The sequence below is a fragment of the Rhyacophila brunnea genome, unplaced genomic scaffold (genome assembly GCF_057557595.1).
Source record: "Rhyacophila brunnea isolate RB1 unplaced genomic scaffold, BYU_Rbru_1.0 scaffold_161, whole genome shotgun sequence".
Classification (NCBI taxonomy): Eukaryota; Metazoa; Arthropoda; class Insecta; order Trichoptera; family Rhyacophilidae; genus Rhyacophila; species Rhyacophila brunnea.
Genome location: NW_028232818.1, coordinates 504,901 through 576,989, shown reverse-complemented (window position 1 = coordinate 576,989; position 72,089 = coordinate 504,901).

Genomic DNA, 72,089 nt, shown 5'->3' with positions numbered 1-72,089 from the left:
GAAATTAAAAACATATTTAAAAAAAATTCCTCGTGAGATGACACATTTTGAAAATTTTCAGCGCGACTTTTTTTTGATTGGAATATTTATCGTGATGAATCTCAGATAGTTGGAGTATGGTAAATATTTTTTATTGAACCAAGTGGAGTTTTAAGCATTCATCACGAAATAAAAGATAATTAATGTGCCAGACTAATTAGCTAAATAATACGAGATCGCTATGGTAAAAGGATATGTAATTTTTTAGCCTCTTAAATAATTTTAATCTAGCTAAGACATGACTAATAGCGTTCTATCGGAAATTTCTTTATTGTATAATTGGTTTGTTTCACTAAGAATATTAACTTTACCTCTGTATCTTCACAATCAAATAAAATCATTCCTATGCTTTTTTGCTCTCTATCTCGAATTTCAGCAATTTATTCATATCATTAAAGAGAAATGTGCTATACTTTACCAAGTAATATGTCCTCTTTAACTTTGTATTATAACCCTCTGATTGTTCGTTATATTATAATGCAAGTTTATTGGAACAAAAATTTAATTAGATATCAATTATATTTTTACAAACACCTTATCATATTATATGGAATAATATCGATTCGTTACGTAATTAATTTTATGGTATTATAATGTTTTCATCGAAAATTTAATCTATCTCACAACTGTAAACAAGAACTATTTGATTATTTATTTATTTTTGGATTAAACGCAATACTAGTCTTTTATACGAGCTGTTAACTTCTTCAATACTTCTTTTCGTTTCATTCTTAATAAAATAATACATTTTTTATACTTTTTTTGAAGGAAATGATATAAAATCATTTCTTTGTCTAGAATCCATATTACTTTTAAAAAAAGATTTTCAATAATGATTTCTTTTATCTTCAGATTAAAATGCTTAAGATCTTTGAATAATCCATAAATATTGGCTCCTTATTAGCTATTAAAGCAATGGATATCTGTTTTATATAGCGAAATCTTTTTAAGTGCTTTTTTTTACTTTGCTATTATCTGAACACCATGTATTTTAATTTATGGATCTTTAATACCATAGATAAAACTTTGTAGTTGTTACTGGTTTTCCAAAAATATTTATATGAAAAATAATTATGCGACATACATAATATATAGTGGGACTGATAAATTATTTATTTTTACAAAATATATTTAACATTTTAAAAATAAAATATTTTTATATATATTTTTTATCTAACGCTTGAATCAATGGTTATGTGGAAAACTTTTCTGTAAATCAAAGAAGGGTATCTTTGAATAGTTACCTATAGATAATCACGTGTTTTTAAATTAAAAATATGAAAATATAACCGAAGATAAATTCAGTTTGTACTTGGATTCAAATCATTTTTCGTTTCTCGATTTACATTCAAGGCTGATTTCTATTTTTGAATGTACATAAAAAACAATAATATATATTAATTTTCATAGTGTTTACAAATAATATAGATTAATTTTCATAGTGTTTACAAATAATAAAATTTATATTTCTCTATTGATTTCACGATCTGGATATATAATTTTTTCGGATCAGCACTTATTTATAAATTTATTAATATCGATTTTTTAATTATATTGTCTTACTATCTTAGGGATCAAAATAGCATTACTTATTAGTAATCTTAGTAAATTCAAAATTATAGATATTTATTCCTCTGTTTATGCTGTGTTCCCTCGTAAATTAGTAAAATTTGTGAAGAGTATATTTCAGCCGCATAGCGCTAAATTTATGATCGATCCTTAGATTTAATACAATATAAATTTTAAATTTAGTTCGAATGAGCAAATAATTTTTGTTATTTCATCGGGTTTGTCTTAAATAAGATAAAATTTTAATTTTTTTCTAGAGGGTCATTTAAATAAATGATTTGATATTTTTTAATCTTGAAACAGCATGGTTTTTTATTTGAAGATAAAGGATTATCTCGTATCAATTATCTTTATTATAAAAAAATAATTGTATTTATATTTTTTACGGATTTTATAATTTCCCCAATCTATAAGAAAATATTAACAATGGATTTAATGAAAAATCAAGATGCAGCGCTTTATTTTAAAACGATAAAAATCAGTAGAAAAATTTTTTTATAATAAATTTCAATTTTTTAGCCGAAAAAGTCAATTATAGGAATGTTTCTATAAAAAATATTCTGTGATTTTGGTAAATGGTTATTAATGATGGAGCGAAAAACCCATATAAACCAGAAAAGGTAAAGATATAAAAGGATGCAAAAAATACATACTTTTCAATTTGAAAATCTATTTATGTCAATAAATTCAAGGCATGTACTCAAAAGTGAAGAAAAGTGGTTTCATTTTTGTTTTAGAGCGCACCATATTCAATAAAAATGAATTCAGAATGTGATGATGGTTTTCTTTTGTATGTTCACAATAAGATAGAATCTGATCATATAATTTAATAACCATATTTTTCGAATGTTAAACTATTTTACATAATAACTTATCAGTAAATATATAATATCGGTGTTTTTAATAACAATTTTTTCCATAAATCCTCTCATATTCGTAGTAATTTTTTCCGGCATGATATGTCCTTTTTGGTTTTGTCATATCCACATCCCTGTGGTTTGATATATAATATTTTAATGTACAGTGATTGCTCAAGGATCCATATTTATGTATTTTTGAAAAATGAAATGGTTACCGAGGACATTTTATTCGCAGATTTTTTTTATATTCTATCATATAGTTTTGATGAATTTCAGAAAAAATATTTTATAATCCGCTTAGATACTTTTAGGGATGTCTTTAAATGTTTATTGTAAGCTATTATGAAAAACTATTTTTGGCCGTAAACTGTTTTTATAATACGAGAAAAATAATTTTTGGTATTTCTCTTGTCACTCTTGCGAAGATACAAATACTATAAAACTTGCACTTACCATTGCTTAAATTTTCGTAACTTATTATCGGAACTGTTAGCATAACATATTAAAGAATGAACTCTGAAGTAATTTACTTTGTAAGATTGATAAACAGCATATGATATTCGAAAGAATGACGGAAATTAATTCTTTAATAAAATAAACGCATTGTATATAGCTAAATATTTTGTATAAATGCTAGCTTATAGATTAAAAGATTTTTTTCGATGAAATTTCAATAAAATATTAATTTAAAAGCTGAATAAAAGTCATATTTTCTTGTGATTTTCAAACGCAAATATTCAATTCTAATTTTTATGCAATCATATTGGAAGATAAAAAAATGAAAATATGGCTAATCGAATTAAATAGTCGAGACTGCATTAATTCAGAAAAAATATTTAAAATTTTTGGTGATGCATATTCATTTTAAAAAAATTTTATCAAATGCAAAAAAATTCAATAGATTCAAAATGCTTTCGAGGGATGAATATAAAATACAAATCTCGGAATAATAAATTATAGCTGTAAACTTTTTTCTAGCAAAATCTTTGAAATAGTAAAAGAGATATATGATTTTTAAAGTAAAATTAATTGAAGAATTAGACTTTAAAAAATGTGTATACCTCTAGTAAATTTACAACTGTTTAGAAGAAGTTTATAAAAAGAAAAGCACAATATATTTTATTTAAAGTAAAAAAATAGGGTATAAAATCAATAAAAACAAAATAATTACATTTTAAAGCCGAAAAAACTGGTCAATAATTTATCTTCTGATATAATGTGAATTTTAATATTTTACAGATGTGGTTTATTATCTAAGCAGATACAAATTGGATAACATAACTGCATAAATGTTTTTACTATTTATTTTTAAACTTAAATTTCTCTATAAATATAATTATTTCGGTGGCTTCTTATAAATGAATTTCAATTTTTTAAATATATTAACAATGTCTTTTCAAGTTTTTGTAATTTTATTTTGAGTCCATTCTATTAATATTCGAATGAAGTTTTTCACAAATTATGCATTTATTTTAGCAATTAATAGATTTCATTTTTTATAATTTCTTGTAAATACATTTATATTTATCGATTCTAGTAATCTAAAAAGCGCTTGCTTTATTATAAATAATCCTTAGGAAATTTTATTTGAATTAGATATCATTATGAATAATTATTTTATAAAATTATTCATCTCGTATTTTTATTTATTTACTTGCGTATGGAAGCATTTTACTTACTTTAAAAATGTTGTATTTGTACTTAGATATAGACCCATATCATGATCTAAAAAAGCATATAATACCTTTGGAGAAAAAATTTTCAATCAAAAAGGATTTTTTTCAATTAATTCTAGATGAATCTATCTATATAAAAATGACTGGAAATAAAAAAGGATTGACCCTTTGATTTTTGAAAAATATATGAAATATTTAAGTTTGAATTTAAAGTTGCATCAATAATGTTTATTTTGTATTAAAAGGCTACTAATATATATGTATTAAGGACATTTTTGAAATGCTTAGGAAAAAAAAGTATATTTCAAGATTTTTTAATATGTGAGGAAATTCTAAAGAATGGTCATTTAAAGGTTTTTTGTTGTTTTAAGTGCCCACTTTATGATATTGTACATCATAATTGGCTACTTATATGTGTTTTTTTTTCTTTGTCATTGAATTAAGGTATTAATGGCTTTACGATTGCCTTTTATTTACCTTCATTTAAACACTCACTTCAAAAAATGCTTTCCGCCTCTTTCAAGTATGATATTAAATAGATATTAAAAACTGAGATTTACATAGAAGCAATTTAACAATACATAATTTGATAAAAATAAACTTAACGAGCACACCATCAAAATATAAATTAAAAAATAATGGGCTCTTTTAGTTAATATAATCTATTCCGGTATATAAAACGGTGATATAGTATCTGTAATAAAACTTAAATTTTTTTCCTAAAACTATTATGAAGGAAAATCCTTGTTCAAATGTTTAAAGTATCAATTTAAGTGTTGCAGAATATGTAGAAAATCAAAACCCCAAATATTTAAAAAGGTAAAAACTGATAATATTCTTTTTCTAATTGAAAACGGCTATACTTATGAAAATTATTATTTTAAAACACAACATGTCTATTTACAAACGGAAATTACATCTTTTTTAATTTTGCTTATAGATTGATAAAAAATGAGAAAGAAAATCATTTTATTTACGGTTTCTTCTCGAAATAACCTTTTGCATCAACCCATAATAATATTTAAAAACCACATTTCTTTCACGACAGGAAGTTTTAGATCTAATTCTTAGAAGCAAACAAAGTTTTAAGATAATTTTAAATTTTACGATTTAAATTGAGAAAAATATGCAAATATTAATTGGTCAAATACATTTTTATACTTTTGAATAGTCGAAGTATTTATTAGAAATCAAAAATTAAAAGATACTATTCAAAAATTTAGAGCTGAATAGACCATTTTAAATATTATTATTGGTTTTCTTCTAAAAAAACTTTAAATATATAATAAAATAAAGCCAAAATAAATCATAACATAAAAAAAGAATTATGAATAGAATAATAGAAGCTTTATTTTGTATTCATATAATTCAAAGCTTTAAAATATATTTAGCTAAAGAGAATATATTATCCGAATCTCCTAGCACCAGTCTTTATTACTGTGATTTTTTTAAAATATGCACAGATTCTGCTTTAATATGTATATTTATGAAAAAAATGAATGTAAATCGTATTTTATTATTCTAAACATACTTATTTTGAATATTTTAAACAGAATTATTAAAATTATAAGTTCAAAAAATATTAAATTCATACATATTTTATATATTGATGTGATAAATTGGCATAATACATAATTGTAATGTTAGAATACATTTAAAACCTTGGTTTTTTAAAATAAATTGACACGATTGTATTGGAATTCTTCCTGCCTTATAATAGCCTTCATATAATAGATAAGTCTGAATATTGGCCTTAGATTGTTTTTTTAAGTAAATAAAAATGATAATTTTTTACATACGTAATTTCATGATTAAAAAATTGTCTATTTCGTCTTTAAATAGCAAAAGTTATTAATATCATACGATAAATCGTTTTCAGCAGCGATCATTTCTAAGAAGCGTTAATATAATGATCAAGAAATTCAAAAAAATCTATTGCTGTATTTTACTTTATAGAAATATCTTGATTGAATCTATGTGATAGATATTGATTAAATAAATTTGAATGTTTGATTTGACCACAAAAGTCCCAGCAAATTCACTAGAATATTAAGCTTTTAAATTTGAAAAAATTAAATACAATAAGCAATCGTATATTGTATACAGCATTGTTGGCATCAGAATTATTTTAAATTTTCCATAATTTATGTTTAATTTTATAATATAAATTTAATTTTACCATAACATATGCCGAAAAGTTAGTTTTTGTACGAATATTTGCCTCTAAAGTTCTTAAATATTTTTTACTGACATATTTCACGAATATAAAAAACAAAAAGAAAAGAATTTTAAATCTTTCTTGGTTTGTTGCATAAAAGCACTGTTAACATACTTTTGAGACTAAAATAAGATCTATTTTGTAATTTGCCATATAAAATTTAAAAGTACAAAATTTGTTTGAATGGCGATTGCCACTTATTTGTTTTATATATTATTACTTTAAATCACTTATATTTACCTATATATACCTAAAACAGTCGTCTCTGGTCTGTAATCTACCTTCATTATCTAATTTATAGAATCAAAGTGTATATTAAATGAAGCTATATTATAAAATAACCTATTTACAAGGGAATTTTGTTCTTCGATCCAAAAAAATTTACTACAAATTATTTATTTTTTATTCCAAAAGTGGATCTAGCTCTAATTTGACTTTTTTAAATATCTTAAATCCTAAAACTTCACAAAATGATTTTTCCATCATATTAATTTTGCGGCTACATAAGAAGAATTTTATTACAAAAATAGACGGATTTTATTTTAAATCATTTAATGATATGGTACTATCATTCAATAAAATTTGTATTTTATTTATTCTCTAAGCATCAACCCATTCTTTAAACAATATTCTTTGGTATATGTTTGAATTTTGAAATTTTAGTAGATATTTAGCTAAATTTACTTTATGTGTGCTTAAAATATTTTGTTGGATCCCAGAGCGTTTATATACGACTTACAATCAAGGTAAAAGATTCTTTATTATAGAATTTAATTTCATTCATTTTTATGTTCCATGAATAGTATAAGATCTTATATGATCCAATGCATCTAGTTCTACATTGAATTTCATATATGCCTAATATTCGTGTAAGTTGTGAATACCTACTGAATCAGAAGGATGACGAAGCAAATAATAGGATACAGTAAAATACTTGAATTAATCAGTAGGTGAAAAGAAAATGTATAGAAAATTTTTGTAAATTATGAGACCTAAAGCTTTATAAGACAAAAAACTATATTGAGAAGTTAAAAGTTTTACTTCCACTAATTTGAATAGCTAGAAATAAAATTAATCAATTAAAAAATTTAGAATAAATAGGCAAATGTTAAATAAATATATAAGCTGCTGACCATAAATTATTATTCAAAATTATTGAATTCTTTATATGAACTAGAAATTTAGAACACCTTTAATTTTAGGATTTCGACTTTTAAAAATATTTTTCTCTGTTTTTGTATGCAATTTGAGAAAATAACGTGTGTATCACTTAGAACATATAATCGGTGATTAATACGTATCTTTAAAACCATATGCTTAAAAAATTACTAAATTGATATGATTAATTTATCATGGGGTTGATCATACTTTTTGTTTTATTGAATTATATCAAAAAAATCACTATATGATGAATGCAACAAATCAAAAGATCTTGATCTTAAATTCAACTATAAAATTTAAATAAACCCCATACTTCAATACAATGAAAATCACATCTATTTATATATATTTTTTGATTGTTCTATCCGCATCATTCGAATGCCAGAATCTAGAAACCGAACCCAGAAATGGAAAAAATATTTGTGAAGGGTCAATTTGCAAAAACCAAGATATAAATACAAATATTGTGGATAAAGAGCATTTATTCAAAGATAAACACAAAAAATATAAAAGAGTCCTGAAATATATATTCAAAAAGGTAAATAAACTATTCAAAATACAATCTTCGCAGCCTAAAAAATATGATCTGAATGAAGGGGATTTATATAAAGATAATTTATTATTTGAAGATGTATTAAAGGGGAAACCATGTGCTTTTGATTTAGTTTTACCAGAGAATTTACAGATTGAGCAAAAGCCTACAAACACACCTGTAAATAATATACAAAAAATTAACACATCAAATACATATATAAATGCGTTATTGCATTATTTTGAAGAAAACAAGCACAGATCAGATGAGAAATCGAGCTATTTGGATGAAAAAAACCTCTTTGCTGTAGATATGACAATTAATTCTGCAGATTGTCGATATTCGGAACCAATGAATTGCAATTCTCATGAAATTTTGAAGGAATCAGATAGAATCCTTCAAAATAAAGAAAAAACATCAAAAATAATTTCTGAAAATTTAGTATGTTTTTCCGATGGGATATCTCAAATAAACAAAAATGATATTTATCCTATAAATCACTGTGATTTAGGAATCTTTGAGAATCTTAAAGCGAACATAGAAAATTTAAAGTATTCTATTGATGGCATAATTTCGAGAAAATACAATCTGAATGCCCCACAGTCTTTTTCCAATTTCGTTATGAAAAAAACATCTATTGATGGCGATCCAGTGTTTAAAATAATATTTATGACGAAAATTTACAAAATAAATTTTTTTAATGATGATTTAATGAAAAAGACTAAAAATCAATCTACCATAAAAACATTCTGCGATTTCATCTTTGAAGGTATTACGATAAGATTGCTAGAAAATCTTAAGACATATTTTATGGCTACAAATAATCCTGTAAATGTAACAGATGCGTTTCTTTCTAAAGATGACGATAATGAACTAATGTATACATTTGTTTATATAGGTGGAATGAATGTGAAAATATATGCACATTATAAAGAAGAAAAATTTGCGAAAGAGTTACTTATGACCAAAATTAATTTACAAAAAGAATTTTCAAATTTACAGGAAAATCATTTACCTCAAGAAACTAGTGCAAAATACACTGTTCAAGAACCTTTGAATCAGCCCGTAGAAAAATATTGCATGCTAAATCATGAAAATTTTTATAAGAGGTATTTGTATAGATACAAGTATAAGAAATTTATGATTAATTTTTCAATGGATTTTTCCGCTATAAAAAGGGAACTACGAAACATAGTCAGTTTTGATATAAAAAATAGCGAAGAGCATGTTAGACTAGATGAACACGAGACTACAAGCTTAAATCCCCAACAAGTTATTATAGAAATAAATCATCCAAAAAGACGCATCAATGTAGCGTCATCTAGGCGTAATTTTTTCGATTATCATCGTGAAAATAGCAAATATTCCTTGCATAAAGAAAAAATTCGGAGTATCAATGATCTGTCTAATATTCAACAGTATGAACCTGTTTATTTTACTGGGCGAGAAAATACAAAATATGGGGAGAAAGAACTATCAGATAACAATATAATCACCATATATCCTGTTGGTAAAGTCTATGTGCACGATGAAGCTTCCGCTATTTCACACAAAAATATTCAAAATGCTGAAGAAGAAAAACATGATCGAAAGGATGATAGAATCTCTATGAAAGACGTTCACGAGGGTACCAACATCGAATTAAATAGTTCAGATGCGAAAAATTTTAAAAAAGTGGCACAATTGAACAAAAACAATAAAAAATTCAACAGAAACTTGGTCTTAGGCAGACATAAAAAAAATAGGAAGCAACGTAAATTTATTTTTGATCCATCCTTTTATTCTTTTTCTCTACTGAAATTTGCAAGAAAACCCATATTACAAAAAAATAAGGATTATATGACTCTCTCAAATTCAAACCTATATCAGAACATTTCAATTGACGCATCAGGCGAAACAGAAAAAGATGATGAAAAAATACGTGAAGCATTGAAAAAGGATAATCGCAAATTTTATCAAATATTTTTCTGAAAACACATATTATCTATTAATCTGTACTTAAAGTGAATTAAAGTTCATAATATAAATTTTTTATATTTTTGTGGCTGAATGCACTATTATAAAGGAAAACTGTTTTATTTGGATTTTATGTCCTTATAACTTACATTATTCACAAACATTAATTTTTTTAATATTAAAAGTACTGCATAAAATGTTTTTTTTCTGCCGTAAAAACTGGCTCTTTCTCTTTAAATAAAATAAATATATAAAGGTGATTCTTAGTATACTGCAATTCGAATAAAAATGACTGTTTATACATTTTTATGTATAAGAACCTACAGGAAAAGAATATTTAATGAAAATATGTAAGCAGATGGTATATTTAACAATGTTATGATAAGCGTGTTTAATAATACTTGTCAAATGTAATAGCAATAAAACGAATGAAATTTATGTTCGAATTCCCAGTTAATATGCTATATAATATTTTTATGCATCATTCTTTTATCCATGACTTGAGTATATGCTCCATGAATAATGTGTTGGAATATACCAAGCAAAGACAGACTGCTTTTACAATGTATTTGAAAGATTAAAAAAAATATACCAATCTTCGGCTCTTTAAACATTTATACTTATACCCTTCAAAGAAATCAGGGTGGTGACTTTTTGTTTTTAATGCAGCATACTTTCAACTTAATCCACAAATTTATATTCTTTATAAAAATACTCAATTTTTATATCTAAATGGCTTCAAACTATATAACTAGAGATTTATGTAAATATAAACGCTCTTTTATTTAAAGATTTACAAATACTCAAACTCTCTTACTTTATTAGATTTCTGATTTCATCATTTGTATTACGGCGGTCGCTCCAATATTAAAAAGGTTCCATGAAGTTTTTATTATTTTAACGCACATAGAAGCATATATTAAAAGGTTTTTCACCTTTACATAGTTCAAATTTTTTGTCTACTCCTTTACATTCTTGTAATCCCATTCTTTATCTATCCTTAATATTGATGAAAAAAATCTTTTAAAAGTAATTCTGCGCGTGAGGCAATATTACTAGAGCCGTTTAATAATCATCGTCCTAAATTTTGAAAGTTATTCGGTTCATTATCCATAAATAATATGGAAAAATGTCCCATCTGTTAGATTACATCATATTGTCGTTAGAATAACTTCTTATTTTATCTATTTGGCAAATTTATAGTTTTTGTTCGTATTATTTGTGTGTATTTTATATACAGCTATAATTTGCTTTTTACCATACATATGTGTGTTCATTTTATCTATAAATATGATATGTATATTAATTTAAAAACGTTTTTGTTGAAGATATTATGTTGAAAATGGTATTTGCCTCCGTAAATACATTTAAAAACTGACGGATATCCTGTGGAATACAAAGTAATCTGTATGATAACAGAAGCTAGTTGATAGTCCAAAAAAATACACTAGAATTATTAAAACATGATCTTTCATTTTAGCTTTAAAACCAATATATGAATTATTTTAAAATCTTTTAAGGTTGCGATGTTTATATATTCATAAAAATATCATGTATAATTTCAACTAGTAAGTAAATAAGGTGTTCTACATCTTTTAGCTTGACATAATATGATAAATAGATGTTTAGGGGAGTTAATATCATCGAAACAAGCCTTCAGGTGATATAATTAGAGTTTAGTTTCATGATATGAATATATACATTTTAAATTTTTATAAAGACACATAATGGCATGTTTTTGCATATTCTATAATCATAAAACCTTTGAAAAATATTTATACATATTAAAGATGGCAAATGAGACCATTTAATATCGTCTTTTGGCTCGGGGTGTTCAAATTTATCTTCAAAATACAATTAAATTTATAAAAAACGGGAGAGTGCATATCTATGGTTAAATAATAGATGTATTGCATGAAAATTACCAAACTTTTTTTTAGTGAGATAACATGCTGTATAAGATGATAGTATGTCTCAGACATATACTTATGATGTGATTTTAAACGCGAAGGTTTTCGATATAATGATGATACAGGCCACAAAAATATAATTAATATATTTTTAAAAGCATGATTAAATCAATATAAATACAATTTCAGGCTTGTTCGAGGTTAAAGACGGTAAATCTAACACGTAATTAAATATTGGCGAATTTTCAAGATTTTCGAAACGTTCTAATGTATTCAACTATTTTTGTTGTAACATAATGCACCGGGGTTCCAAGTTCAATCCAGACTCGTATTTATATGAAATTTGACTCTATGATATATTATAGTGAGAGTACTCAAAGAGTTATACTTAAATTGTTTCTGCTTACTAAGCCTATGAATTAATAAGATAAATAACGGAATTTAAGACATGTCTAGTATTTTTACAGCATTGGAATGTTTGATATATTTAGAGAAACGGTTGAAAAAGGGTTATATTTAAAAATTTTGGGTCATTTATTTCAACTTATTATATGTTTTATATTAAAAATACGTTCTTTATCTATCAGTTATATAATAAAAAATTTATTTTTATTTTTTTAGTTGCATATTATGCCTTTTTTTCGCCTTGAGCTGTAGTCTCCTTGGTGAAGGTTCCTAAGAAAATAAGAGCCGAAGATGTTTTATATGGAATTTAGAAGGAGGCGTGTCCATATGAATAGATATAGTATTTATTGATATGATCTATTTTAAGACTGTCAATCTAATTTCCGATAATTGAAACTGTTAATTAAATTACAATAATTTATAACTGATTTTACTTTTTTAACACGTTCTTTAGTAGTTTTTTTATAAGAGCTAGTAAAGTCATGTTATAATTAAGAAATTCAAATGCCACTATTTTATCAAAAATCAACAATATTTGTATAATTTTATTTAAGAGGAAAAATATATATAAATTTTAAAAAAAGCGCAATATTGATTTTTTATCAGTCGAAAAATATATACAGAATCTATGTGTTTATGTTAGAATATATATTATGCAGTTCAAATAAAAGATTTATGCCAATGAAAGGTAATTGTGCTATATGGCGTTTCAATGTGAAAATTTTGAACGCAAGGAAGCCATAAAAAGCGCTGAATTTTTCCTAGCTGATTTTACTTCAAGTAAAAATAATCCATAAACAATTTATGGTAATATTTATAGATTTTATTGTATTACTTTTATGGATAAAATGGGATTGTCGTGATTTCAGGCCATCCCGATTAGATAAAAATAGCCGATGGACTAATATGCAGAAAAATCGGATGTATGTAGAATAATATGCTTTAATGGATCTCATAATTTTTAAATTCTTAATATTATTTGCATATACCGTTAAAGCCGTAGGTATTCAGATGATGAAAAGAGGTAGAAACACTTGTTTGTGTGAGATGTCATTTGTTATTCTGGCAGTTTGAAAAGATGGTAAAGCATCTTTTGTGGGGTTTAATTATATCCTTGCGCTAACAAACATATTTAGATCAATTAAAATATCAATTGACGACACAGAATAGCATATTTTTGCATATAATTGGGTTATTTTAAAACATATAGAGAATTAAATTTTTCTAAAATAATTAAAGCTAGTCTATAGTTTTTTTGTGGTGTGTATATTTTTTTAGAGAGTTAGGAATTTTTGAAATAAATGCAGCCTTGTATATATTTTTTTTTCTGAGTGTGTAAGTTGTTTTTTATAAGATTTCTTCTTTATTAAATAAATGATCATAAATATTTTTAGAGCAACAAATTTTTTAAAGCAATTAACGACATGTATATAGTATAGTTGCCTTATTACCGAGCAATGTAATCTAATAATCTAAATATATTTTTTTATATACTTGATTGAAACTATTTTTTTAGAGAATTAAGAATTTTTGGAATAAATGCAGCCTTGTATATATTTTTTTTAAGGGAGTGTAAGTTGTTTTCTTCTTTATTCTATACTTGATCGAAAATATTTTTAGAGCATTAGAATTTTCGATGCAATTAACGCCTAGCATATAGTTACCTTGTTACTAAACTTTATAGTCTAATTATCTAAATGTTTTTTACACTACAGTTCATTTAAACTATTTATTAAGAGTTAGAATGATTTTTACTAAATTTTTGGTATAAAATCAATTCTAGACTAGACTATATAAAAGAAATGAAAAATATATGAATTTTTATTTATGTATGATTACCAACATTCCAAAAGTAAAATTATGAATTTTAACATCGTTAAAGATTACTCGTAAACCATAAAAAGGCTTCATTTATGCTTACAGTATCAAATATTGATGTCTCAAAAATTTTAAACTTCTTCATTTTTATAAATTCTGATATTTTCGTATTTACAAGAGATTTGTCGAACCCACAAGACATATCTTTTTTAGTGAATATTATCATAAAAAGACAATTTCTTAATTCAATGCGTACAGATAAATTTCTCAGAATATCCAAACTCAAATTGATACGCTCATTATCTGTGCTGTCTATACAATAAACCAATCCCTTGACACAGCCAAAATAGCAATCCCAATATCCTCTAACATTCTCATTTCCTCCTAAATCCCATATAAGAAGTTTTTTGTCAAACATCCACACACATTCTGTGTTAAATCCCATAGTTGGTGTTACTTGCCTTTGATCCAATGATCTTCGTGTTATATTCAGTAGTGTATGTAGGAGTGATGTTTTTCCTGATTTGTCTATGCCTAAAAATAGGACATTCTTTTCTCTGCGTCTGTAAATCTTCGAAAAAAAGAATCCCATTGAGAATTGAGGGCAGATTAAATTTAGTTGTACTTTGTTTTTATGTGTAAAGCGCCTAAGCTCGTCTACGTAATTGATTTTAAAATCTATAATGTATTTTTTTTGAAAATAAATTGGATTTTTGGAAGGGACGACATTATTCAAAAAATTTTAATTATTTTAATCATCATATTAAAATTCATCCTTTTGGAAATTTTATAAAAATAGAATTAAAGTATTGTTGAATAAGTTTAAATAAAAAAATATCATATGTTTGTTAATATAAATAAGAATAAATCAATTTTTTTACAATCTGGTTCATTTTTTGATTAAGTAATTAGTTTTTATATGTTCAATAAAATTTTAAGCAATATTCCTTTGTATGCATAATTTTCTTTGATGGCAATTGGAATTTGCTTATATAAATTGTAGACTAAATTTCCAGACTTTATTGCTCAATATTTAGTTTTGATTAACAAAAATTTTTAGTTTTTTATTAATTATTTAATTAATATACTTCCTATTTTTAATCATAATTTAATTGTGTCAAATTTCTATTTATATGCTTTTCAGGCAGGGTTTTTAAGATTTATATATTCTAAATTCCACTTTACTCAATATTTAAAATTATTTATATTCCTTGGTTTGAATTCGATTGATTTCTTATAAATAAACTCACTATAATATTTAAATTTCAAAAGCGAAAAAAACAGCTTTGAGTTCATAAATTCGAACGTCTTTCCGAACAGTTTAAAATTCAAATCCACAGAAATTAAACTTATTTTCTTGACAAAACTATAGGATTGTGGGACAACCTTGAAATAATAGGTCTCGAAAAGAGGAGACTTATGAATAAGAAAATGGTAAGAGCATAGATATGATGTCCCGAAGGAAATCAATGCTGTTATGCTTGAAGATAAAATATAAAATTACAATAGCAAATTAACTCATAAATAAAAAGATTACTGCACTAAAGTCCTGGATTTTTGATGAGAAGGCAGGTGATTTATTTAAATTTTTATGAAGTTAAAATTATTAAGCTCAAAATGCCATATTTGAAAAAAAATACGGAAAATATAAGATATTTAATTAGCTACTAAATATATTGATTTTATTTCGGGGTTAATTTGATTTTAGATTTTTATAATTATTCAAGCAAACTTTAGATTGCTTTATATAACAGTTTTAGCTAATACTTCTTTCCACCCAATCATCTTTACAATCTTCCTTGATGCATCATCTTCTCTCAATACTTATAAGTTCAAGTGTTCTCCTCGATCACATTATTTGTTCGTACACCTCCGCTTCACTTAGCATTCCCAGCTGCTTAATGTATGACTTACAGTTTTTTGTAACCACCCAGGTCATGACGTATGGCAATATCCGAGTTTTAAATTTGTAAATAAGGGATTTATATAGTTGATAAATGGTATTCATATTTTATTTGTATTTTTTTGAATAATTCATTTAGAAATACTAATGAAATAACAAATATTTAGAATATTGATGTAAAACAAATTTAAAAATTATCATACTTAAAAAAACAAAAGAAGCATCATATCTACTCAATCGAATACACTGTTGAATATCCGAATAGATAATATATTTAGAATTCATTAGTGGCGATCTTAGAATACGTGGAATATTTGTAATTAAAATTTTTAATTAATTATATAAATTAACAAGCAAGAAAATACAATTTAAAAAAAACCAAAAAAATCCGCAGACACTCTGTACAAGAAATAATGGAAAACGAATTCACGGAGATCAAAGTAGATACAAGAATTAAAACAGACATCAAGTTATCGAATGACAGACCTGATATTTTTGTATATGACAAAAAGAAGAACCGCATCACTCTGATCGAAATTGGCGTGACAAGTATTGACAACATAAACATAGTTGAAAACGAAAAATTGTGAAAATATGACCTACTAGCATCTGAACTATCATTAATATACAAATGCAAGACAAAAATTATTCCATATGTTATAACATGGGACGGTGTGGTTAAACGAAATCATAGAAGGTACCTGAAGGAACTGGATGTCACGAACCAGGTTGAGGCATATATTCAAACCTTAGGATTGAGAAAAACCCTTGAATTTATAGGTCTCGAAAGAAGGAGGGGTATTGAAGAAGACTATGGAGAGGAGAAGATAGCCGAAAGTATAAATACGCTGTGTTTACAGAGAATCAAGCAAGCTGTGCCTGAGAACAAAAACTAAAATTACGACTATAAATATAGCCCTTAAATAAAAAATATCTATATAAATTAACAATATAATTTCTATTCCTTAAACAAATCTTGGGATTGGGAAAGCCCTGGAATAGATAGGTCTCGAAAAGAGGTATGGTAACGAAAAAGATAACCGAAAGTATAAATACGCTGTGCGTTCAAGGAATCAAGCAAGTTGTGCTCGAGAACAAAAACTAAAATTATAGGTACAAATTTAGCCCATAAATAAAAAATGAATAATTTTCTATTCCTTAATTATTACACTACCAAGAATTTACATGCGTCAAATAAGTTTCATGATGAATATGCGCAAAATAAAGTTTTTAATTTTAATTTGATAGGCTGAATTTGATATTTTAAACTTATAATGTTTACCTGTGCATAATTTAAGGACAAAAAACATCACAGAAGTATTGTCATGAAAAGATATTAGTTTTTTCCTTGTAAAATTTGCGTTTATGGTTAGATTTTATACTTTAAAAAAGTTTCACAAGCCTTACAAATTATTTACTTTGTAATTTTACATTAAGTTATTTATATGAAAAGCTAAATTAAAAAAACTTGACGTATTTTCATGATGTATTTCATAAACACTAGTCTAAGTATAGAACATTTATAATTTTTAATGTACTGCTGAAATTATATTATATACATATAATAATTTATCTAAAATATAAGATGCGATTTTTGATAAGAATAAAAATGCAATATATTAACTATCTTATAAAAATATTAAAAAAAAAGCTCTTATTTACAATATTATAGGCGTATATAGTCCCCTAGTATAATTTTATGTTCGAAATAGTATAAGTATTTATATACAAGTGGTTTTTTTATTCAAGATAATTCTATTGTTTGATTTAAATTGACACAATTTATCATACTAATATCATTTCATCATTTTCATTTATAAAGAGCGATATTTTAAAGCTAGATTATCTTGATTTATGAAACTGAAAGTTACATGTTTCTACTGTTTTTATTGAATTGAAATATGGTGACGAATTTTTTTTTATACATAATTTCTTCTGTTTCGATTCTTTCTTTGCAAAAAGGTTTTGTTGAAAAATATCCTTCATCACAATAACTCGCATATGAACTTTAATCGGGTGTAATTTTTTTATGTTTTTCTGTTTTCTTTGATCACTGATTTTTATTTGTTGTTATCACATTATTCTATTCCTTTTGCCCCACGTTTGAACTATTTTCATCTAACATATATTAAGCATATGGAAAAACAACTCATTATAAACTTACAAGTTTTTTTTCTGTATCATTTTGAATATTATCATTCAAATCTGAAACAAAGCTTGTTCTTGATTCGTTTTCTAGACTGCTTGAATCATTAAATCTATAACTTAAAATATAATTCTTTATTTCAGCGCTGCTATTTATGGTATTTAAAAAAATTCCATTATCACTCCATATTTCTGTTGGACTTCCAGCTATCATTTTATTAATTTCGTCAACTGAAAAACCAAATTTCTTGAAAAAATCGCGTTCTAAAGCTAGACTTACACCAGATAAAATGTTATCAAACAAAACAGAAGAATCCATATCATTTTGATTAATTGTATTATTTGTATCAATGCTATCTTGTTCTTTCACTTCATTTATTTTACTTGAAGAGGTTTTTGTTTCTGAAATTTCGTTTCCATTACTTTGAGAAATATTAGAGGTTTCATGTTTATGCTCAAAAACCAATTTTTCTTTGGATTTTGTGCTATTATCATCTAAACCAATATTTTTTAAAGTTTTAAAACCATCTTTATACAAAAAATCAATATCATATGGCTCCATGTATTCATCATTTTTTATTCCCCAGTTCAAAAGCTCGCTTACTTTTTTCTGATGGATAAAAATATCGGTCATCATCATTCTATCGTAGTGTTGCGTTATTGTTGAGTCTACTCCACCCACAAAAATAAACGTATATATTAGCCCGTTGTCAACTGTTTTTGAAATTATTGCATTTGTCATGGATTTGCAAAAATTAACTTTTTCACAATATGATGAAATTATGCGTAGGAGAAGGGGGGTGATACCTCCAGACATATTGCTTGAAAGTTTATCAAATACACTATTGGGCATTTCTACTATTTCATCTTTTTCGTCCTGTTGCTTAAGTTGTAAAATCTTTGTGGTGAATATAAGTTTGGTAATCGGTTTAGTGCTGTCATCTGATTCGTTGCTTAAAATATCATCGGAAAAATGCAAAAATAGTTTTTTTGAAAATATTTTAAATAGTCTTTGTTCTATTAATGTTTTCGTCTCAATCAACTTAAATATTAAATCTGATAATGTAATTTCGGATTCATGGTATTCTATAGAAGATTTGTCATCAAAAAATTCGATCTTATTTTGACTCTCATTTGAAACTGAACCATTTCCTCTGTTTTCTGATTTATGCTTGAAAATCATGGGGGCTTCGATGCATACATCATCTTGTTTTTTATCTGATTGCAATTTATTATCTACCAAAGTACCTTTTTTGCTTTTTTTTGGAGCTAATATATTCTTAATCGCGCTTTTTGCTTTGTTTAAACTGGATTTTTTACCTTTTTCTTCGTTTGAATTTGTCGAAATTTTTTTAACTGTGTATTTTTCGGAATTATTTGGTTTTTTTATATTTGAAATGTTATTGTGTACATACATGGGTATTGAAGAGAATATCTTGTTTGTAGGACGGATGTTTTCGCTGTTATTTAGCCTAGACGCTTCTAAATTTTTATACACTGGAAGTTTGGTAGCTGATGGCGACAAATTTTTCCAGTCTTTGATCTTAGTAACTTTTTCATATGAAGAATCGCAATTTGAAGATGTTTTAGATTCTTTATTTGTATTTTTATTTGTATTTTTGCTTGAAGGGACTATGATATCTTTCCTGTTTATTTTATAATTATTCTGATTTCCTTTTTTAATTTTCTCTGTTATTTCCAAAATCGAATCACGCTTCTTTGTAGTATTCGCGCATCTTGCAGTCAAATTTAAAAATATGAAGATTTTGCATACATTTATATACAATTTTTGAATTTTCATTTCTTAACAAAATGTCGTTCTATTTAAGCTTAAATTGATGATAATACATCATGATCTTTTTTTAATCAATTTGTGAATAGATTTAATTTTACTTGATTGAACATTATTTATGATGTTTGATGGGATGTCCAAAAACTTTTATCATTTTATAACCTATTGATTATATAATGATTTGATTAAAACAGTGATGTCATCAAAAGTACGAAATGTATGATTTCTATTGGGGAAATCAAAAATATATTTTAAAATAATCAAACATGATTTATGTTTTTGTTATCACTTTTCACTATGTATTCAAAAAATTTTACTTTACATATTAATAATTTTCTTAAAAATACTAGGGACTGTAAGCACCATTTATTAAGAAATATATGTTGCTTGCTATTCACTATAAATATAAAACTATCTACTGATTTTGAGTAAAATAAAATTTTATATGCAGAATTGGATATTGTATAGCTCTAAATAAAAGCCGATATTTTCTTGGCAAGAATTAAATATAAAAAACAAAATTACGTTTTTCTAAGATTCAAAATGTATCATATAAGAAAAGGTTAAATTCTTATGTGCTCGTTCTTATGAATATTATAGGCCTTTTTTATGTTTAATATCCATTTATTATCTGCTATAAAGAGTTTTCGTTGATATTTAAGTCAATATTCGACAAGAGAGGCATGTTTTATGCAGCTGTTTGATTATTCTGATTCTGTAAATATCAGATTTTAATTCTACTTGCCCTTTATAGTATAAGTGTGTGTTTTTTACTCTTATTACTATGAACAACAATATCTATCTTACTGCTTTATTCAAAAATACCTATTTTTCAATTCTTTTTTTTTCAAAACCAACTATTAAAATTTTGAATCTAGTTTTGTTTGGGCAAAATAGTGCATACAGAATTTATATAATATAAGCAATCCTCGGCACGAAAAAATATGAACTACGTGAGTTAATAATAAAACAATACTTTTAAATCAATATTATATTTATCTGTATGATTAATAATATTTCCTTGTTAAATTGCGACAAAGGAACAAAAATTTAAAATTATATCGATACAGGATTTACAACTATATTAAATAATGATATTTAATGTTTAATAAAAATATTAAATATTTTAAATCAATAACAGAAGATTCCAATATTACAAATGTAGTTTTAAAAACTATTCAAGGCAATTATATCTTATAATGAAATTTTCAGAATCATGTAAATATCCTAATAATAGATTCATTTAGTTTTATATACAATTAAAGGTTTTTTTAACTGATATTGAAGGTTTGGAAACATAAAATTACCATCAAAAAAAATAATTTAATAATAAAAAGTATGAGATGCTAAAAGTGAATCTTCCATTGGTGATTTGTCATGAGACGAATCCAAAAAATATTAAAAATTAAATTTGCATTAAAAAGATGAATTTTGAAAAAAATTATTCGGATTTAACAAGAAAGACAAAAATAAACTTTGAAGATTTTAGCTTATATATAGGAACAACAGAATAATCATTCAAAAACCTTTCAAAATATATGTAAAATGTATAATTTCGACCTAATGGATCTAAAAAGTCTAATATGATGGAATTCATAAAATGTTTCTTTATGTGAATATACTTGAGTCGAATAAAAAAAAAGCATTAACAATAATATTGATGCAAGTTTTAATCTTGTAGAAAATTCCTTTATTTCAATCATGGCTAAACTATCTTTGAATGGATTTGAATCACTAATCTTCAGAACATAAAAATATAGCAGAACTTTGTTAGTATTTCTTCAATAAAAGCCGCTGGAATTATAAAGTCAAAAATTTGATTATTTCGCGCTAAAATAACATAAAAAAGATTAATTTGGGAAGCTGGGATTGAAATTTCTCTAAGAAACGTATAAAATATTTTTAAAGACTATTATATCTATTGGGTAATTGTGGTCAGAATAACATTCATACATAAATTTTCTGCAGTATATGCTTTTATGCATAGCGCGATCAAGCTAAAATATTTGCAAAAAAAAATTCACATTTTAAGTCCCTTATTAAATACCACGATCTTTTACAAGTGATGACCTTTTAATTATGGCCGAAAATCTAATGGCGATATTTAGGAATTAACTGTTGAACTTTTATGATCATTAAAGGGAATATGATATCAAGTTAATAAGAATATGGATTTTTCAAACAAAACTTAAATGAGTTGTCATAATAATTATGCATATCTATCTATTATATTGCCTGTTTAAAATCTTTTAAAACATTTTAATACTCAATAAGACATAAAATATATCGGGTTCTTATTATACATGACACAGTAAAGTGATTGGTTTTATTCTCATATGTCCCTATGAAACACATGTAAAAAAAGTAATAAAATAATAATCATATGGTCAAAGAAATCACATAAGATGAACTTTATAACATTAAGGTATATACTATAATAAATACAGACATAATAGTATCGCATTATGGATGAGATATTTTGATACGTGGAAAAAAGAAAAGTGTATTACACTTAATGAAATAAAATTTATTGTGCAGATATTTTGACGAATGTTGAAAATATTTAATGAGAAGATAAATTCGTTTGCTCAATAACTCTCGCTTATTCACAAAAAATAAGACATATCATAGCTTTAGATCTTTTGGTCATTTAATATGAATGGTCGTATATCAAGGGGTTGGGTTGTTCGTCTGAACGGAAAGGACGTAAAACACATCAAAATAAAAATTTGAATGAGCTCCTGAATAAATAAGTATCAAAAGAGAATATGTGTGCATAAGAATGTTGTGAAAGCAATCGGATTGAAATAAGTTATACACGGTCAATTCTACTCATCCTCTGCAAATTTTTTCGGCACACAAGGTAAAAAGGCTAATAAAACTAAACAAACTATAAATTAAATTAAAAGAATTGTATTTTGATATTTTATTTAATTATGGGTTAATCTTCTTTTTATCAATTTTATCTATTGAGACGTATTCAGCTCATTGGGAATATTGCACAACTCTTTAATGCATATTTTGACACCTTCCCCTGATCTATCTTCATCAACTGCTCTTCTTCTAAATATAATTGAAATTATGATTATATTTATGGGCATATTTCATTTTATACTATTTAATATTGCTTATGCAAAACTTATGGATGCTCTTTAGAAAAGATTTGGCCGATTCTTCTTTTCCGTCTTCATCTCGACAATCTTTCTCAATGCATAAAACTGAAATAATATTTATTTTGGTTAAATTTTATATGAATGCTTTTCAAACTAATAAAATATTCAGATCGGTCTATAAAGCAGAGCAATGATATATATTTGTGAATTAAATAATACATTATTAATTTTAATGGATTGGGTCTATCTTATTGCTTTTTACTTCATTTCAACAGAGTAAAACATTAGTTCGCACTATAGAGCAGGCCAAACATATATATTTATGCATTGTGTATTCATTTTAAATACATTTATGAATTGGTTCTATCTTATACTTTTTACACCTTTCAAATCGAACAAAACTTTAGATGGGACTATATAGGTGATTTTTATGCTTCTTTCAACTCATCTCTTCTCAACCTGTTAACATTTATAGTCTTGTAAATTCAACTGCCTTGCTGAACCCTATTGTTTACGTGTATACTGGTTATGTTGGAATTCACAACACATTAAAATATAAATTGTGGTATTTTAGGACCACATCAATCCATGTTATGATCAAAATAAACTACCAACAAAACATACTAAACTATATTATTTCAAAATTACAAGTGGTAAAATCAAACACGGCCACGAATCTATAATATTTTATAAGACCAAAAATATATGAAAAATAGTATACTTTGCAAAAATAATTATAAAGTTTGAAGTTTTATAGTTTATATTTACTAAAAAAAGAGTACCAGTTTTTATTCTTTACAATATTCGTCTTAAGTCTATAATTACCATGATATTAATTTATTTATAATGCGATATTTGGCAGACTGACTAATAATAGGTTAAAAATAGATTGTCTGTTGTTAAAATAATTGTATACTAAATTTGTCCAAATCGCTTTTCATTTGAAATTTATTATATAAACTTTTATATAATTTTAGCCCGGTGCTTTTAGGCTGTTTTTAAATAAAAATAAATCTTCAAAATATATTTTTTTTAATTTAATTATTATAAATTCTTTCAAAGATTATTTATAGCTATATGTTATAATCTTTCGGTATTTTTATGATATAAATATTATTATGCACTGGCGTAATTTTTGAGTTTATATTGTCCTAAACATTATTAAAGTTATTCGAATCAGAAACTAACACGTTTTTTTTTATTTTATATTAGATTTCAAATATTCGTTTCATCAATGAATTCTGATTAATTTTAGGCTAAAAATGCATCGAAATATACAAAAATGGAATCCTAAAACTATAAAAAAATAATAGGAATTCGATCGAAGGGATTTTATATTTTTATAAATCACCTTGGTAAAAATCAAAAAGATCCCATCGGCGAATTCTTTTTTATATCTACATATGCATTAAACGGGTCTAAATATAAAATAAAAGATTTATCAATTTCTATATTTCACATAGTAAAAAATTAGAAATCAAGGCTACTTTTTTTTAATAGTATGATTCATTTAGATCATTAAAAAATAGGGTTTTAAAACTCTTTTCGTGCATGCCAGTTGAAAATTCTGAGCTAAATCTAGGGGAAATATACACCACTTCAAAAATTTTTGCTAAAATAAGAAGACTACTCATGTATACTATAAAAGCTGGCATTAATTAAAGTATTTATCATTAATTGACTTTAAATACTTATTATGCTAATAAATATATTAAAAAATAGATTATACATATATTTTTGCTATTTTATCAAATATTCTATTAAAAAATGCGTTAAAATATTTTTTTTTGTGGTATAAACAATATATTTTAAAACAGGAAAACCTTTTTTAGATGGTAAATTTACAATATTTAGAAATCAGCAACCTATGTATCGTTAATAAATTTATATTTTACATATTTATTAATCCAAGGATTATTTTCTTTTTATTTTGCTTCGCTATTGCTCAATAATTCTGCTAATAAAAGTTTAATTTCTATTAAAAAACGAAGTTCAAATCTATATTAGTCTATCAAGATGGAAATTTGAAAGTTTTTAATTTTTTAAGAATATATCAATTGATAGAGTTTATGGTTTGTATATACAAGCACCATTTTCTATTAATATCTCATTATATTTTCGGATATTCGATTTTAATTAACGTTTTGTGTCTAAATATATAAATTAATTAGTCAACAAAAAGCAAATTTGGCAGCATTTAACCAACATAGACATTAAAAAAAGAATTTAAAATTGAAAAATATCGTTGAAAATATTAAATAGATGTATTTTTTATAGAAAATATGCAACCAAAGTAATTTATGTGCTATATAGTGGGTCTTAAAATGCATTAAAAGAGATTGATTGTGTGTTGTTACGTGCAGATGCCATATAGTAGTTTTCTAAAAAAAAATTAATCGGATTTAAACTGTTATATTATATTCAAACTTAATTTTGTTTTATAATAAGAGCACGGTATTAAATTCTAAAATTAGATAAAAAGCAATGCAAATTCTTTGAAATGGGTTCGTTCTTATAATACATGTGAATAAATTCAAATTAATATTCATAAAATCATGATAAAAATGCTATACCCTTGCTCACTTATTAATGTGAGTGAAATATTAAAATTTTATTTTTTAGTATAACTAACGTCACAGAAATTTATAATCCTATATATTTATAGCATTATAGGCTAAATATTTAAAGGATGTATGTTTACAACATACGGTCGTACATAATGGTAAAAATGCATTTAAAATTCCTCTTTTCTATATAAAGATGTTTTTCTATAAGCGAAAATAGAAATCACTGCGTTTTTAAAATATATTTATCGCTTTCAAGTTTTAATTTCTATAAAATATTCAGAAATTGTAGCTTAAATTTTTCCAAAAATGCTATTGAAAGGTTTTAGAGTTTTTTTATGAATGGAAAATGAAAACCTTTTAGATAACTTGATTGTAATGAAATAAAGTTAAAAAATCTAGGCTGAATTTTCAAGCATGTCAAATAAAATTAATATTCAATGATCTATTGAGATTGCTATAAAATGTTAAATAATTAAAAATCGGTAGATTTAGCAACAAAATAAATATATTGATCTTATCAAAATATTACTCCGATGATACATCAAACTTTGTCTTGATTTAGAAAGATAAGGTTGATAAATGATTCTTTATGATGATTGTAAAATATTCTATTGAAATTAAAGCACTCTAAGATCAATTTAAATCACACAACACACGGGCTTCTTCAAATTATAAATATTTGAATTAAAAAACAATAATTTAAATGTATAAATGATAAAATAAATACATATAAGAAAAATTAGAATTCATCGTATTAAAATTTTATAAAAAAGCACAAAAAATTTTAAAACTTGTGTATGATCCTGATCTGACACGTTAAAGAACCATGTTCGATAAGAAGAGTCTTCTATTATTATATAAAATTTTTTCCAGGGAAATTTATTTGTGGGCATTTACACTTAGCAATTTAGATAATACGTAATATATGTTTTCCTTGCAAAACTTAGGTTGTTGACTTTTTATTTATTTTATAACAGCTATTAAAATATTTGATCATAAGTTATAATTGGCATATATGTAAAGATTGCATCTTTATAGATTTAAGGTGTGTTGCTGTTTTAATTTATTCACGTATATAAGGTCAGCGCTTCTTGGAAAAATCTTATCATTCCAATAATGTCTTTGATTACTTCTCCTTTAATTAAGGAATCAAGTCGGATTGTTTCACTAACACAATCAAATACGTGCTTAAATTTTAAAGCTCTTTATGCTACCGTAGATCGCCCTGTAAGTTTTTGTGTATTCCTTACAGCTAGGCGCATAAATTACCTATTTGTAATTCAATATCACCCTTGCGAATGGGTGAATCGAACCTTCAATCAGCAGATTGAAGATCTTGATTTTTATATTTGCACCACTCAGCCTCTGTGTCTCTATCCTAATAATTAAATTATTCATATTACGCATCTTACTTTCACATACCACCTGGTCATCATCAAATTATAAGTTTTTTTTACAGATAAATTGATTTTTATTCAGTTAGTGTTGTTTTGAATTTTTTTTAATATAAGATGGTTTATTATATTTTTAGCTTTTTTTCGTGCTTAATCTTTGACGATTGGATACAATTATATTCTGTTTGAAGTAACTCACATAGATGGGTTTATGATAATTAAATTTTAAAAACATATCATCAGAAGAAGAAAGTGAAGTTGGATGTTATATCGTGTGTTTATTTTTTATTTCGATTCTGGTTCATATCATAAGCTTTGGCGTGAATAGGCTGCTGAGAAACATGAAACTAGTTTAAAAATATCGATTTTTTAGCAGATTAATGACTATATAAAAGCATTTGAAAGTAAAAATAACAGTTAAATGATAATAAGAGCGACTATTCATCACGGGTTGATGCAGCACTTATGTTATTTAAATTCCTAGCCAAATAATTATTAAAACATAAAAAAACAATGAACTACTGCTTAAAATTGGCTATATTACATCAAAGAAAGTTTGAATTGCGTTTTTAATATCTTTTGAATTTACCTACAATTTCAATCATTCATCTTATTTATGTAGATGTTGCCAAAAAAATATATTATTGGGTTTTCAAATATTTTAGTAATATCAGAATACATTTTATCGGCATTTTGAGCTATAAATGATTACTATTTGTGGGTAAAGGAATTTTAGATTTTCTTAAATATTCGCTCGGTAAATTTACAACCATGTTTATATTGTGAATATATGTCCATAAAATGGCATACCAACTCAATATAAATATTTACACGTGAATTGTTTGTGCTTAATATATCGAAAAAATGCAAAAACATGTGGAATTAAATATCAATTATATTGAATTCTTACAAATATACTATAATTTTCATCAGATTGAAAATACCGAATTAAAACTATGTGAGAATAGAAAGCGGTAATAAATTACAAAAAAAATAAAATTGAAAGTATTATTATGGATCAAATATTAATGATGTGCGTGTAAACAATGAGCTATAAATTTGTTTCTTTTGATAATTGAATTGAGTCAAAGAAAAATTAAAAAATCCCGGTTTATTGTTTATTTAAAGAATACTTTGTCCATAATATTCATCCCCTTTTTTATTATTCTGTATTTTTTTTATATGTTTAATTACAGTTTATATTTAATTGATATGGTATGATTGAATGTAAATGCATCGGTACCATATTTAAAAATTTATAATTTCACTCTTTCTCATGATTATGAATGTTGAAAAGAAACAAAAATGTTCATATGTGATATAATGCTGCTCGCAAACCAAAAAAAAACATCTAAGATGTGTTTATTTAATCCTTTTTTACCGGTAATCTTTAAAGGGCCAGAGATTCCCTTTTAAAAGCCTGTATTAGGTAAAATAATTTTTACATAAATTAAATGTCACCAAAAACCATTCCAAATTAGCAATGTGTTTTTTTCATCAATTCTTTAAACCTACTACACCTCTCTTTGACCTTTTATCCGCACTTCATTTTTAAAATAAACCTGTTTATTGAATTAAGACTCTATTTATATAGAAAAAAAAAGGTATGTATCGTTGATACAAACTATGGAAAATCATAATATATAGTATTTTATCTTATTTGATAATATTTTTTTTAGGCTTTAAAGAATGTATTCTTATCGAATAATATAAATCCACTATTTAAACGCCGTTCTCATGTGTAAGTTGAGACATATGAAAAAAAAGGATATTTAATCTATCTTTTTTTCATTCTGTAATAAATACTCTACAAAAAATTCTAAAATCAAACTAACTGGATAGAATTTTCGTCAAAATAAAAATTAAGCTTTTAGATATCATTTATACATCGTAATTTTTTACCTATCGAAAAATTTCTTGCTGTTTTAAAAAATAAACTAGTTTCCTTTGAAATTTTTTATGGATTATCTGCTATTTTGAATCGTTTGCTAGGTGCATAGACTTGATATAATTGTATATGTTTAGGTAATTTCGTATTTATAAAAATTTCTAGGCAAAAATTAAATTTTAAGGAATATTCAGGTGTTTTTATAATTTAATCCCTCCGTTTTTATTCACAAAACTAGTGATTTAATGCGTTCTCGTCTTAACAGAACTTATTTCACATTGGAAACAACGTATTTGATTCTTTTAAATAGAATCGATCACCGAAAACGTGATCTTTAAATATATCTTTCTTTTTAAGTTTACATACATTTTCACGTTATTATATGCTTTAATAGCCTTATAATTATATACTGGATTAGCATATTTGTTATTAATATTATGAAAAAATAACTAGATTTTTATTTATTTATCGAAGATTTTCTGGTGTTTGATATAATAACACATTAATTTAAAGGATTTTTTAGAAGTATTTTAATTTTATTTAATGTTTAGATAAAATTTTTCTGGTTTTTTTATCAAATAAGTGTATTTTAATATATAATTACAAATACTAGAATTTTTAACTGTATTCCATCAGATTTTAGAGCATGTGATTCATATATTAAATATTTTGAATTTTAATGGGTATTTTCAAGATTTAGCAGTTTTTAGACGGTTTATAATTTTTTGTGATGTGAAAATTTTACCTCATTATGGTCATTATAGGTCTTTTAAGATTATAAATAATATTTGTTTATAAAATTTACGCTCTTTAGATATTTCAAAGTCCAATCTTTTTACAATTTTATGATTCTTTCACGCGAAAAATCTAGTTTTTATGCAGTCATATAGAATTCATTGAGATTGATTCTTCATAATTTATAATTGTCAACTTTACCAAGGGAGGTTAATAAATAGTAATTTATTTAATATTTAAGTTTAATTTAAGTAAATATTTTTAAATTAACAATATAATTGTGTTAATTTATATTATATTTTCTATTAATAAGCTGGATTCGGTATATATTGGTTTACGCTTAAAAATAACTCATATTAAAAAATAATGAGATTCGTTTGTATTTTATTTACTTTTCTACTTGTTTTGCTTTCAATTTACAGTGTACTTCTTTTAATGCCACAAAGAACTATTAATTTATTGCAAGATTATGATAATTCACTAGATATTCAAGGAACCAATATGAATACTCAAATAGAAGAAATTAATAATGGGAATCGGGAAATCACTAATAATGGCGAAGTAAAAAAAATCGAAGAAAAAAGGTATACATTTGCTAAAAAATATGAAAAAATAGCTTTGACAAGAAAAAAAGCCATGAATGAATTCTATTCATCCATAAAAAATGGTACAATACAGGAACATACACTTAAAAAAATCCTAGATAGTTTTAAAACAAACATGAACGAAAATTTTAAAGCTGAAAAACGAAATATTTTGCTCGATGATAAATTAAAGTCGTATGATTTTTTAAATAAAAAATGTGAATCGTCTTTTGTGGATACGAACATGACGTCGGTACTAAGTTTTTATAATGATTTGAAATGTCAAATTAAGTTACTTCCAGAAACCCGTAAAAATATGAACATGTATGACTTGTTTTCGCTCAATCAAAATTTTGATAAAGAATTAAATAACTATCGGGATTTCATAACATTTATGAAGAATGAACAAAAAACTACTTTGAAAGACTACAGCTTGTCAGATGGGATGTTATATTTTATCAAAGAACATGGAGCGATGGAAGAAAGATGCAATTGTATTTCAAATATTTTAGGAGACGACCCAAAAAAATTACAACATATTTATGATTCAGCGAGAGAATGTTGTATCAATGACCCGGATTTTTTACAAAGGTTTTTGAATATTGAAAATTCACAGTCTTTTAAAAAGACTGATGACAAATGTGTTTTAATGGCAGCTTTATATAGTGGCATGAAAAGCTTGGATTTATAACTTTAATAAAAACCCAAAGTTTTTGCAAATCAATATTTCTTTAAGTAAGCTTTTTTGATTCTTTGCAGCGTATAATCTTGCTGATTTCGACTCTATCTTTGAAAAAAACGCAGTCTTTTATACCCCATAAATCGAATATAATCGGCATAAATAATTATTAGGCTGTAAAAAAATTGTTTTTAAAATTAATATACTTTGAATTTTTCATCAATGATTGTTTTATTAATCACAAATTATTTTTACGTATGATTATTAAAGCTATTTTTTTCTATAAGGTTATCAATAAACAAGTACAGAACTATTAAGTTCTTACTCAATATGTTGAAAAAAAATGTATCTTTTGTTATTGAAAGCAGTAAAGAAAACATTATAGTCTAATATAATTGTAAATTTAGCATGTGGTGAGTGAATTTATAACTACAGAAAAAATGTTTTTATATTGATAAATTTTCGATCATAGATCAATTTTTCGAGTGGAATGATTATTTTAAGTTCTGCCCAGAAAATAAAATGACCTAAGTCCAGTTAAATGATATTAGTTAAATTTTTAATAATATTTTTAAGCAAAATACCACCCAGATTAAATAAATTAATAAAAAAAATATACACAAATTCAAGCTTTAGATCTGATGTACAATATATTTGAGTTTAAAATATGAACTAATTTTATTTGAAATTAATTTTTTATTTTTTAATAATATTTCTTATTTATAGATTAAGTTTATTTTTATCAATTCCATTTATTGAGACATAGTCAACAAATTAAGAATATTTCAAAACTCCTTGGATACATTTTTTGACACTTTACTCTGATCTATCTTCATCAACTGCTCTTCTTCTCTCAAATGAGATGAGTATAAGGGTTCGTTTTAATTTTGTATAAATAATTTTTTTATAAACTTTACATTCAAAGCAGTTATGTATTATCAGCCAATAACCCACATTAGAATTATTAATTAAACTAGTAATATATTAAAAGCAAGCTCATTATGCAGTTGAAGCTAAGAAATTTTATAAAAATACACCTAGTGAAATAAAAAAACATTTATCTGTAAAATTTAAAAATTGTGACTAAAAAATCTATATGGTTTTAAAAAAAATAGGGGGCTAATCGGCACATATAACAAGCGATTCGTAGACTATAAAGATTTATATAACAGTTCAATAATAGAAAAATAGAAGAATAACCATTACTTTCTCGTGGAACTGATCTTGGTTTTAAAAGATTCCACCGACCAAAATTCAAAAGAATAAGATTTTGGGCATCGAAAATAGCATAATTTATGAAAATATTAGCATCTTTAAGGTTTTTGACGTGTATCTTAAACGCATTTACATATAAGTCAAAGCCAACTGTTTACCCCTTTAACATATTTCTAAATGTTTTTACAAACGATTAACTTGTATTTAAACCACCAATATTTACAAAACCCTGCATTAAGAATTATAAAACTCGGACTATGCTTGGTTCTTTTAGATATGGGTCCAATGATTCTATTCTCTCTTTTTTATTGCCTAAAAGCTAGTATCGAATGATCTACCCCACTAGATATGACAATATATGTTCTCTGTTTTTATATAATAATAATAAAAATGGTGATATTTTGATTTTTTTTCTAGTTGGTGTTTTTTAAAAGTGGAATTAAGCTCTATTTTTCTGTGACACATCAAAGTTTTTATTCATAAGTATTTGAACATTTTCAAGTAATATTTTGAGCTTTTTTTATTTATGTTCTCATTTTTTTATGCCTTGGATTTTATAATTATAATTAGTTGGATTTCTTCATTAAATATGTTCAGAAATAATATATTATGGTACATATATTTTACAATGATTTTTAATTTTTTTGTAAATATAACTTAACAGAAATGATTATAAGATATTTTGAACCATTAGATATTTATTTATAGGTTAATTTTCTTTTTATCGATTTTATCTATTTAGACGTGGTCAGCGTGTTGGGAATATTGCACAACTCCTTGATGAATCTTTTGACACCTTCCCCTGATCGAAGATAGATCAACTGCTCTTCTTCTCTCAAATGATATGAGTTCAAGTGTCTTGCGGTGTGTGAGAGCTTGCATGTATGCTTCTAGTTCGTCCGGGATTTTTAACTTCTTAAAGATGTATTGAACCAAAATTATCATTATGTGTATATATTTTGACAACATATAAAAGTCTGTATTTTTTTTACATGTTTAGTTTATATCCATATTTTTCATGGAAATTGCATTTTAGATCTATAATAAGTATCTTATAACAATGTTTTTATTTACTTATGTTTTTGGATTGTGTAAAATCTATTTCTTATTGATTCAATCATTCTATAATTCACTAGTGTCTTAAGACATAAAATAAAATTAATTTTTATGGACTATATTTATGCATACAAATCTCTTATCTTTTTTTATTTTTTTCCAAGCTCAAAATATGACATTCTTGAATTATATAATACAAAAATTTCATTATAAACACCAACATTTAATAATTATAGCATGGAATATTATAAAATATTTCCTAATATATCTAAAAGATTTGGAGTTTTATCAATGACTATTGTGTGAGCAGAAAATTTCGGAAAATTTAAATTATATCATATATTGAAACGAAAACCCAATTCCAAATTGAAATAAAAAGTTTACTATATTATAAGAGATAAATGATATTCTAATACACTAAGAACAAATAAATCTTATCCAGATAATAAAAATACCTTCAAAAGTTTCAATAAATTTTTTACTTCCTTTTTATCATGATAAAAACATAATTTTGTGTAATTTGATTCAGTAGTATCTATTTTATGCACAAATAAACGCCTTATACCCATTTGGAATGCGATATAAATGTTTTCCACCAATTAGTTTACAACATGATATTTAATTGAACAATAAATGATAAAATATATATTTAAACCCGTGTGCTTTTCATTTTAAGATGAATTTTTTACAAATTGTATTTTTGATTACTTCAATGATTAGTGCAAAAGGTAAAGGTGGAAGTAAAAAGAAAGGTGGTGCCCATAATGCACAACAAAAACCTATGGGAAATTCTGGTGCTGCACCTAGTGCCCCAAGAGTAGTGTAAAATTATTAGGTTTAGCTTATAACATCCCAAATATTAAAAGTTTACTTCAAAAAATACTAAATTAATTTAATAAACTGAATAAATAAGTTTAAAATGGAGTCCATAGGCTATTTGTTTCAACTAACGGGATAAAAAACAATTTTTAGCGCTCATAATTATTTTTCTTGTGTTTCGAATATGCAATAAGCAATTTATTAAAAACTAGATGATTTATTGTCGTAAAACTGCAATTTCCGATATGTGTAAAAATGCATTTAACTTTTTATAGGCTCGACATTTTAATTTTTTATAGGCTCGACATTTTAATTTTTTCATACGTGTTGAAGATTATCGTTAATATCTATAACAGAATGTATCTGGTACTACCAGCTCTATATATTTGCGCTTATTTTTAGGAATAGTGAAATTTTTTTATATTTAATGGGTGGTTCTCATTTCAAATTGTACTATGAGGGCATATTATTTTCTAAATTTTGCATTGTGGTCTTCTAAAATTCAAAATATCACAAAAAAAAATATATTTGATTATAAATTCTTTTCCAAATTTTGCATTGTGGTCTTCTATGATTCGAAATATCATTCAAATATTATAAAAATTAATATGATAAATTCTCTTGTAAATTTTGCATTTTGGTCTTCTAAGATTCAAAATATCACAAAAAAATGGAAATATTAATTTGGTAAATTTGTGTTTTTTAATTTAATTTGGAAAAGAAATCTGCTATAAATTGTAAATTTCTGAAATAATGGGAGTAATTGAAACATGAATTAGAATTATATTAAGTAAATCAAATAGCTCCGATAATAATGATAAAATATATTGAAAATTTCCGGTTTTATTTTATGTAATATGATCAATGGATGATGTCTAAACGAATATAATCCAGAATTATTTAAAATAAATAATTGGAAAAAGGCATGATATTTAATTATTTTGCTCAATATTTACCCGCTGAATATTTTTTTAACAAAAGGCTCGAATTATTGGCTTATAAATTAATTTAATCAATAATTATTTGAAAGTATCTATATTATTAAGTTCATGATCTTTCAAATACATACACAAGGCAATGATCAAATTATATCCAAAGAACTGAAATTTTTGTTTGTGTTTTGATATTTTTCATGATTATTTTAAAGATATACCAAATAACTATTTATATTTTTCAATAAATATTCGTGAAGCAGAATTTTAAAATTTCAAGCCTATAAATTATTTTAATTAAAATGAATAATTTGAGTCCTCTGATTAAGAATGAATTTAATTGAAATCTCGAAATCCATAATAATAAAAGAAGTTTTAAAGCATGCACATTCATCTAAAAGTTGGAGAGTCTTCGTAATCCATGAATATACTGCTTTAATAATAACCAAACTATTCAAACACTCCGAATTATTTTCGTATGAGTTGATTACGCTTCAAAGAATTGAATCTACGGGCAGGGATGACATACCCGAAAATCCAGTAATATACTTTATAAAAGCTGACGACAATCTTATAAATACAATAGTAAACGACCACAAGAGAAAAAAATATCATCGATATACAGTAATCACAATTAATGAGCTTACTAAAAAACAGGAAACCAAATTGATGGGTCTTAAAGAACCAAAAATAACCCATAAATATGTAAAAATTGATTTTAGGTGCTTTGAGAAAAATGTTTTTCTTTGTGATTTACCTTCTTTAAGCCACGTTGCACATTCAATAAACCATTTCTTCAATATTTTTTGTATTAAGGAAAAGGATGTGCCCGAAACTAAATCACTTGAAATTTTATTCGATGCACAGTCAAAATTCAGACAGGGCGATCTGATTATAATTGATCGGTTTTATGATTTATATACACCATTAATTAGATTCTATACTTTTCAAGCAATTTTAAATGACTTTAAGTTGATTGAAGACAATTTGTATCAGGAAAAATCTCGAGATTTTACAGATGATAAATTATGGAAACAAATTCGTTTTTTACATATTTCTCAAATTAATAAAATTCTTGGAATTGAGGCTGTTGAACTCAACGAAAAGATTAAAGAAATACAAAATGTTGGCACAAAAGATTTAATAAAAATGGTTTTAGAAGCCCCAGAACAAATCCAGTTAAAAGAGGAAGTAACTATGTTTCTCGATCTTCTTGATCAGTGCATAACAAAATTCGAAAAACATAATCTGAATTTTGTAAGCCTTGTTGAGCAAAATATTTGCACTAAAAAAGAAGCAAACGGAAGTAAATATACAAATGGTGTAGAAGATTTCTTTAAAATAGCCAAAGATGATAAAGTAGCTCTTTTAGATAAGTTAAGGGTTTTTGTTTTGCTTGTAGTTGCGGGATACGATTTTCAAAAAAGAGAAATTAATGTTCTTATAGACAATGGTGTAATCGAAAAGGATGATTTGCCTATGACTTCGAAACTGGCTTCTTTAAGAAATGAGCATATTTTTGTTAAACAAAAGGATCCTAAATATGATATTAGCAGGTATAAACCACTGATTTTCAACCTTATATCTTGCTTTATAAGCGGTAAAAAGGGGTTCGATTTTATAGGGGTTACTGAATCAAGCAAAAATTGTGTAACTAGCCTAAGAAAAAGCGAATTCGTTTTTAGAAAAGAAATTAAATCTAAGAATAAAAGAGTGGTTTGTGTTTATATCAAGAGGGGAATAACTTATGCAGAAATCGAAGTTATCAACACATTGTCTTCAAAACTAGGAATAGAGATTTTGCTTGGATCTACGTCTGTTCTAAACCACGAAGACATGATCGAGGTTTTACAAAATGTAAAATGATTTATATTTTGTATTTTCGTCATGTTTGTCTTAAATTATATAAATTTAAAATCTGTGAAACATTGTTATAAAGTTATAATTAAAATGCTGCATAAATTATATGTTTAACGTTATCTTACAATTTTTATATGTTTTCTTCTTTACAATAAATAAAAATAAAGCATTATTCAAGGATAAAAAGGCTTATAATCATTTAATATTCTATAAAACCATGTAAAGTTTCTTATACAACTATTACGGGCCAAAACTACAAACATTGTGGATTTTTTTAATTGTATTTTATCAAAAATCCTAAAAAAATAGATGTCTGAAAAAACATGGGTATAATTTACTTCAATGAATTGATAGCATCACAACGAAAAAATCATTGAACCCCACTATAATTTAGCAAAGCTAAAGAATTTTCATAAAACTTGAAATACGTAAAATAATTGTGTTTAATCATTCCCCCTATAGGTAAGCTTGTATGATTTATTTTCTTTTAAAACTACTTGAAATACAAATATTTTTTATTATTAATGATCATGGAAAATTTTTGTCAGCACAGAGTCTTACCATTATGATAAAAAAAAGAGTTTTAATCTGACGTTCTAATAAATTTAACGGCAATGGTGATGATTAAAAGAAGATAGGAAACGAATTTTAAAAGAAAAATTGTAGAATTGATAATTCAATATTAAGATAATTTTTGGGGTATTATATTTCTTTTATGATACCTAGCAGGCGTTGTCATAAAATATGTCGCCGTTCAAATGTTATTACAAGCTAAATTGCATTTGATTTATACAAAAATTTTTAATGAATAATAATGCATAAGACAACATAAAATGGTTAAATAAAAAGTAAAAAAAAATTTACATCAACAAAAGCGTAAATTACATCATCAAATTATAAAATCAAAAGATACTGGATGAAAAAAATGCAATCACAAGTCATCCAAAGGTGGAATACCGTATAAATCTAATCTTAAGAATAAAAAAACCAATTTATATATTAACGGATAAAATTTTGCTTATGTACTGCAGGAATTTCAAAATGTATTTTTTTTTCTGTAAATTACATTTATTTATTCCATCGGGGTACAGAAATATATAGAATAAAAAACACGTAATTACCTTCTTAATAATATAAAACTAAGTAGATTTTAAAGCACAGATTTCATCAACTTTCGAGATCATTTTCTTTGACTTAAATATCAAACCAAAATAAATTCAATAAAAATAAGTATATTTTTATATCAGTATACTTAACTGACTAAAAAGCCCTAATAAACAATTTGAATCACAAACAAATTTTTTTATTATATCTTTTATTCACAAGATATATGCTGACAAGCTTCCGGTAAAATCATTTTTTTTATAAATTAGTAATAAAAAACTTAAAATATTTGAAAATCTTTATTTGGCTTGGATTTTCTTATTTAAATTAAATATTAATTTGATGCCCATATGCGTCTTAAAAATATGCACGCTGTAATATCAAATAAAATAACAACTAAATTTGCAAATAAAAAACTATGAATATGATAAAACACACATAATATATTTAAGAAATAAAATTATTACATTTTATTTGCTTTATACATCAAAATTAAAATTATTTTAAGTTTTTTGTAATCGAAGATACTAAAATTATCGTAACTTATAATAGATCGATAGTTGACTTCTATTAATAACTAATGTAAATCTATCTATATTTTCGTATTTTTAAGGAAGCTACAATAACTACAGAAGAAAATATGGCACTGATAATAATTGAGAGTGTGTATTGTTTATTATGGTATGAATTTTATAAAAATTGATTTTTAAATTTCGTTTCTGGTTGTAAAAAAAGCCCTTATTTCTTATTCAAAAAATATTAAAAACATAAGTTAGATAAGTTTTTTTAACCGAAATAGTTCCAAAGTAAAACAATCTTTTTTAAACTAACACAAATCAATATTTTTTCGAAATCACTTACATTTCACAAAAATCATTTTCTATTTTAAAAATAAATTTTAATTATTTATCTTGCTTTTTAGCGAAGGTAAATATTCATATTGTATTTTTTTAAATTTAAATGTAATGCATATAAGATCTAGTGCAATATATATTTTTTATAGCATTTACAAGATATTCATTTAGTTTAAATAATGGGGAAAAAACATATTTCATTTTTAATTATTACTACGTTACGTTCCATAATGTTTTTAAATTATCTAAGTTATGATAAAGTAACCACTTCAAATAGTAATATATCATTATGGCAATTCAACCAAATTAGCTATTTATAATTTGATATAAAATATGATTTTTTTCTGATGTAATCCTTAAATTGCACAGAAAGGTGTTTATTATCCTATAGAAGAAAATAAATTTTCAAAAAGGATAATGTCGGTTAATTTAATCTATATATCGCATTAAATTTTGTATATCTTTCAAAAACCAGATTTCTTCTTCCATGCATTTATATGTTTTATTTCATAAGGGACTCTTTTTAAAACTTATTTTAGACGAAAAATTCGATATTTTATAAAAATATAATAGGTTAATTACATGTTTAATAAATGTTAATACTATTTCTGGGATATCTTTTTGCTATACCTCCATCATTTTTCAATTTGTAACCTATAAATTGGTCTCTTATATCCGAACTAAATCTCTTCTGCTATTGAAAAGGTTCAAATAAAATTCAGAACAAAGTATACAACACTAGCCCTGATGGGTTTAATCCTTTTTAAAAAAAAATTGGAGGTAAAAACATTTTGTTTAGTAACTACGGATAAAATTTATTCTGTTGATCTTAATTCACGCCTGAAAATATTGTTATTTTTTTAGGTTTATATGAGGAATATAATTCCATAAAAATATATTCCTAAATTCTAATATCATCATTTGAACGATCTGTTGGTTTTAAACCACAAAATTTGATAAACATGTTTTAAAATCATTATCTAAAAAATAAAAAGTCTGAATAAAATGATACAGTTTGCTGGTTAAACGACGATTAAAATGATAGGAAAAATCGCAAAAATGAAAAAACCGATCAAAATAAAAAGTATTGAAAGGTGAAAACTTGATTAAATATGTATATTACGTATTGGGTAAATTGATTAATCAGAAATTTTATTGTAATAATTCATTCCCGTAAATTTAAAATACCTTTTCTGCATATATTCAGTCTTTCTTTAGATAAATAAAAAACGAAATTTTGATGCAAGTGCCCAATCAATGAATGAGGAATTTCATATCTTGAAAAAAACATCATCATTAATTTAAGAATTACAAAATAGAATTTGCAACATAAGTTCTATAAAAAATGCAAAATCGAGCTTGAATTATTTTAAAAGAGTTTTAAATTTAAATCATTAATAATATACGCCACATTTAAAATAGTCTTTTAGAAAACTTTGTGTGAAGCAGAAAAATAATAGATCTAGTGTTTATTTACTTAACAAACCGCTTGAATCTTCTCAATCTATTTATAGGCAAGATGATCAGATAACTTTAGATTCTATTATTGATGTTGCTTGTTTCATGCTACCTACAATTTTGAAGAAGAATCTTAAATTATGTTGTAGTACCAAAATCATGTTTTAGCTATAAAAACGAATAGAATTTTATCTCAATTAATAGGTACAACTATAATTTGCATTTTATGCCTCTTTCTTCGTAAATATGCCTCCATGTTTGAATTCTTATATATTATTGAAAAATAAACTATATACGATGACTATTACTCCATGATAATATAATTTACAAGAAAATTCATGGGAATGTAGCATCTAATTAATTAATTTCCCGCAATATTTCTTAATTATATACGTAATTTAGGAAAATAAGGGTCTAATTAGCACACATATTAACCATTTTAGCTGATGGAAATGATGTTTCATTTTTAAATATATTTATTCCTAAATATAATATATTTTATAAAAAAAAACAATCGATGATAGGGGAGCCAGTTTATAATTATATCATCTATATTTTAGGGATAATTTTAACAATGATGCAAGTATATATGTTGTTTAAAGATTTTATCATTGATAATACACAAGAAAATAACAAAATTCTCGGAAATACCTATCAATCTACTAACAAAACACAAAGCCAAGGTCCCTTAATCTTAAACTATGACGACTACAGAATACAGTGCTATAATTTTTATCAAGATAATCCATTTATTGGGGGGAAAAACAACATATATAATAAATCTGATTATAAAGATTATTCTTTTGAATGTAACGCTGAAGAATTAAAATCCATGGATGACACCAAAGAAATTAATCTTCTAAATACAAAATTAGAAAATTTTAAGAAAGTCAATAGGGAAAGATATCAATTGCTTTTTGGTCAAAATAACAATACCAAGCTTCTAGATTCATTTCTTAATTTGAATAAAAAACATGATTCTAGCTTATACTATAAATCAATACACTCTCATGATCAGGATGCCGTAAAATTGCAGAAACAGATAAGATCAGTATTAATAAAAACTCAAAACAGCACATATCACGAATATACTACATTTTTGACACTTGTAGATGACTTCCTGATCACTAAAAAATGTTTAAATATATATTTAACTGAGCCTATGAATTGCATTGATCCCAAATACAAAAAAATTATAAAAAAATGTTTGAATTTATCAAGCCATATTTTTTCATATGAGTCAACCCAAAAATGTCACTCTAAAAGAAACATTGATTTCAAATTTATCAGAGATATCGATTCTATTTATACTACAAATATTGATGAATTATATGCAACAGATGCAAGGAGGGTTTTTATAGAGTTCACACTTCTATGCCGTGAATTTTTGAACGATAATGATTTTGAATACTTTTATTCAAAAAACGAAAGTGACTTTGTATTTTTCACAGATCAAAATTTTACGGATAAATTATTACGAGTCAGAATCCCCTTTTCAGAAATAAATAATTTAATAAGCACAATTTTTACAACATGTGATAAATTGAAATATTTAGTAAAAAATCTCGATTATTTCACAAAAAAATTGATTCTTGAAAAAGAAATATTGGATAAAAAAGCAAGTATGATCGGAAATAATGGACATATGCATATATCCACGGAGGTAAAGTATTTTTTAGACATATTTGAGCTTTATAAGAACATAAAAGAAAATGAATGTGTTCAAAATGCCAATAAAGAAAATTCGACACTGTTTCAATTTCAAATCCAACAAACTATAAATTTTATATTTGAAAAAAAGAAGTCTTTTTTTGAAAAAATGTATGTTATTCTACGGTTTATTTATGAAAAATACCAAAAAAATTCACATGAATCATATTTTCCTGAAATTTTTGCGGACATAAACAATCCAATTGTTGATGCGGGATCTTTAAGAGACAGATTTGTAACGAATTATTGGAAAGATAGGCAATTTTTGAATAAAACGAGGATTACTGGGAAAGAAGATGTCAATATGGAAAGGTGCAAGATAAAGGATATATCTGGAATAGCAAGCAAGTCACTTGAGTTTGAAGTCAATGATATTCTTGCTCTTGAAAATGAAATCAAAAATTTAGAATTAAATTGTATTAAGCTGGTCTCACATGAAAATCAACTTTCGGAATGTACTTTTGAATGAATAAATTTATAAAAAAATAATATCGATATTTTAAGACAAGCTTTTTAATTTCATAAATAAAGCAATCAAAATTAAACTTAAGGTGTAGGTCTTCAATAATTATAACCGATTTTTAAATTAGCAAAACTATGTTTATTAATACCTTTTTCTGCACATAACCTATTTAAATGTTCTAATCTTCGAAAAATATATTTATTTCAACCATGTTTGGACACAGATACGTTGGTTTAACTGTGTTTATTTGTATAAAATAGCTAAAAGCGAGGTTATTTTATAAATCTGCAGTTTGCTTTAAAAAATAAGTAAATTTAAATGATAAAATGATTAGTAGTAATTTTTAAAAAATTTATATTTTGGCTTATTATTTATATTGAAAAAAAATATTGAGATTTTTTATGAATCAATTTACTTCTGGGCTTTTAAACGGCAAAAAAATTTATATTACTTTCAATAGCTAATGGCATTCGATACTACAATATTGTCTTATATGTGAAATAATATGTGTAATAACCATCTGCGTGGATATGATTTTTTGATTTTTACTCACGAATAAACCCCGTTTAAGCCAAAAAAAAAGTCGAATAAATACTAAACTGGTGCAAGAACTCGATAGCATAATACTATTGAAAATAAAAAACATATAAAAAAGGGAAATGAAAACCCAGACTTAAATTTAATCACAATAGTCCTTTAGTATTTGGTTATATTTTTTTATTTAAAGTTTTACAGCGGAAAATCTTCGTTTATATTCTGTAACTAAATAATAAAATAGATATGACTTTTTACTAATACAAAAAACCTATAAGATTTATAATTTTTTTAAATCAAAATATCAAATAAGTCGACCCAAAAAAAGGAAAATATTGGAAAAAATACAAATTTTGAGATAATACCATCTAAAAACCAAACAATATTAAACTTTAAAAGCCAATTTATTACGATCTATAATTTTTCAAGTTGATTTATATAATTCGGTAAAATATAAATTTTATGTTGGCGTATATATGTTCATAAAATACAAGACTAGTACTATGAAAAACATTTGTTGAACTGCGGCTGATATTTGAATATTTGTATTTTTTTAAAATCAAACAGTAAAAAATCATTATAATAAAATTTAATCTTTAAAACTAAAAACAATGGCTGTTGAATTGTATAATATCTGCATAGTAGTATATTTTTTCGTTTTAATTTGCAGGTAACAAATATGTGAAGATGATTTGACTTAATTATTTAAAAAAATATTTTTTGATATATATTCATAAATTTAAAATAATTTCCTTAATGTGTATTTTTATACTGGATATGAGGTTTTTGCATTCAGTAGTATTAAAAATTTATTTTATATCTTATATTTCTTGAGTTTCTGAATTTCTATTTTAAACCTAAATCTTATACTTTGTTTCTAGATATATTTCGCCGCTTTTAAAACAAAATTCGCAATTTTTTTATTCTTCTGGCTATCATGAAATAAATTTATATTAATATATTGGTTTATTAATACGATTCAATGTGTATAAGAATTATAAACGAATTTTGCCCTGATTAATACAAACAAAAAGATTTTTATTTTTAATTTTATGCTCTACAAACAAGTTCACATAATTCTTACTGAATTTTTGTGGTATAATTAATTCACACCATACATCTAAAACACTATTTATTCTATTGATATGTATCTTAAATTACAAATTTCTTTTTAATTTTAATCATATGTAGATTATCATGTAAAGAAAAAATGTATATGATAATATATGGTTTCTCAATGCAATAAGCTTGATAAAAAAAATTACAAGTTAGCAGAAGAATAGAAGAGATTATAATTAGCAGTATGTTTAGATTATTTTGTATTTGATTTCATTAAGTCTATTTATTCTAATTTTATAAGACCAAAAAAGCCTTTTCTTTTATTTGAATTTATTAAAATTATTTACAAATTTTCTCCACATCCGTACTTTAGTGCGAAAAAAAATCATTTGAAACTGCGAGAAATTATAATGAATTCTAGAGCCTGAGTGGTTGATTAAAAATTTTAATAAAAAAAATGTGCGGCTAATATTAAAACCAATTAACTGCCGGGGGTTTAATGAAATGATCTAGCTTTAAAAGGTTAATAAATAAAAAAATTTTATTACTGAAAATAAAATATGCAAAATCAAGAAACACGGGCAAAAAATTTGTTTATTGAAAGTTTTAAACATAATTAATAAAGAAATATATTTGATCATGCATTATGCTGTGTTTTGAAATGCTTAAAATGATTTTTATGTATTTTATACACCATTATTCCAAAAAAAGTAAAAAAGATATACTCTTAAAAAGGCCCATAAAAATATTCTTAAGCAATATTTCACACGCAAGACTATGTGTGTGATATTTTTTAAATTTAATACTATAAAATAATTTTTGTGGTTAATTATCTTATTGGAGTGATGTATATGAATACATTTACTACAAGTGAAATATTTAAAAAACATTTACACAAAAAAAAATTTATAAAAGGTTTTAAACCGAGATATCATAAAATAAGACTTTATGGTGCACTTTTATTATTTTATAATATGATGAAATGAAAGATTATAATTTTTGCAATTTTTTTAAATTACACAAAAAAATCTACCATAAAAATTGTTTATATTATAATAAAATTTTGTTTTAACTTCTAGTAAGATTTATTTGTCCTATTAAAAGCTTATATAAATTTTTAAAAGGTTTAATCTTAATTAAAATTTCCTAAAATATTTATATTGTGCAAATTAAATTTTCAAGAAAATACTGCAACCAAAATTAATAATTAAAAATAAATTTAAGCATAGATATATAAACCGAATCGATAAGATAAAGTTTTACTGGTTATATGTTTATTTAGAATATGATGGAGGATATTTTTTTGTGAAACTATTTATTGCTTTATATATGTTCCGTTAGCTAAAATTTAATTAATGAATAAAAAAAGGATTAATACATATATATGCAGAAATTTAATTGATTTTAAGCTTCATTGAAGAGAAAAAATATAAGCTGGTAAGATCTATGAAATATATTCTAATTCACACAGATTTCAAGCAAAAAATAATAATATAGAACAAAAATATATTTAAAAAACAGGTGAATGTGTTAAATATTCTTTTTTAATTTTTATATTGCATATTTATCTGATACTTGTCTTCGAGTAATTCAGAATCAAGTAAAATTTAATTTATACTAATACTTATACCCTTAAATGACGCTTATTTTGAGTTTAATTTTATTTTTATGTAATACAAAGTGCTATATTTTCCGCGAATTGCAAAAAAAAATGTTCACTTAACTATATTTATGCATTTTATTTAAATCTTATATTTAACAGCCTGTAATTTTGTTTCCTTTGGACTTTTCAATAATTATATATTTTTTGTTTCATTTAATCATGAATCATTTTTACCCAGGGATAGCTTGATATATCCTTTTAGTAATCAAAATATATCTAATTCAAATTTTGTTATGCGTATAATAAAAAAAATTAAAACACCTTCCTCTAATATAAAGATAATGGAATTTTGGGAGATAATGTAGATTTTCCAAGCTTTCAATTTATATTTCAGGCTGGGCTGGGTTTGAAAATTAATTCTCTTTTATTGATCTAAAAAAACGGTGTACAAATCGTAGTTTATATAGCTAATAAGTTTATTAAAAATTATATAATAGCAAATTTTATTAACTAAAAACCTTTAATACGATATTTTTTAAACCATAAATGCTAAATTTAACTAATAAATGGTTTCAAAGCGCGTAAATTAAGATTTTTGTGTTCATGATACTTTAAAATGTTTTATAATGTATATTGCAGCAAAATTTTGTAAATAAAAATATTTTAACATCAATATATATTCTGTAAATATCCTAATAAATCTAAAAAAGAAACTAAAACATCTAATTTAGTAAATTAGTTCAACATTTAAACCATCTAAATCGGAAATTTATGGATAGTAATTTGACTTTTAATCTATTCTTTTTTATTGTCGGAATCATACTGATATCTTTGAATGCATCCGATTTAATCCTAAAATCTAGGGTTGAGGATTTCTCTATTTCAGCAAATATAACGATGGAAAATTATAAAAATCCCGAATCCAACCGTATTAATTATTATAAGGACGGGAAAATACCGAAAATCACAATAAGTGAGATTTGTTTTAATTTATTAGAGAATCAGCCTAAAATAGAAAATGACTATAGGACATTCAATTCCACAAGTAAGAATCCATGCGATGTTAACAAAACTTTATTTGGTCTAGAAAAATTTTTTGAATCTCTTGATTTAACTGTTTATAGATTTATGAAATATAACATGAGAGATAACGAGGATTTCTTCAAAAAATACGACGAAGAAAAAATGAAAGGTATTTTTGAAAATATCTGGATTGAAGAAAGACATGCAAAAGCCCTTGAATATGCTTAAATAATAGAGATAGAAAAGCAAACAAGAGATGTATCTTGCAAAGCGTCCGGAGATAGACAAAATATATATCTTTATTTTCTGAGAGCTTTCGGTAATATGAAAGTAAAAATCGCTTGTTTGAGATTATATCTCAACTACCAGAGGAGTTGTAAAGATCCAGAATTTAAAAACATTATTAAGAATTGCCTAAAGGTTAAATTCACTGATTATAAATCAATAGAGAATACTTTAATCCACAATAGAACTATTTTTCATGGCATTGATACCGTACCATTTGAGCAACCTTTATATTACACAAAAATATCACCAAAAAGGATTTTCATGCAACTAATTTATCTTTGTGATGAAATAAATAAAGATTCGAATAGAATTCTTTATGGTAATAACACACAAAACAGTGTTTCCAGTGCCACTAGTAATTATATGCGACAATTTAGATACAATATTGCAAATCAAGTTTTAATAATTATAAAAAACCTTTGTATAAATCCAAAAACTTCAATTTCTTTACTCGAAATAGAATCTGAATGCATACTGAATGAACCTATTCATTCAAAAATGATCTTAAATTCGGTATTTTATCTTATAGAACCAGATTTATATAGATCAATTTATTTTTTTCTAAATTCTTATAATCTTCATTGGGATTTTCAATCTAATGAAGCGTTTCTGCATGAAATTAATAATTCAGCTAACAATAACATAAAATTAAGCATAACTATCAGACAAAAATTATTTTTTGAAGAGGAAAAGACATTATTTGAACGATTTTACAGAATTATAGAGTGGTTGAACGAAATATTTTTAAGGCACAGTTCTTCTATCTCGAATAATAATGGTCTAGATTACATATTCAAATCAAATAACGCAACCGAATTTGACATTTTATTTCTTGAGTGGTATCCAAATTCTCGATTAAACAATCACGGTTGCACGGATTTAATCAACACTAATCAAAATTTATGTATTTATTATTCAAATTGCGAAATAATTTCATTACCCAGCAATTTAATTTATCCGAAACAGTGCTGCACAAACTTTGAAAAAGTAGTCAAATCTTACCTTCAAAATAACCAAAAAAAAGATGGTAAAAGGAACATAAATGCACCTAATTGCTTGCAATGGTATGAATATGTCAATCCATTGAATAGATGGACACAGTTCGATAGAATTCGCCCCCATTTCTGATTCATAATTATTTATGGTCTTCAAATAAAATAGAATGATATTTTTTATGATTTTTTGACTGGATTTTCTTAAAAAAATTTTCAATAAACATAGCAAAGATTAAATTTTTTGCATCAAAAAATTATTGAACAGAAGTAAGATTGTAAAGGATAACTTAAAATACAAATATTAAACAATATGAAAGATTAAACAGATATTAGTTTATAAAGTGAACCCATATAATCTAAACTAAAATAATTTCACAAAAATAACCTTTTTGTCATTTATCGATTAATTTATTTTTTGATATTTCATCTCGTTCTAGCAAAACTATAGAATGATCTTTAAAACGGATTTGACTGATGCTTTTTTCTAAATTGCATCTTTACGATTTTTCCCTTTCTCGATCCACCTTCTTCTTTCCAGAATTATTTTGTCAAGTGTGTTTTCAATCCTATTGTTTTGCGATTGCTTCTGCTTCAGTTGGCATCCTCAACTCCTTAATATATGACACCTTTTTTTAAAAAAAAAACACCACTCCAAGTTATGAAGCAGCTTAAAAAAAATTCAAATCAATTAATTATTAGATGTAAGCATAATAGGTGTGACAAAAACTTTCAATCTATACAATTGTTTATGATAACAGTAATTCTATAAAAAAAATTAATGAACAGTGTTGTCGATTTATGTGCAAAAAATCAAATATACTGGACGTTAAATGCATAATAGATTACGTAATTATGTAGATAAATACCATCTACAGCCATAAATTATTTATATAAACTAAAAAAAACAACTATGTTAAAATTTTTAATAATCCACAGGCTTCTAAATAAATAAAAAAACAAAATTTTGACTTGAAAAAAATAACATTTGGTTTTATATATTTCTATATGATTTTTAATGATCAGGTTTTAAAATAACTAGAATTTTGCATAAAAAATTCAATGTAAAGTAAATTTATCAAAAATAAATTAAATGATACAGATTCTAATAACATTCTTAATTTTACTCCCTACGATTTCTAATACTAATTTTAAGGGAAATAAAAATAATTAATTAAATCTGTATAATGAAGTTATTGTCAGAAATTTTAAAAAATTGTTTTGTGATCCTAGTGGCGAGGGTTGAGTCGAAATATTGTGCTTGGAACAATCAATTTAAAAGATTAAAGGTTTGAATCCTCCCCAATCGAGCGCATTGATAATATCGGACTAATGATATATGCAACCTAGCAGTAAGAGATACAGCAAACACCTTAGACCGATACACAGTAAAAAATCATACTTTTTTAAACATTGACTTAATTGTGGCGCAGAAACAACTTGACTCGATTTTTGAAGACAAGTGTAAATAATCACTGCCATTCAGTATGATGGGGATATTTTTATATGGCGGTGGCCTGATTAGCGTGGTCAATATATAGATTTATTTGTTTATTTCTCAACCTATGCGACAAGCAAGTCTCTTTTTAGGTCTTGTGCTATTTTGATGCAAATTGGCTATTTTTTACGATTATCAAGTTAAATTGAATTAGATTTTTATATAAAGATTTTACTAAACTGATGTGCTTATATTTGAAACTTTAAAGTTTAGAAAATGCTAAAAAAAAATTCATTGTGAATTTTAGGAATGATTCGTAGACAAAGGGCTATAATAGATCTATCTTTTGAATAATAATCATATATTTATAAATTTATATTCAACTCAAAATGAAACAAATTTATTTAAAAATAAAAATAGCATAACTTTAAGGAAATTATATGTAAATTAACTAACAAACAGTTTTTTATCAAAATTAAATGATAAGCTTCGACTGCCTAGTATATCCATCTAATTATTAAAACACAAGACCTTAATAAATGATACACCTGTGAGCTCATTTCTTTTCTCATTATTGTAGATTAAAAATTATTTTTTCATATGTTATAGGGTTATTAAAAGTACGATTACGATTTCTACAATAAAATTTAATAAAGGATAATAAAATTCGACGGTGCTGAATGGAAGATATCCAAGTTATGTTCTCAATTATTATGACAAGAGTATTTCACGCATGGTAATTTAAGTTCAGCTATAAAATGATCAATGCCGAGACTCGATGATATATAAAATAAGATCATGTATAGCTATGAAAATAATATTTTCTTATAAATTTTGATTTTATGTATATCTTGCAATATTTTTTGTTTCTTCAAGGATACATTCTGCTATCATGGTCAAAACTATAAACCGATGGTTTCATTCAGAGAAAATAAGAGTATAATAGGTTTTCTGTGTAAAATATATATGAATTTTTTTCAAACTCGTCCACATAAACTGAATTCATACTACGAAAAACTATTCTTCCATAAAAATCGCTTAAATTAAAAATAAAATGTTGAAAATTTTAATAATAAAAGGCTCGAAAATGATCATATTATTATACTTTATCAAAGCTAATAAAAATAATTTAAAATCTTTTTAAAATAACCGTTTAATATGCGAGGAGCAATAGCAATAAATAAACAAGGTAAAGTGGATTATTATAATCAAAAATAAAATAACTATGAAATTTCTATGCCAATTTATGAATTAGATAGACAGCATAATACACTCTATTACTAAAGCAGGTAAAATTTGTGTATTTTCAGAAGATTAAATTTTTATCGGTAAGGGTTTACAGCTTCTAGGCTAATTTCCAAAATAAAAATTTGTTTATGGATTATTGTAAAATGATGTGATTGTATTAGATTTCATTCTAGAATTTAAACCGTCTGATAAAAAAATTAATTTTAAATATATTATTACAATATAAGCATATAATTATAAAACAAATATTGGGCCCATTTATGTTAAAAAAATTATATGAATTTCTTCAATATCAAAAATCAAATCCCCCCTGTTATGGTGTATGGAATATAACATACATGCATACTATATATCTTTTTTTAGGTTCAAAGATCTGTAATATACGTAATATTAACCAAGTATGTGTGTTTTCTCTATAGATTTTAATAACTCGGATTAATATACCATATAAAAAACGAATGAAAGATTATTGCTATAATCAATTAAAAAAACCTACAAATACTTATTCGACAGTGCCTCTTTACAGTTATATTTAGTTTCATTTATTTTTATTATAGCAATGAGATTTTGTTTATACAACTGTTCTGACAGTTTTTTTGCTTGATATGTTTCATAAACTAGCAATAAAATGCTTTTTATACTATACATCTATCCAAATACGTAAGCTTTTCTGCTTATAACTTTGGAATAATGTTAACTACTTGTCATATTTTTAGATTCTTAATTGTCAGCATACAAGAAAGATCCATTTAGTTTAATTTTAGAAATAGGGTACCAGATAAAAAATTATTTTTGATTCGCTATAATCACTAAACAGGAATCTTTAAGACGTTTTGCTAATAATTAATGTTCACTATATCAGGAATTTTTTTGAATTTTTAAATATAAGTTAGGGTTTTTATGTTTGTGTCGAAAGGTAATTTTATATCTTTACGATACATTTTTTTGCTTATTTTTTTTTACAAAACATATATAAATTTTTTTTAGAATATATGTGGTCCATATAGTGTGATCTTAGCATTACCTGATCAATTAGAATTTTTAATTCATTTATTCTTTTTATTATGTAATCTTTAGATAATATTTCTACTATTTTGTAATTTAAATTACTCATCACGTCAAACCTAAATTTTTTTATTATAAATTAGTTTTGTATTTATCGTATTATATATAATTGTGTAAACACATTCTATAAAATGTTTGTCAAAATTACTTACCTATGTATACGGCATTTTAATCTAATATATCTGCTCATTTTGAATAAATATTAGCAGATTTTATTAATTATATTTGATTTGTTTGCTTCAATGAAATACTATCTCTCTTTTGGCAATTTATCATCCGATGTCTTAAAAATATTTCTTGTATTGATTCTAAAACTCTAATTTATATATTTTATAAAATGATATTTCACAAAAATATCATAAATATTATTTTGGGGGATTTGACTGTCATTTAAAGAAAAGAATACTCAAAAAAAATATTGTTTTGAAATTAATTTGATAATACAATAAATTAAAAAGGGTAGCCTGGCACAAAATTGTAAATATAATTGATTTCAAGATAGGTTACTGGGTTCTTCTTTAAGCTAAACCTCATGCTTTGCTTTAAAAGAATATAAAAATATGAAATTTTAATTGACCAGCACTCAATAAAAAAATTTATATGAGAGGGTGTGTCATATATTTAAGCTGACTTTAATAAATATTTATATGATTTTTATGATATAAACCTTGATCTATTTAGATAAACTTAATCTGTTATAAAAAATTATTTGTATGACTTTATTGAAAAAAAACTTTATTCACATTAAAAGCTTATAAAAATAAGGTTTTTGAGATGTTCTAAAACTTTTTGGCTAGTATTTAAAATAATTATTATGCAATAAACGCGGAGGATTTTTTAACAATACCTTTAAAATATCAAACATTGTGCTTTTATCTTCTAAAAAATATCAAAAAAATATATGTAGAAGCTGTAAAACCTTTATTATGAATAACACTGTCTATGAATGAACAAAAAAATAGAAACAATCTAATTAATATTGCATATAAATTAAAATAATCGGTTAAAAATCAATAAAAATATTTTGCGATTTAATACAAAATTTTGACATTTTTAAAATAGTATAATATATTCTATGAATAAACTTCTTGGATTATTGTATGATTTAAATTTAAGGCATAATCTTTAAGAATTTTATTAATACGCTATCATTTGAAGTTTGTTAACCGATTAAAAAGCAAAAATTTCCGAATAATAAAAAAATATTACCTTCTATTTTTAAAAAATAAGATCACGGGATTAATATTTAAGTCTATGAGAAATATGTATAATTATCATAAAACCAAATTAATGGGCATATAAATAGATATTATAACACTGGAGAATAATTTATAATAATAAATGAAACATTTAAATGTAAAATATTTGTTTTTTTAATAGGTAGTATAGTTATTTTGCTTTTTGTTGAAACATTTTAGAACTAAAGATTTCAATTTTTATGTTCTGCTCACACTAAACTTCTTTATATATCTTTTTATTAAATTTATTGCTTTATTAACCAACTTTTTTCCATTTTTTTTGAAGCTATAGGCATAAAACTTGAAATGTGTTGCACTACTTTTTAAAAAAACAATATAAATCGTAGCTTTTAATATGTTCCTTTCAAATTTTTTATCATAAAATCCTATGTTTCTTTTGAAATCTTATATAAATGTGGGTAAAGCAGAATCCAAAATATTTTTTTATACAAATAATTATATTCGATTACTTCACCGATAAAAAGATGATAATAATACCTAATTAGAAAAACTCTGCAAAATAATCAATAAATAAATATTTTACACATATAAGAATAAATGGTTTTTTAAGAAATTTCCAGAAGGGAATATATAAGGGTTTCACTTTCACCCACAACACTAGGATTCGAATATACTATAGATATAATTAGCCACAAAAAGCATCCGGTGAAATCGAAAAAGACCACAAGAAGATATAAATTGCTTGGCAAAATAAAAAATTGCTGCACAAATTTATGAAATATGCAAATACTACAAGGGGTGCAGTACTGTTCAGCAAAAAAAATATTAACGGTTTTAAACTGACGACCACATCAATCAGGCCATCGCCGTGGAGAAACATGCCCATCACATCATACCAATAATGGCTTTGATACTTGACTTTACATTCGGGAATCGAGTCAAGTTGTTTCATAATCTCAAAAAGGTTTATATTTAAAACCATAAGCTTATTTTCTGTGGGTTTGTTCAACAATGTTTGCTGCAATCCCTGATACTAGGCGGCTATAATTAACAATTTCTGGTTTGTAGAGGATTTGAACCTTAAATATATGCACAAAGATTCCTAATCTAATTTAAAATTTTCAACTACGCCACTACTATTCAGCAAATCATGAACAGCTTTAAAAGTATACTTGAGGCATTTTCTCTCCGACTATCAGTGGACGAAAATTTTAATTAGCTTCATATATTGATTGTCACATTTGAATGGTACCCTAAAAAACGAGTAAGTCTGACGAGAAGTGCTGTGGGCGCTACACTTAAAGATGTTGTGGTTAAGAAAAAAGTTCCTATTGATAAAATTTGGATCTTCTAAAGTAGATGAAAAAAACTAGTATATAAGTAAATAAAAAAATTATTTACATCAAAATAATCAAATTTAAATTAATATGAGGGCAGTTAATTTCACAGAAAAGTTTCTTCACTCACTATTTCATTTTGCAGGGACGTATTTAGAAAAATATGACTATTGCTGAAACAAAGTATGTTTTTAAGTCTCTTTGCTAGATTTATTCTATTTAACAGACTGCACATAATAAAACTATACAAGTTAAAGATTTTTAATGTGAAATTCTAGCATATATACCGCTAATTATTTCGAGATTCTAAGTATATAAAGATATCTCGCTTTATTTATACATATAATATACGTTATATTTATTTATGGGTTAATTTTCTATTTAGTTTTTTTATCTATTTGGACGTAGTCAGCACATTGCAATATTGCACAACTACTTGATACATCCTTTGACACCATCCCCTGATCTATCTTCATTAACAGCTCTTCTCTCAAATGAGATGAATTAAAGTGCCTTGTGATAGATTCTTATAAAAAAAAAATTCTAATCGAATTTACTTTATTTATTTATGTTTTACTTCTATTACTTTTTAGAAAGTTCGCTTTATATACATAGGAACTATTGCTTAACTGCTGCATCTCTCTGTGGGACTCTTCCAGCACTTCTTGTCACCCGTAATCACCGTGGATTGGGCCCTTTCTCATAGGCGGCAGTCATTATGGGAGGGAATTAGATTCTGTCTACTGTTCATCGCTAAGAGTTACAAGCTACAACCACACTCTACACTTACCTATATCCTTGCTGAACGGTGTGGGATTTTTTTCAATACTGAAGGCACAGTTCAACGCCTTACACAGCAACCACCTTTTTCTCATGGCTTGTCAGTGCTTTATGGTTTATCTTTTATGGTTCACTGGCCGCCCCCTTGGGTATTTTTCTTTAGAGTAAATTCGTTTCGGAAATTAGTGGGGTAGGTGGAAATGGAACCCGCGACCCCTGACCTAGGGGTCTGACTTTAAACCACTCAACCATACCACCCATAGATTCTATAAAGTATAATTTTAGAAAAAAAGGGCAATAAATTATTTTAAAATCTTCAATGATTATTCATTAGATTGTATATTTCCTAATATAGAGCAATTTTTTAAAACAGGCCACGATTTTTTTTCTATTCCGAAAAAATTGGATTTTTAATAGGTTGACTGCTTCAATTCCGTTACTGTAGCTAGGAAGTTTCACAATCATAGAATTTGATGCCATGAAAAGTTTCCACTTAACTTATAGAATTGATTCGATTTTATCAGAACACAATCAATTGTATGCAAATTGCCCTCAGCTAATTAAGTTCTCTTAAAGTGTTGCTGCATTCTTTTCAATTTAACCACATTAATTAATTTTTTTGGTGATTTTAACATTTCATATGCATGAGATCAGAATCATCAATCATTAAAATAGTAATTCTATGTATTATATTTAAATCATCAATCATTAAATAGTAATTCTATGCATTATATTTAATCACTCTTTCAAGCTAAGTTTGCCATATTTCTCTTCACGAATTTATTTTATATTTATATCGTTATTGGACCCTACATCTAAATAAATTCAATAATTCTTAACAATATTTTGAATACCAATTTTCATAAATACAAGATTACATATTTTGAATACCCCTTTAATCTAAAGAAATGGAACTGGAAGATGCTGAAAAAATGAACAAACAATTAAAAGAAGTCCGGATATCGATGAAAGATGATCTTGCAGCAATCAATGATCATAGAAGAGCATATGAAAAATATAATGAGAAACTTGAAGAAGAAAATAGATTCATAAACCGATGGATTTATTACAAGCAAGGAAATTTATAAGTAAAATTAAATTCAAATGATCTATAGAAGCAAAAAGACTTTGCATATTATTAATAAATTTCTGATTGTGTGGATAATTTTATTTATGTAGATATGACTGTTTTCTTCTATTAAGCAAAGCAGTATCTAACCCTTTAAGTTTATTGTGATAGAATTTCATTTAGTTTAAAAATATTAGATTAAATTTTTTATTTATGACGTAATTGTTTTTTCAGCTAAATTATTCGTAAAAGGAATCTGAAAGAACTCGAAGTCACAAACCAAGTTGAGGCATATATACAAAATATAGGATAGAGATATACCCTTGATTCTATAGGCTTCGATAAAATGATAGGCATCGAAGAAGATGTAAGAGAGGTGGATATAGCCAAAGTATATATATGATATACCCACAGGAAATCAATCAAGTTAAGCTTGTGGATAAAATTTAAAATTATGCAATTCCAAAATTATTTGACTTACACGCTATAAAATACCATAAGTCGCATATTAAGGAGTTAGGAATGCCAACTGAATGGGAAGCATACGCACAAACAAAGGATTGAGGAAGACACTTGAACTAATAAGTCTTGAGAGAAGAAGATGCATCTAGTGGATTGTAAGTATGATATGGTGAAAAGAAGTATCAGCCGAATCATTCTATAGTGCAATCTAAATTTTTGCTGAACAACTATAAAAAGCTAAAAATTAAATAAACCATAAATAAAAATCAGTTTTCACTTACATTATTTACCCTGTTCAGGAATAATAGATGATGAACAGGGAGAAATAAAGCAGGCACTAGAATGAAAACAGGAATTAAATTATTGAACGACCGACCGGATATTTCTGTGCATTCCAAAAATAAAAACTTGACTAAATTGGTAAAAATAGGAATAAGAGTATTAAAACTCAAATAATGTTGAAATCGGAGCCTTTTTAAATATGATTTTCGTGGTAAATGAATTTAAAATAATTTGAAAAATATAAAGATAGTACCATAAATCAAAAATCCAATGGTGGGATAACAAAATAACATAAGTTACATATTAAGGAGTTGGTAATGCTAACTAAAGCATACACACACTTCAATAGTAAGGAAAATACTCGAATTAATAACTCATAAAAGAAGAATATGTGTTAAAGATGATGAGACAATAAAGGCACTAAGAGCATCAGTTCCATGAAGCAATCTAAAGTTTTGAGCGAAGAAATTTAAAAAGGTGAAAATCAAATTAACAGATAATCAAATATACCAATCACTCGGACTATTTTATAATTTAAAATTATACGAGCGAATTAATGATAAAAACCAAATTTTGTGATTACCTTGAGTAAAATTATTTATAAAAACAATCTAACTAGAAAGGAGTAAAATTTCAAGTTCATAAGATTGGATATTAATTATTCTCAACATGTATATGTTATTTATTTATTAAATGAATAAAAAAATAAATTTAAAATTTTTATAAAAGAAATAGCATACCAAAATAGATATAAATTAAACATTTATAATGTTAAAAGTATAATTTATAATCAAAAAAGGTGATTAAGGAGCTCAAACTAAGAAATCACAACGATTCATTCAATATATTTACTCAAAAATGCGTAGAAAAGGGCTTTTAAACTCTAAAAATTAAAACATAGATCAATAAAATTGATGATGCTAATTTATAATTATTTCAAACCAATAAAAATGTAAACCAAAAATTTCGACATAATTTACTTTTCCGTATTTTCAGCTTGAATGAGAATAGAAAAATCGTAAAAATTATTCTTTTTCTGACAAAAAGTTATAGCTGTTACTCCTCAATGCAAAATAATCCATCAATGTGCAAACTTATACGCCAAATTTGTGCTCTTAATATATTCTATAGCATGAAAAGCCAATTTTATCGGATTTTGAATGTAAGATTAAACAGATAACAATAGTTTTATTAATAGAATTCTGCATAAATTTTACCTCAAAATCTTAAAATTAAAATTTTTAGAGATACAATGATTTTTACATAACTAGGATGTTCAAAAAAAAAACGCATATTTGACTTACTTAATTTTATAACCCTGGTGATTTAGAAACATTTGACAGATCATTCATAAAAATAAAACGAGAAAATTGTATCCTGACGTATGAGAAATAAGCTTCTCAAATAATAAGACTTTGGAGTGAATTTATTTATCGATAGGGCTATAAAATATTGTAAATTTTTCGAATATGTAGAATGAGATTTATAAAAAGTTATGTGTGAATTTTTAAAGACGAGAATCTTAAGAACTAAATAAATATTCGAAAATTTTAAAGATTAACATAAAAATATACTAAATTTATGCTACGCCTAGCTTCAAGGCAAAATAGATACATAATTTTAGACACGATAAACATTGTGAAGTCTAAAAATTAGAAATAGAATGATGTGTTAATATCTAAAGGCTATTTAAATAGAAAAAATTAATCTAGGGACATTGAAACAATAGTTTGAATATATGAAACTATGATAAACCACGAATTAAAGAGCAATGTTAGAAGATTACCTTTAAATACATTCGAAGCATTATCTTCTTATGAAATTTGTGGAATTACAATGATCGTTGTGAAATTTATCGAAGACAAAAATATAATCACCTTTATTTGCGTAATTCAAAAATATATAATAAGTGGAAGCGAAATGCATATGGGTTAACATAAAACATGCAGAAGTATTCAAATTAGATTTTTGACATTTTTTCGTCTGTAAAAATTAAATTTTATGCCTAAAAAAAACATGCACAATGTTGAATCATCCCATGTGTAAAACAAGAAATATGAACTATTATGCCAGAATAATTTTTAATGAATTTATTTGGAAGAATAATAATAATAAAACTCTTTACACTGCGTTTTTACAATATATAAATCCTTCAAAATTTAGAGTTTCTACATATATGTTTTCTTTTTATGTATCAAACCAATTTATTTTTTTATGCCAAGAAAACATAACGAACTAGTTTTTTTATTCGCGGTAAAAATCTAAATTTTTATGGCGAACTAAATATTAAAAGTTTGAAGATTGAAATATGTGTCCACATGCGAAATCTAAAAATCTTAATATAACATCCATAATATTATGCTTAACTATGACTAGATGAACTGACTGGTATCCTTAAATAAATCAAATGCGTGAAGGTTGTATTACTCAAAGGGTTTAGACTCTTTTGTTTGGTACTTAGTCGAAATAAAAGATAAACCTAACATCAAATCCAGGAATAACATCAATAGTTGGAAGTATCGATTACATACTGATTTTTCTCCCTTTAATTTAATGAATTATGATGTCGAATATCCGAATATAATTGGTATAAATATTAACACAAATTATCGAATCTATATAAAACTTGTAACTTTTTAATCAATAGAATTTTCTTTATGTCATTTTATAATTACTAAGTTTATAGGATAGCTTTTCCGAAAAAAATGGCCTTCTTACATTTTTTTGCTTGTATAAAACATATTATAATATAAAAGTAATTTTTCATTGGTCTAAAAGCTATAATTCAAGGACAGAAATAAGACAAATAGAATATTATGAAAAATGTGATATAAAGAACGATTATACATCTTGAAAGAAATTCATGGAAGTAAATAATCGATCAGTAAAAACACCATCGAAATTTCGTTTATAATTCCGACCGTTATTTTACAAAGTGAGTTGAAATTCTGTTCAATTAATGTCTAATATAAAAATAACAAATTCATAGCTATAGTTTAAATGTATAACGTATTTCTAGACGAAAGTGTTTTTTATTATTCCAAAAATTAGCTTGTCAATAGGATACCAACTGCGAAATATAAAAAATTTATAACTTTTTCTAATTCTGCCCAGAAATTTATTTGAAATAAGCTATACTAACTTTACGCGAGTTAATTTACCTTTAGATGCGCGTTAATGGGTTTATTTCGATTATTATATGTACCGTAAAAAAAGATATTTTCATTCATATTGCGCACTTTTTTTTCAGTGAGATTTATGATAAAAATATAGACGGATTTTTTTGTATCTGATTATATTTCTAAAATACAAAAAAAAATGCATTTATTATTAAAGCTTATTCTATTTTAGCTTCTTTCTATTGCTATAAGTTTTTCGCATATATACCCTAAAAACTAGTGTTGTTCATAATTTAGTTGAAATTTATGCTTTTTTTATATAAAATTCTACAAGTAATTGATTTTATAAATTTAAAAACTTTTATGAAATTCAACTTTATTATTTTTCTCAATGATATAATCGAAGTTAACTAAAAATCAAAGAAAGACTGAATATTATGATTAAATTAAAAAAAATAATATTATGCATATTTTGATACTAAAATGTCTTCTATTATTATAAATAAATACACCTGTTGCGGATTTATACCTAGAAAACTGTACATGGTGTCGTATATTTTTAGATTTTGGCCATAATAAACTTCGTAAACAATATCATGCACATAATTATCATATCATAAAATTACATTTCCCATGAAATATCTTCACTCTTATCTTGTTCTCTTTTGGGTTCACCTTTAAATATCACTTGGTTAAAATTCGACTTAATTTTACTGTATTTAATGAATACAGAAGCGTTTAACATGTAACTGCTGTATTATATCAAGTGATTATATATTTATTTTCTATAAACATAATGTTTTGCATAAAATCCAATAAATTCTATGGCAAATCAAACAAAATATTAATCCATCTTAAATAAATTATTTGTGAATTAGTATTACCTAGAAGCGTACAAAAATATTTTTAAGAACCTAAATTTCATATGACGTAATTTGAGTAACCTTTTTGAATAATTTTTAGGCACAACATTATAATAACAAGAAATGCATTTCCGTTATATATCTAGTATTTGTTCAATTTAAAAAAATTTATTGATGCACACTGCTAAGCCAAGCTTGCTTCGATATATAATTTACCTAATTAAGTATATCCATGCAATTATCAAAGAAACTTTCTTAAAATTTACTTTAGCCACTAAAATAAATTATGAGATATCTAGTCATTTTAACTTATTTTTTTTGCGGATACGGATATAAACAATCTGATTCTATGACAGTCTTTGTACGAAATGAGGAAACTTTTTTTAAAGTGCAGAGTTTTTGTTTTATGAATTTTCGGTATTTGTAGGTCAAATATGATTTAAAAATTTTTATTAGATAATATGGCACACTCCAAAGTAATAGAACACACATATTATTGTAATAAACTTTTAGAGACATATAAACTATTTAAAGTGCAAGATGATTATTTCAGTTTGATGTTTTGAAACTTCTTTTGAGTTATTGAATATAATAAATAATAAAATATATAAAGCCGAAAATTTGTATGAGCTCAGAAGAAGTATACTATGTGCTAAAAAAACTATAAATTTTTACGCACACGCAAAAAATATATCACCAACAAAAATTACACCGAAATCCAGGGTTTCTAGAAGGAAATGATAATAACACGTGTCTTTTCTTATTCAGGCCATTTTAAGAAGTAAAAAAATATAAACAACTTCCCTGCTCTATAAAACACAACAAATTAACGAGCTTTAAAACTATTTGAATTTCTATAATAAAGATGGTTTTTATGTGCGGAATTTCGCCACCAATTCTCTAAGCTAATATTTCAAATTAAATCAAAATCGTACAATATCAGTCAAAATAAAATATGATGAATTTAAAAACCAGCTTCCGGATAAATGTATGTATTGATGTATTATATCTATTTGCGAAAGACGAGGCACCTTATGTCTGAAAATCACATACCTTTAGGGCGTAATTTATAGATAATCAAGCATTGGAGAAATATAAAAAAATGGTGACTGCTTAATAAGCAACTGAAATAAGTTGAGATAAAAAGGTTTTAATTGACAAAAAAATTGTGAGATCGTTGTTTCTACATATAAAAAGAGGTAGAAACAAAGATAAACTATGTTATATATATTTTCTTCTGATAAAAAAATAATTCGAACATGTAACATGATATTTATGTAAATAATGATCTTAAATATCAAAATTGTATTGCGAAAACCTTTTTTTCTTGATTTCAGATTAGAATTTTTGGTGTTGGGCTCATGATCTATGTTCATATTTACTTTAAAAATAAATGCGTATTAATTCAATAGAAATTGATGAATATTTTAATTAAAAAAATGTATCTAATGATCAATAAATTTTTTATACAGCGATAAATAAAATTCTAGTCTGATCAATATTTAATTCTTTTTCGTAGATAGCAATTGATACCCAAAATTTGCAAGTTATAAAAATTTACCGTTTTTTGTCATTTTTATATATTAATTCTCAAATTTATTTGTTAATTTTTTAATTATACAGACTAAATAGCTATAGTGGTAATGGTTGAGTGATTTAAATATTGAAATTAGAATCTGGAATTTGAATGTTGAAAGTTTGAATCATTCACACGAAAATACATAAAAATATACTATACTGGCAATTAATTCCGCCTAACTGTAAAAGTTACAGTGAACACCGTCAAACAGACCCAAAGAAAATAAAGATTTCGGCTTATAAAATCTACTTTATTTTGACACAGAATTGATTTGGCATATCATTGAATGCTAGTGCAAGTAAACATAGTCATATTGGTATTATGGGTTGTTTTACAGTAACGGTGATCTGAATAGCGTGTAAATGCCGTTAATCTTTCTTTAAATGTAGAAGTTTGGTATAATAGAACAAGAAGAAATATTTAATTATTATTTATAATGAAAAATTATAGACCAGAAACTATTCACTACAGAGAATATTCATAAATTCTTGTTTACTATCTTTTTGAACATTAAAATAGGTTTATATCTAAAGTTGTTTCGATAAATATATATTTTTATCTATTTGCCATCATAATTTTTACAAAATGTTTTACAGGCTAATTTTTTTTCATTACTAATCTAACCTTGTCCAAAAATATACCTGCTGTATACAAGTTAGTTTAAACCATATTTAAAATGAATATGAATTGCTTCACTTTTTTTTATACATTTATAGTTTAATATATCTATTTTAGACTTACAAAAAAACAAAATATTCTAAAATATAACCTGTGCATAAATTTACAGTTGAAATAAACATATTCGAGATTTATCAAAGGGCTATATATATTTAGAGAATAAATCTAAATAATGAAAGTATTTTAAAAACAAATTTCTGGTTTTAAATTCATACTCTGGGTTTATAAACCGATTAAATTTTATTTTGAGATCATAGATATGTATCTTTCACTTGCTATCTATATCAAGAACAACTTATTATTAAATTTCAAGCGTATAATACTGTTCTTTCTATATTTTTATTAATATATTCAACAGTATCAATAATTTATAAGATGCTCGATTTTAAATAGTTGTGTATTTCTGTTACATGATACAGGATGATGAATTTAAAATTAATAAATCTGTGTTTAAGTTTTATAATTTATATATGAATTTTACTTTTAGCAGGCGTTAAATAGTGAGATATCAGAATAAAAACATAGTTATATTTAAAAAATATGATTAAGAATAGAATAAAGGTTTTTTGTTTATTTAAGATTTTTCAGGGTATAAAAAGATAAATGTATTTGTTTTAGTGCGAACCAAATATCATATCAAAGGAAAAAAATAATAACAATAGTAACCCATAATACAGGCAGACCAACAAAAAATATTCATAGAAGAATTAAAAGAATATTTAATTGTATTTTAATAAATATTATCAAAATTTATATGAATATTTTGGAAAATAATCACCGTTCAAATCTCCACATCAATTAACAAGATCACTTAGATGGCCTGGAATTCCGATTTTAGAAAGGCAACAAAAAGCTGCGATAAGAATAAATACATTTTTTTAAATAGTATGGTCTCTTTTAGGATTGTTTTCTGTCATCATATTTTGATACAGAAACAATGAAATTTTACCCTTCAAATGTGCATTCTTACGACGACTTTTATATTGGTACGGAAATCTTCTGTTTTTAACTATTTTGTTTTTTTTTTCTATTAACACTATTCTACAAAATTTTTATTTGGACATAAAAAAACTCGAAAATTTTAGAATAATAATTTTGTAAATCCACACAAACAATGGAATAAAGGAAAGCGGCTGAATTAATAAGTCACAAAAAACTCTATTCATAGTTAAATTTTGTAAATCTTTGGAGGTTTAAAAGAATTATTACCCTTATCTTCTATATAATAAGAAAATACTGTTTTGTTAGAACTGTTTAAGCAGTCAAAAACAAATTAATCCAATAATAAAAACAAATTTTATAAATATTTTAATAAATAAGTTCCAAAGAAAATAATAATAAATTTGGAAAATATTTTTTTTTGTAAACGAAGTAAATTTAAAAGAAAATTTTACTAAAGAATGAAAAAATCTACCAATGAATGTCAATAAATTTTAGAAAATATTTATATTGTCTATAAATACATTTTGAGCTATTAAAAAAAATATACATACGCCGTATATGTTTCATTTAACTATAAACATATCATAATGCATAATGTAGTTAAAAAAGACAAAGGAATAGAAGCTGCATATAAATTATCACACTTGAATAGATATTTCAACTGTAATATTTTATGCAGAAAGGCGGAATAAAAAAACTATCAGGGAAGGTGTTTTAAGATGCATTAAGATTTTTGCAATTTTTCTACTGTTTTATAATAAATAAATGGTTGAAAAAATATAAATATAAATATACTTTTAATACGCAATAATCACATTCAACTATAAATATTACACATTGCCGATTATATTTTTTTAAACATAAATAATTCTCGACATATAAACTTTTAAAATAAATAATACAAAATGAATTTCCTTTAAATCAAAAGTCAAAAACCAAATCAAAGTTATATTCAAAGTATTGGATTGAGTAAAATCTTGAACCTGTTGGTCTTAAAAAGTGGAGGGGTATCGAAGTAAATTTTAGAGAAGAGGATCTATCTAAGAGTATAGGTATAATTCGTCTACGAGAAATCACTCGCGTTATTCTTAACATAAAATCTAAAATTGCAATACATAAAAAACCCATAAATAAAAATATGAATACAAATAATTTCATTTATATGTATTATATAACGCCGAATACATTTCTTTGCACTATAAATAATAAGTACACTGTTCATTCGCTAGTATTAATATGATCAATCATTATATTTTAAGCGTAAATATTCTATAGTACGTAAAAGTTCAATCAAATATATTTCCTTTAAGCATAAATAATACGTACGCTATTTATTCGCAAGTATTAATATGATCAACCATTATATTTTCAGTATAAATATTCTATAATACTAAACAATTTCATCTGTATATATCATATAACGCCCAATATATTTAATTTGACTCTAATAGTCGTTTAAACTTCATTTTAAGTATTAATAATAAACAATCATTATATTTTAAGAATTAACATTCTATAATACGTAAAAGTTCAATCAAATATATTTCCTTTAAGCATAAATAATACGTACGCTATTTATTCGCAAGTATTAATATGATCAACCATTATATTTTAAGTATAAATATTCTATAATACGAAACAATTTCATCTGTATATATCATATAACGCCCAATATATTTCCATTTAGCTATAATAGTCATATACACTTCATTTTAAGTATTAATAATAAACAATCATTATATTTTAAGAATTAATATTCCATAATACGTAAAAGTTCAAACAAATATATTTCCAATAAGCATAAATAATACGTACGCTATTCATTCGCAAGTATTAATATGATCAACCATTATATCTTAAGAATTAACATTCTATAATACGAAACGATTTCATTTGTATATATCATATAACACCTAATGTTTCTTTTAACTATAAATACACAATATTTCTACACGATTTAATTTTAAGTAAAAATATTATTAAAATCCGAAAAAAATTTCCTTGTTTATAAACTTTGTCTATTATGTAATATCCAAATATTTTACTCTATGTTTAATTCATTTATTGACCAATATATTTCCTTTTTACTATAAATAATACCGAGTTATATTATTTTAAGCACCCTTAAAAACAATGAGAGAACTTCTTTTTGAATACGAAACGACACGAATCAAAGCACTTGCCTTCCATCCCACAAAACCTGTCTTGATAACAACCCACCACACTGGTCACATCCACGCATGGGACCTTCTTCTCCACCGTCAAATCCATACATTTCCGCATCATGAAGGACCAGTACGAGCACTATCGATCCACAAATCGCACGACTTTTTTACCACAGGAGGTGACGATACCGATATTTGTTTATGGTCATTTACCCGAAAATCGCTTATCCATGTATTTAAAGGACACACAGATTATATCCGGTCTCTTGATTTTCATCCAACACATCCATGGATAGTATCTTGTTCTGACGATCAAACAATAAAGATATGGAATATGCAAAGTTTTAAGCTTTTAGCCACAATAACGGGACATTCCCATTATGTCATGTGTTCCAGATTTATTGGAGACTTTTTAATATCGTGCTCTCTTGATCAGACAATACGCGTATGGGACTATTCTAAGCTAATCGAGTTTAAAAGCGATACGATGCATGGAATTCTTGGTGTTCCGAAAGTTACAGTAAGACAGATTGTTGATGCTCATGATAAAGGTGTAAACTGGATAGAAAGACATCCAATCACTGAGAATTTCTTGTCGTGTGCTGATGACCGACAAATAAAGTTATGGAGTTATAGTGATACAGTTTATGAGAAGGATGTTATTTATGGGCATCAAAATAATGTAACTGGATGTTGTTTTGTGAAGGATGGTGATTCTTTTTCGGTTTTGAGTGTGGGTGAAGATGGAATGATTAATATTAGTTCGAAGAAGGGTATTGATAAGGTTTTATTTGATACTAGGTTTTGGTGTGTGGCTACTAATAAGGAAATGAGTATTTTTGCAGCAGGGCATGATTCTGGGCTGAAAGTTTATTTAGTGAGTCAGTTTAAATTTATGTGGAATTGGAATGGTGTCGCATTGTATTATTTGTCATCGGGAAAGGTAATGGTTAATAATCTGGATTCGGAGTTTGTTTTTTATAAGGCAAGAAGAGATGTAATTGATATTCAGTGCAGTAAAAAACTATATAATGACAATAATGATATTAAAGATAGGGGTAATGTTGTGTTAGTTCAGTACCAAAAAGGATTTGATGTTGTAAATGATAAGGTATTGGTATATAAATCGAGCGGAAAGGGTTTGATACTCGGTAAATATATACTTTCACATGAAAAGGGGGTGTTGAGAAAGATGTATCAAATAGGAAAAATCAACAGTAAAGATCTGCCAGATTTTAAAATTCCTATTGATGGTGATTTTCAAATGTACAGTCTGGATAAAAATTCTATTTTAATCGTGCGTAACTCTGCTGTTGAAATACTTTCGTTAAAAGAAGAAAGAATTATTCATACATTGAAAATTCAAGATATAAAAAAAGTTGTTGTTGATATGAATTTTCTAGCTCTCATTTCTAAAAAGGTTATTACCATTATTGATAGAAAATTGAATGTCAAAGGAAGTACCATTGAAATGGTTGACATTACGAGTGGTTTTTTCCTCAAAAAAAGCAGCCACGAAGAGGAAAATAACAATACAAACAAATATGACGATAAAAATGAGCATTTCTGTTTTGTATATTCAACAATGAAACAAATAAAATACATGTTCATTGAAAAAACAAAGGAAATAAACACGGGAATATTAAGAAGCATGGAAAAACAAATAAGCATATTATTCTCAACCCAAAATGAAATTTATTATTTAGCAAAAGAAGGTCTAGAAAAAGTAAACATAGATTTTACGGAATATGAACTCAAAAAAGCTGCAAACAATAACGATTTAAAGGTGATACAGCAGATAATTCAACAAAAAAAGTTACCAGGCCAAGGCTTCTTAAATTACCTAATACAAATGGGAAGTTGCGAAACTATACTACCCTTCATAAAGGAAAAGAGAATAGAAATTTTGTGTGGAATGGGAAAATTAAAAGAAGCCCTAGCAGAACTTGAAAATTACAAAGAAGATAAAGTTAAAGGATACCAACTTATTCTAGATAGAGCAATTTCTAGAGAGAAAATCGACATTGCGGAGAAGTGTCTGTGGAAACTAAAAAGATACCAGGCTTTGTTTATGTTTTACATCAGTACTAAACAAATCGAAAAAATTAAAAAAATTGAAAACGTAGCTGATGACTCTTTGAAAATATGTATTGCGGTGTTTTGTAATGATAATAAGCTTTTAGAAAATGTTTTATACAAGAATAGGGTTATAAAAAAATGCCCCGGTGGTAAATATAAAATCGACGATGATTTCGAAGAGGATGTAAGTGAATTAGACGATAATAATGCTATTACCCATGCTTCAGAAGAGAATACAAGCGATCAAGAAGAAAATACAGACTATGCTCAAAAGTCGATAGAAGATGAAGAAGAGAAAACTAGCAATGAAAATTCTGAAGAGGAAAATAAAGATTTTATTGCTAATTCAACAGAGGAGGAAGAAGAAAAAACAAGTAATGAAAATTCTGAAGAGGAAAATAAAGATTTTATTGCTAATTTGACAGAAGATGAAGAAGAAAAAACCTGCAATAAAAATTCAGAAGAGGAAAATAAAGATTTTACTCAAAAAATTCAAAGCGGAGTAGAACACAGTTATACAGAAGATCAACAGAAGAAAACCAGCAGTAAATATTCAGGGGGTGAAGAAGATAATCACAAACTTGATACAATTAAAGAATACGAACCCATTGTTGACCACGAAAAAAGTGATACCACAGATACATCATATGAAAACATGTCATTTGAGAATAATAATGAAGATTTAGATTTTAATGACAGCACCGAAGATATCGACATATCCGATTCGAAAAAAGACCAAAAACAAGATTCTATTATTTATTCTGATAATGACCAAAATGTAAAAAACCAAAGATCTGATATTTCTTCTAAAAACGATGAAAATTCAGATTTAAACGCCACGAAAAGCGATCAAAATAATATCCAACTATTCGACAAAAATCTTCTACAAACAAAAACAGAATTCATAATAACACAACAAGACACTACAACAAAATACAACGAAGCAATGAATAACGTAACAGAAGGAAAATTTAGCACTGCTTTACAGCTTTTACGCCAAATACTATACACCACTGCCAAAAATATTGAAAAAAGTAACAACCATGAGTTAAGATTAAAACTAGGTATGTATATTTCTGGATTAGTTTCCGAAAAGAAAAAGAAAAAAATTTCGGATACACATAAAATTATCCTAATGTCAAAATATTTTGCTTCTCTTAACCTCGAAGAAAATCATAAAAAGCTCGCTAAAAGTAATTTGATGATGCTATCATTTAAAAATGAAAATTATGATATGGCTAAAAAAATGGCTAATGAACTGGAAGATGGGGCAGAAGGAAGTCTGCTTAAATTGATTAAGAAAATCGGTAAAAGCTCGAAAATTGGTGATAAGTACGTTTTTGATGATGGCTTGTTTTGTTTTGATACATGTGATATTTCTACTAACCCTAAAAAATGTAGGTTCTGCTATGTTTTGAGTCAAAACGGAAATATTTGTGGATGCTGTGAAATTGGTTACCTAGATTAATTTTATTAATAAACCTTGGAGATAGTAAACTTTTTATCTTTTAATACACATAAATAAGTTTAAACCAACGGTATAATGGTATTTCGTGATTCACTTAAACCTGTAAACATTTGTATTTTTTTTATCTTAATAAAAGCATATTTCGCGAATTGTTTTTTATTACAATAACAGGATTAAATTTAACAGTCCTTGTAGATGCTATAAATTGTGTTCGACTATGTGTTTCTGGTATGTCACCCCTTTCCACAATAGTTTTAATAACATAAACACCTAAAATATGGTGAAAGATGTATTCACATATAACAAGTGGGCATTCGTATTAATAGTAATATTATAAAACGATGCTGATATATCATGGCACTGAAAGCAAAAATTAGATCTAGAATACTGCCTCAAATTATGATTAGATTAATAAAAAAATATTTTGCAAAAAATACATCAGAGAAAGCAAGATGGAAGGGTATATAGCTGAACTTTAGCAGATATATGGTAATCTATTTAAATAAAGCTCCTCAAATTACGATTAGATTAATAAAAAAATATTTTGCAAAAAATACACCAGAGAAAGCAAGATGAAAGGGTATTTAGCTGAATTTTAACAGACATATGGTAACCTATTTAAATAAAGCTAAAAAGTATTTCATTAGATAGCCTTCGTCAATTAAAAAAGATTGCACATAAAATTCATTTCTGATTCAAGAAAGGTAGAAAAATTTATCGAAAATAATCTTTATATCAACTGCCTTTATATTTTACATCTAGTTTCTATTTTCTTGGTATATCTTGATCATAGAGATCGTTCTATCTGTTCTCGATAACGCTTTAAGCAATACGCGTCAGTAGAAAACTTTAATTGAAGAATCTTTTGAGAAAATACCAGACTTCAATCTACATTTTATATGATGGTTGCAGCAACTATGTCATAAGAAGCGATATAGCGGAGTTAAAATTAAAAAGGCATAAAACATATTTTAAATATTTTAAAATCAGAGAGAGGTTTCTTGATAATAACCAATGGTTGAAACCTCTCTGAAATGACGTAATTTTGGTGCGACTAATTTATACACCCCCTATAAATCATCGTTAGAAGACATCGCACACCTTATAAAATAATGAAAATATACGATAACAAAGTCAAAAAAAACTGTAAATAGTACGTTTTGCTTAAATTTTGGCGGAAAAGTTGGATTGCAAAGAACAAATAGCAAATCCCTTACCAAATATAACTGCAGATTGACACAGACATTGTTCAAAAATAAAACACATAATAAATAGATTCTGAAGATAGATATAAATTTGAATATTTTTTAATTATTGAGCTAGAATATTAAAAAAACAAAACGTATATCTAAATCAGCTTCTGGTTGCATAAGAAAAACTTTAAAACTGAAATAAGGAAAATGTTTTGAGATGTAATCCCAAAAATAAGAAGTTAATCAATGATATTTGTCGAATAATAATCCCAATTTGGAAAAAAGGAAACCTAACATCGGACACGCAGTTGAAGATGTATCGATTCTTGTTGTTTTTGAAAGATCAAGTAAGAAAAATATTATGTTTTATAGGGGGAATATGCGCACGATCAATGCAATATTAAAAAGACATTTATTGATTGGCTCAATTATGTATAGTGACAAATAAAAGGATATAATGGATTAAAAAGGATTCGTTATGTACATGATACAGTTAAACTTTCCAACTATTATGCCAATCCAGAAACGCGTGTGAACACCCATTCTATATTGATTATCTCTCAGCATTGGAAATATGATGTTCCTATGTAATACAGAGAAATAAAATTGATTAGCCTCTATTTTATATTTTGGACACATGTGGATTGTCTTTGTAATCCTTTTGTATTCTTTATAAACATTATTATTTGATTATATGTCTTTTTAAAATAAATATGGACAGTGAATCCATGCTCTTGGTCTTCGCGTGGAAATATAAACTGGTGTATTAAAAATCAAGGTCCCGAAATTACTCGGTTTCGGATTGAACGGCTCCGTAACTATATTGTGTGTTTAAAAAAATTTACCCGCCTGTCATCAAGAACCAGAAAAAAATTTGGATATTTTATGCAGAAGTACACAAACCTGTGATTATTTTTAATTTATCATGACAATAATCGTATTTTTTAAAATTTTAACAAGTAAAAATAAACATTAAAGATTTATTTCTGAAATTGGACACGAGGGAAGTATCAAGATTATATCTAGGTGCATTTTTTGTCATTAAAATATATTCATAAAAAATCAAAAAACAAATAACACAATAAACTACAATTTATCGAGTATATATACATTGAGTGCCTACTTGTTGAGAAAGAAATGTAAATATGCTAAATATATATAAAATATTGGATCAATGAAGGGTCTAATTACCCAATTCTTTATCTATAA